This window comes from Ammodytes marinus, assembly GCF_949987685.1.
Source record: "Ammodytes marinus genome assembly, chromosome: 5".
NCBI lineage: Eukaryota > Metazoa > Chordata > Actinopteri > Uranoscopiformes > Ammodytidae > Ammodytes > Ammodytes marinus.
Genome location: NC_137234.1, coordinates 20,089,917 through 20,162,005, shown reverse-complemented (window position 1 = coordinate 20,162,005; position 72,089 = coordinate 20,089,917). Strand labels below are relative to the sequence as shown.

General features: G+C 42.4%; 2 protein-coding genes across 4 annotated transcripts in view; both read left to right on the top strand.

Moving 5' to 3' along the window:
* The window catches only part of fjx1 (four-jointed box kinase 1), a 2,497-nt gene extending 72 nt beyond the window's left edge, over positions 1–2,425 (top strand). Inside the window, exon 1 of the mRNA XM_080027476.1 lies at positions 1–2,425. This exon is cut by the window's left edge and continues 72 nt beyond it. Coding sequence (XP_079883602.1) covers positions 328–1,632 — 1,305 coding nt within the window. The 5' untranslated portion in view covers positions 1–327 and the 3' untranslated portion in view covers positions 1,633–2,425.
* Positions 2,426–25,327: 22,902 nt separating this feature from the next.
* trim44 (tripartite motif containing 44) lies at positions 25,328–66,194 on the top strand. 3 transcript variants are annotated; one of them, XM_080027366.1, is made up of 6 exons: positions 25,328–25,614; positions 26,512–27,163; positions 29,401–29,478; positions 37,576–37,860; positions 43,415–43,437; positions 64,730–66,194. In XM_080027366.1, the coding sequence occupies exons 2-6, from the start codon at positions 26,519–26,521 to the stop codon at positions 64,812–64,814; spliced, it is 1,116 nt and encodes a 371-aa protein (XP_079883492.1). In that variant the 5' UTR covers positions 25,328–25,614; positions 26,512–26,518; the 3' UTR covers positions 64,815–66,194. The 3 variants fall into 3 exon arrangements, with proteins under 3 accessions (XP_079883492.1, XP_079883491.1, XP_079883490.1); XM_080027365.1 differs by having other exon boundaries at positions 26,481–27,163; XM_080027364.1 differs by lacking the exon at positions 25,328–25,614 and adding an exon at positions 25,672–25,738 and having other exon boundaries at positions 26,481–27,163.
* The last annotated feature ends 5,895 nt before the right edge of the window (positions 66,195–72,089 follow it).

Genomic DNA, 72,089 nt, shown 5'->3' with positions numbered 1-72,089 from the left:
CTAAATGCGACGCCAGTGTGGGCCAGAATGGAGAATAGAGGATAAGCCATAATGTTCGGTCTGTTTCCCACAGAGGAGGGATACGGCGAGGCATCTGATCAGGACGGGAGATGAGAGTCACACTGTTTCGGAGACCCTCTTCTTCCTCCTGTGATCTCAAACATTCCGCCTGCGAGCCGCGGGGCTTGGGAGGTGTACTATACGGGACACGGGGCGCACTGCTCGCGATTGCTCGAGCTCAACTGTGGATTGAAGAACATTGATTATTTGGGTAATTGTTTTAATCGGATCTCTCTGGGTCCTCGAAAGGACGGGTGATCTTTCACCATGAGGGCTGTGTCAGCAAACTTATTCGCTCTTCTTTTCCTGTGCGCCCTCGCAAGTGTTTTCTACGTCTGGAGCGCACTGGAGAGCCGTCTGGAGCGACACAAGCGCAGATTCTTCTCGGTGCCGGGCACAGGCGGGTCTCTCCTTCACCAAGGTCTCCCAGACCCTGTGGACCTCTCAGAAGCCAAAACTTTCCGGGTATTGCTCGCTGTCCCGGCGGCACAAAGACCTCACTTGGGGGGCAGACTCGAGGCGCACAATCTCACTGATCACACCGCCTCGGCAGGAAGTCGCGATTACCATGTGAATGGGGATAACAAGAGGTCAGCGCGGCGGGAGGGCCCGGTCAAGTTAGGCTCCCCGGTGGTGGAGGATGGGGTGTTTTGGAGCGATTGGCTGGAAGATCTCATCCCCGCGGGCTTCACGGAGGAATACGCTCGCACCTGGCGAGAGAGAGCCAGGGCATCTCGGATAGTGAAGCTGGAGCCTGGATGCGGCAGAATATCGAATCAGCTCGCCACTTTCGCGGACGGAACGAAAGCGTGCGTGCGTTATGGGATAAACGCAGATCAGGTGCAAGGGGAAACTTTGACGTATTACCTTGCCAGCTTGCTGGGCATCACAAACGTGCCTCCTCTGATACTGTCCCAGCTGAGCGGTGACGGTGAACAGTGGGCGGCTGTGAGGACGCGCATAGGTGGTTTACTGTGGAGCGATCGGGCCGTGGTTTCTCTCACCGAGTGGGTCTCTAATTTGACCGGGGTGGTCACACCTGCGCCGCTCAGACAGGAGAGCAACGGGCTGCACCCCGTGTTGGACGAGCTCCATAACAAGACGACCGGGGAGCTGCTGGAGCTAATGCAATGGACCGACCTAATAGTATTCGACTACCTGACGGCAAACTTCGACAGGCTCGTCAGCAATCTGTTCAGCCTGCAGTGGGACTCGCGCGTAATGGAGAGGGACACTAACAACCTCCTCAAAACGCCGCGCGGGGACCTCGTGTTCATAGACAACGAAGCCGGACTGGTGCACGGGTTCCGGGTGTTGAACATGTGGGAGAAGTATCACAATACGGTGCTGGGCTCCGTGTGCGTGTTCCGAAAGAGCACCGCAAGGCGCGTGGCGGAGCTGCACAGGCGCAGAGACTCCAGGCAGAGGCTGCTGGAGCTCTACAGAGACAGCGAGCCTTTGTCTGTGGAATTAGGATTTCTCTCAGACGAGCACGCCGGCGTACTCCAGGACAGGATAGACACATTACACAAACATATTTCGCATTGCAAAGGGAAGTACGGCCAGCTGTGAACATTCAGAACGCACAGGCGATGGTGTGACACACCTGTGCTAATAGACTGATGCGCACTATACACACACTGGCTTGAATATCCAGCTGAACTACCTCTTGTGAATAGATTTGTGTTGCCTACTTTATTAATAAGTACATTTGACACGTTTTTTTTAAGCTGCGTATGCCTCACAGAGAGACACGATTGAGGCCAGATTATCCAGTCTTAACTTCACCACTGATGCTCACCAGAGAGCAGGACTAATTGAGTAGGTTATATTTGTGACCATGGGGGTTCATAATGTCCCTTCATATGCGTGACACTTGCCTTGTGTTGAATAATCCTAATGATAAACTCCTAAGCCTTAAACATAACTCTATATTTCTGTTGACATCTGGCTCGCTTTTTTTTATAGAAAGTCGTTTGCACAGCTACATTGTCACAGCAGCATCTGCACTCTTGTTATTGTGTTTGAATTGTATATTCAGCCTTAAACTCACAGGTCTATCATATCCATTGTACATGTTGTAGGCCTAATTGTGTTGTAAATATTGTCTTGACATCCCGTGTTGGGAAAATGTGTTGCTCCTCTAATTTAACGTGCATTGTAACATTCCGAAATCTCTCTCTCTCCTTTTTGATAAATACACTGTCATTTAATTTAACTGTGGTCAGACTGATGTGTTTCAGTATGCAGTTTGTGCTTAGCTGCCTTGGTAGAGAGCATCAAATATTTACCAATTATGTGTGTGGCACGCTGGGAACTTTCAAGCATATGTACTTGGGACCAATAACAGTGCTCTCCCTGTGCTGTAAAAATATCTTGTATAGTGGCACACTGTTCCACAGGAGTGGTTCTGTCAGCCATAGGCATCATGCTACAACGGGAATCTATAATCCCCCCTCATAATCTCATCCACAATGATGGACTGAAGGGGACAACTGGCATTATTTGACGTCCTTTGAAAAGGATTTTCCTGTTCTCTGACTATAAGTATAAAAAAACTCCTCTCCAGAAACAGAGGACGGATTAGAATATGTGTCACTCTAATATAAACGGTCAAATTGCGGCCAATGCTGAGTGAGTGGCTTATTGGCTCAATATGTTCAGATGAAAAGTAAGAGAACTCCTTTAGTGTGTGCATGTGCTAGTCAGAGACCAATCCTATAGTAGAAGGTTGGTTTTCCAAAGGTTTGATTTGTAAACTGTGAAAGGAATTCAAGCAAAGTAGAACAAGTACAGATATACTTATATGTAATGCCTGGAAGCCAGCTGTATGCTTTCACTTATGCCTGTACCCACAAGAGTCTTTAGTTTGACCCTTTTGGAAGCATCCTCTCCTTATTAGTTCCACCACGGGCCCAGCTCTGTGTTTGATTTCTGGTTTCTAGACTTACGAGCACATCAGAGGGAAAGTCAATGATCAACCTTTTGAAGGCCTAATTCTTTCCAGCCTCTCACTATTCTGCACCTCATCTGGTTTCTTTTACAACTTTTTTCTATATATATATATACAGTATATACACATGGCCAACTCCAGGGCACGCCACCACTGAGAGTGGGATGAGTGCATCTTGTTCAAATGGTGACTCGATTTGTACTCACATTGCATTTCATGGCTTACAGCACATGTGTCAGGATCTGATTAATGCATCTCCCTTCTAGGTCACTGCATAGTGGCAAGAGAAGCAGCAGAGGTTTAAGCAGGTGTTACTGAAGGCTTTTTTTTTTCTTTCGGTCTTTTTTTATCACTGCCTGCTGCAGCTCTAATAGGGACTTGGGGATCAATATTGTGCACTGACTGTTACATAGGAGAAAGCAGGTCATGTTAATGTGCTGGCTTTTAGGGAAGGGCTGTATGTGGTGCACATGTGTGTTAGGGATGGGGTGGGGGTGAGCGAGGGGGGGGGGGGGCTTGCAGCTGGGCATCATGCTCTGAGCATGTCTGCTAATGCCGAGCGCTGCCAAGAGATTTACAAGCGCCTGCGGACATCAGGGATTAAACACAAACGCTAAACCGAGGTCTGCAGGTCTAAACCAGACTCACAAGCCTTTCCTGACTCACACTATTTCCCCTAGCTTCACCCCCACGGCATCTCGCCCTCACTGCCCTGCCTCCGTCATCACCGTTAACATCACTGTCAACTTCATTTGTAAGCTAAATGGAAAATGAAACTTTCATTTTCCTAATTAGGTTTTTGCGCATTCCCCCCCGCACAAGAAAGCCACTTTTAACCAAGGACCATGCCAACTCTAATCACACTAATGGCGGATATCAAAGAGGTGGTTGAATCACCCTTTTAACTGTTCACATGTGTGTTCCTCCCTCTGCTCTTACCGCCTGGCTTATTTCAGATCACTGCACAAACTCCCTTCCACAACTCCCCCATACCACCTCCCTTTTCCCCCCTTCATCCTGAAGTAACACAAACCTTATGCATATAACTTTGTGCTATGGTCTAATGAGTGCAACTAGTTCTAGCTTGTGGCACAGAAGGCAGTACGTTGTTTATGTCGTAAATGGTAAGTTATAGCTTACTGCCCCTATACGTGCCAGTGTTGCGTGATTCCTTCCGGACTTCCAGATGAGCTTGTTGTCTGTGTCAGTAGGCTGAATCACAGGCTGAGACAGTCATGCAGCCATGGGGCCCCGCAACAGCAAGCCCAGGCATAGACCTGCAGGTACTCGAGCAGATCTTCTTTTTACTTTGTGCACATTGCAAACATTCCAGAGGAGCTGAGGGAGGATCATCTCCATGGACACACAAACGCACACAGACACTTCCCAGGCGAGAGAGAGAAAGCAGTCCCAGCTGTGTACATAAACCGTCGTCAAAGTTGAGTTGGCCGATATCCAATTTCATGATTTTTTTTTAAAACAAAGATAATGTCACGTTTATCAGTTGGTTGTGCTAAAATAAAGTTATTTATATTGATGCAGCATTTTAAAGGAACAGCAGGGGTTTGTTTGGGAAATGCTCACGACTGTAACGTTCTTGCTGAGAATTAAATTAGAAGATCAATACCACTCTCACGCTGGTCCAATCGATACAAGGCTACGGCCAGCAGCCCAGTTAGCTTACAGATTGGAAACAGCTAGCCTGGCTCTGTCCAAAGGTAACACATTTGACTTCCCAGCACCCCAAATCTCATCAATTACCACATTTTATCTTGTTTGTTTTATCCAAACAAAACAATGTAATGCAAAAAGAGCAAATAGCAATTTTATGATGTTTTGAGTCAGACCATTATATTGTGGCCTGTACTTAATTATGTATTTGTTTGTAGCCTGGAAATCTCACAGTGACAACAACAACATCTCAGGAAGTCACTGCTCCTGGCCAAGAAAGAGTCTGGCATCCAACCCCCTGCAAAACTGCTAGTTGTTTTTGCCCTTGTATTTTTTTGAGTTACAACATTGTAATTAGTGAGGTACCTCCTACTAACAAGGTGTTGGTAGGTGGATATTTGTTTTCTCTAGGCTAAGCTAAGTTTGCAGGTTGCAGACTCTAGGCCTTGTGCTGATCATACAAACACAAGAGTGATTGATATCATTATTTTCATCTAGTTCTTAGATAAATAATATGTCAAAATGTCAAATAATTCATGATACATTGAAATCACTAACCAGAAAATCAATCTGTCATCAGCATTGAGTGGCAAAGCCTATAACATTTAAGGTAAAAACACAAAACTGTTGCAAAGTTACAAGACCATTCTGCGAGATTTAAAGAAGGCCTCTAAAAGATGATCGCCAAAAAATCTTTTTGTCCAACATCAGGTGACAGACTGCCATTTTCCATGTCGGCCTGCCATGTGTGAGCAGTCGGACATAACTGGCATTCTTTAATGGCTCCACGGTGCAGGGAACTTCCTGTGCATGACTGAATGATTTCATTATGAAACACAGCACATACTAGGGGGAGAGTCACTTAGTCGCAGCTGAGTAGATATGGGCCATGCAGGGTGAACTGGGGGGCCTGGGCATATACTGCATGGGCTTTGGACTGGACAAGCAAGCTGTGGTGTGCCTGAAGATATGGGACAAAGCCCCGCTTTGTCCAAAACCAGGGGTGAAGGCATAAGGTCAGGACCTTTGGGCATTCTTTGTCAAGACAAAGTAGAAGGTAATGAGTAATGAAGACAGGCGAGAAAAGGGCTGCATACTTCAGCAAATAAGAGCAGAGCAAATGTGCTAAGTGTAACAGTGACCTCCTGTTATCATCTGAAAGTGTTTATGTCCAAATTAATTTAAGTCAAAACTAAATCTTTGTCTTTAATTGTTATGTTGATGTAAAAATGGTCTAGTTCTTTCCAGTTGGTGACTACCCACGAGTGCGAGATTTTGGATCTGCGGAATTTAATCAAATTTCATCACATGCTGTTTAGTTTAACAAGTGTGTGCACCTGGAAACATCACAGGGGACACCCAGGCTTCATTAATCTCTGCCATATGGATTTGGTTTTAAAGTCAGCTGTGAAAGCCGGAGGTGCTTGATGAATTAGAGTGAATCAAAATATAAAATGTGAGGGTAGAGTGACGAGTTATGCATCAGGCCGTCAAGTCTGTGTGTGAGTATGTAAAACTAAGATATTTCTCCTTTATTCTGATTTCCCAAAAGTTGAACGGTTAATTTCTTCATCCAATAAATTTACATCTTTGGGTGGGGGATTTAGCAGGGCTCTGTCCAGTAAGTAATATGCAAGGGGCAAGTACATCTGTCCAGCTGTTGTCCCCTCTGTTAGGGCTGTCATGCTTGAAGATTATGAAAGGATTACAGCCTACTTGTACTTTTCCATCACAAAAGCCTGTTTCTTGCATCACACTAGTTTATTTTCTCCCTTGAATAGTCAGTTCTTTGATCCAGCATATGTCGACAGAAATACATTGAACAACGCAGATATATGACATCGTTATTTACCTCGTCATCTTGTTATGTTAATATTATATTTAGAGCAATAGTAATAGCCTACACTATACCCTATACAAATAAACAGAGATCTGCATATAATCCATTTAACTGTTTTTGTTTCATGCCAGTCATATAGTATACATGAAAATAAATCCTGGTGATTAATGTCACCACTTAATTCCATCCAATTTGTTATGCCTCGTCCCTCAAGCTCTATATCCAAAATGTCAGAGTACGTTCTGCAGAATATCATAAGCCTCCTTTGATTAGCTGTAAAACATTTGCATTTCGTATCAAAAGGAGAATACTGTAGATCTGATGTCATATTGCAGAATAGAGAAGACATTTTAATTTTTAAAAAGGTTTATGCTGTAATGCTATGACTAAAGCAAGTGTGTAATGATTGCCCTCCACATACCAGCAGTGCATTTAGATGAAATAGGGGCGACTGCGGCTCAGGTGGTTAAGCGGGTAGGCCAAGGATCCAAGGGTTGGCAGTTCGATCCCCGCCCAGCCACCTGTGTCATGGTTGTTGTGTCCTTGGGCAAGACACTTCACCCACCTTGCCTTGTGTGAATGTGTATGTTTGAGGTGGTGGTCGGAGGGGCCGTTGGCGCTGAATGGCAGCCACGCTTCCGTCAGTCTGCCCCAGGGCAGCTGTGGCTACTCTCGTAGTTTACCACCACCGGTATGACTGTGTGTGAACGAATTGAACCTGGAACCCTGTAAAGCGCTTTGAGTCACAGAGAAATAAAGCGCTATATAAATCCAATCAATTAAATACTTTGCCATTGGTGTCATTTAAAGTGGCAATTGATAAAAGTTTGTACAAAGACATGTCTTCAAATTCTGATTATCCAGGCATGACATTAGCTAGCTTGTAAAGGCCTTGCTGTGTTTAAATGTTTCGCCTTGCTTTCCCCCTCCTCACTCTAACTGAAATGCTGCACAGCATTTGATTGACATGCTTGATGGATTTTGATATCCCTGCGGGTGATGCCTGGGGAACAAGTGCATGCTGTTTTTTCTCATTTGCATTCGGATTCATCTCTATGTAAATGTGAATTAGTAGATTTATGGAAATGGCTGTTTTTCCTGTATTTTGTTGGGGGAAAATAACTGATTGCATTCATGGGGCGATAATCTACCTTTTTTCGTTGAAGGCCTCTTCCTTAATGCCCACCTGCACCTAGCTGAGATTAAGGCCATAATTAAGATATGCCTGTTCAAATGCTGTGAGGTTAGGTCACTACTCAGCTTCAATGCCAGATAAAGCGTTGATTGGTCCAAATTAACTGACTGGACATATGGCTGTGTCTGCTGGACAATAATGATAGAATGCCCTTCACAAACTCGTATTATCTGACCCGTTATTATCCAGACTCTCTAAAATTAGCATTTATAAAACCTTAATTCTACTCCAAAGAATGCAAATATATGTTTAGTCTCAGCATACATGTACATGTTTTTTTAGTGTGGTTTTTGTATGTGCTGTGCAGTGAATGTGTCATAAGGCCGTTGTACCCTTCGTGCCTGAAGTGCAAAAAGAATCAATACACAGAAGGGCAAGAGGACGTGTGATACTTGATGACAGAATCCCTACAATCTGCTGAAACAGCACATTCCTTCCTGGTAGCTGACTACTTGTTCTCTGAATGTACGCGTTGGCTGGAGGCTGTGCCCTGTCTGAGACCTGCGTGTGGTCACTCTGAAATTGTTTTGAATTATTGCACCCAATGGCAGTAATCTGGTCATTTCTATGTAAATTGCGCTTTCTTCCACCATAGTGGGCGGTTATGACTTGTTCTATAATGGTACACTAAATGAATAAGAAAAATGAATGTGAGAAAATGTCATGACAGTCAATCAGTTAAGTAGATGGGTCGACAGGAGTACAGATCGAAATAGATAGAGGAGCATGGCACTCAGGCATGGCGTGTTGAAGTCAGGCCTGAGAGGCAGGCAGTTGATTTGAGTCGTGTCCAGGTGCTGGCATCCCTCTTTAGATGGGGAAAAAGGGAAGAGCTCACTGGAGACATACATTAGGGCCGGGCTTTACGGCTGACTCTGCAGTATCATTGCCATTTGGACAAGATTGGACATGCCTTAGTGAAGGTGATATGGGACCACCAAGTATAGGAGACAGCCACAGGTCAATGTATCAATATTGTGACACCATTATTTAAATAAAGGTTAATCTTATAACATTCAGGGTTGTTATTCTTCAGGTTTTATCAACTTAGACTTGGGTACAAACAATGGGCAGCCTTGCAAGCCAAGCTCAGCTCTCAAAACATTTCTATTCCTTGAGTCCATTACAACAAATTAGTTTAAAAGCTGAGTTTTGCTCCTGTGTGAAAGTTGAAGAAATCAGACAATTCTTTGTGGTTTAAACTAATGCTCATACGATAGTTCGTTACTGGATGTCTTGGCCACTTTTCGGCAACTGAAATTATTCGGCTGAAAATAGCAAAAAGAAAAAAACACTTTCAGTGGTCCGGCTGAATAATTTTAACAGAGAGAATTAAGTTTTTTGATGAAACCATCAAATAGCAACCAGCGTGCAACATGTCGGCAGTATGGAAGAATATCAAAGTATCTGAGAATGCCGCAAAAAAGTCTGTTTGCAGTCAGACACTGTTCTGGAATATCTAGCGGGGGTACATCTGCTAAAATTGCAAAGTTGAATTCATCAGTTGAAACCAAGACAAATTTAACAGCATGCCAAGTATGAGAAATACTTGGCTGTCTATACACATTTTAGTCAGGTAGACTCCCGAATTTCTGTACTGCATCACGACTCTACTTGATTTAAGATCATTAAAAAGGCAGCGCACACAAGAAATGATCCAGGCTGAGTTGGTTGGGAAAGCCAATTGGTGATGGATTTGACGTCAGGACATATCCTAATAAGCCTGCCTCAAAACCTGATTGGACCAGCAATGATTTCCAACAGGCACATTGTGTTGGAGTTGTGAGTAAGTTAATTCAAGATTGTGACACTAGACCAATGTTTGTACGAGTCCCCATTTCTTCCCCATTTAGCATTCCCTGGCGCAGTTCAACACTACTCCACTGATTGCTGGTGGTGTTGCGCTTTAAAGGAATAATAATAAAATATCAGACATGCTGATATCCTTGCCTTTCACAATATAATTTAATTACATGTTATTATTTACTCTTCAAAGATATTGCCCCCTCCCAAAGACATTCCTCACCTTTGGAACCTGTAACCTGACTCATCTCAAATAACAAGCCTGCATGTCCAGGCCTCCCACGCCAGCGGCCACATCACAATCATACACTGACACGACTGCAGGGTGAGTGTCTAGCACTTCATGACACCCTTACATTACCCTAACCACAGGGGAAACAATACAGGGTGTAGTGGTTCACTTCCATCCGCGTGAAGTGGCAATTCAAGCAGCCAACCTTTGTGTCTCAACCTTATAGGCTGCATAACAGCATCCTTTGGGAACAGAATTGAAATGCCGCATGTGGGAGGATTTCAATATCCTCTCAATGAAAAAAACAGCACATGGCCGAAAAGACACTGTTAGAGGAAATAGAGAGCCATAACATTTTGCAAATCAGCAAGGCTGAAAATCAAAAGGTTTTGATATAGTGATGTGGCCACTGTCCTTGAGAAGGTCTACTCTTTATTTTCACTTAATTCCCCGCCACTCTTTCTTGATCCATTTCTTCACATCTATTTGGCTTGTGCAAATATTGCCATTGTAAGAACCTGTGAGCATTGATTGATAGCGGATGGGGGCTAATAATCCGTCCGGGCTTGTTACAAAGACATCTTCCACAAAATCAATGCCATTGAAAGAGAAACTAAATCTTCTGAGGGTTCTAAAATCCTTTGTAATATAGCACAGTCTACCACATGGGAAATTTCTAGGGTTTTTCTCTCGTGTCTGCTTTTATTTTTTCCTACTAGATTTTTTGAACCACCTCATATATTCCATATCATTCATCCTTTAAAAGAAAAAAAGAGAGGGGTTTATTGGACACTTGGGCTTTGGAATATATCACTGAGAGCAGCCACTGTATATGACTCAATTTTAATGGCAAAATTGATGGCATCCTATCAGGAAATGGAAAGGTATAGAGATTGGCTGTAAGATGCACTAAGACAGAAAACAGACATCTCTCCAGCAAGGGCAAGGAGAGTGCAACATAGTGATTTATTCATTTGTATTTTGACATTTATGTTCCTTCCACTTTGCCTTTCAGCGAGAAAAGTCATGTCATCTTCATGTCTTCATTCTGGCCCCTAAACACATGCAGAAGTACAGACACTAAAATGATTCATTGACCAATTGACTTGTTTATGAGTAAAAAATGAATTGACAACCGTTATAGATGATGAGAGTGGACTGATAGTGTAAATATGTATGATATTATTGATTCACTTTGGGAAATCGGGTTGTTCAGATAAAACGACACATTTTGAAGATGTCATCTTTGAAAGACATTGGTCGATCAATAAACCCCTCCCCCCAACAGTGTTCATCCAATCATAGCTCCACGATTTAACCAAGCACTGCACGCCTGTCACGCTTTCTTCACATTTTAAAGTGTTGTTCATGACGTTGTAGTGTGTTTATCTGCCGCAAGATTAGGTGTGTTAGCTTGTATTGCTTATTAGCTTAGCTTACAATCTACAGTAGTACCTGAGTATTACCTCAAAGGCCAAGAGTCAAGGAATTTGTGAGCTCTTCTTTGCACCTCTTTGCAATCAAAATTATTCAACCCTCAACTCAAATTAGGTGACAGCAACATTTACAAACTCTCCACTGTTTGCAATTAACAGATAAAAAAGGACAATTTAAATAAAAACATAACTAGCCTAATAATATCATCTATTTAGTGGTTTCTCCAAATCCAACACAAAAAAACACTTTTATGAACTACTGCAGTCTCAAAATTATTAAACCCCCTTAATATAATCCTGTACAAGAGCACATTGTCCAGTTAGGTGTGCTTGAGGCAAAACACATCACTTTAGACAGTGAGATTTGACTGTTTGAAATATGGCTAAGTAAGTCAAAAGAATTGTCCAACAAGGTAAGAGAAGAGATCATTGCACAAGCAAGGAAAAGGATACAACAAGTCAGCAAAGGCACTGAATGTCCCTAGAGATAAAGTTGGAAGCATAGTTTGCAAGTTCAAATGTAGAAAAGTAGCGACTTGGACGAGGCAGAAAGAGGAAGCTTTCAAAGGCTGCCACCAGATTCCTGAAGAGGCAGGTGGTCAAAAACCTTTGGGTGACTGCAAGAGACATGCAGCAAGACTTGGACATCAGTTTGCAGAGTAAGACGCATACTAAATAGTGAAGGGTGCCATGCCCGAAAACTACTGACCAAAGCACAAGAGAAAGTCGGCTTCAATATGCTCAAAACCACATTAATGAGCCATAGAGGTTTGGGGATTCTGCTCTGTGGACTGGAGCGATGAAACAAAACTCAAACTTAAATTGTATTCGGACCTTTTGCTCTGACACTCCAAATTGTGGTCAAGTGCATCATTCCAACTTTAATTATCATTGAGAGGTGTATAGAATTTGACTGTGGTCCACCTGTAGCAAATTGATTGATTGACAGTAGTTTCATAGAAATGCAAACACCTCTGTATAAGGTCCCACAATTCACGATGTAGGGACAAAAACCACAGCCATACTGTATAAATGCACTCTCAATAGACCTCAATGATAAACTTGTGGCAAGGCATTTATCAGGGAAAGGGTATAACACATTTTCTAAAGCTTTGAGTGTTTCGGGGGGCACAGTGACCTCAATAATTTTGAAATGGAAGAAGTTTGAAAACATGAGCACTTTTCCTATCGTTGGCTCTCTTGCCATATTAAGTAATCAGGCATGAAGAGCAATGGTCACTTGAAAAGTGCTTAGGAAGTCCTCTGCAGAGATGGGAATATCTGCCGGAAGAACAACCATCTCAGTAGCACTCTGTCAATTAACTTAATGGTACAGTGGGTAGGCGGAAGCTTGAGTTAAAGGCATATGACAGCCTGCTTTAAGTTTGCCAAACAGCATTTAAAGGAGCATACGGTAAAATATTCTCTGGTCTGATGAGACACTGATGAAAGGGATCTTACTTTACTTCAGAAGCTACAGTCTGTCCACAAGTACGGGAGACTTAAAAGAGAGATAAGGGCACACACACACAAACACACACACACACACACACACACACACACACACACACACACACACACCTGGTACAAAGATTCAAACAAACCTCTGCTTTCACTGACAGACCAACACACGGAGGGCAAAGTAGTGACAGCTAGGACAGAGACAGGCTGATGGGTGACTTTGAGCGTGCAGGCCTAAAGAATGTGAGCTCGCTCTGCTGGAACAACAGAGTCAGGAAAAGGCCGCGACCCCGGCCATGTTCTGTTGTTGTAACCCTTAGCCTTTTAGAAAACAACCATCTCTCTGCCATCCCCGCATTCTCTGCCATCCCCTGCTCCATCTGAACATGTGGTGGGACTACATTACAAGCTCGTTCTTTCATCTGGTAAAAACCAAAGGTGTGTGTGTGTGTGGGGAGGCGGGGGGTTATGCATGCCGCCAGCAGGCTTGTATTGCATGCATATTACCCCACACCAAAGCACCAAAGATAGTTGAGCACTGGAACTAATCCATCAGCCTTGTTGGCCGTCAACGTGTTGCCCTTCATAGGTACCCTCCCTTCATGTCCCCCCCGTCAGCCCCTCCCAGGTGTTCCTATAACTCACCGGGCCTCAAAACCCACTTGGACATTCCTGGACTTCAGAGGCACATCGGCAGATGAGAACCCGGGATTTATAGCTTGACGATGGACAGTGGAGGCGGGGGGGAGTGGGGGCTGGAAAGACGATAGGGTCCACTTCAAAGAGGAGGAAGAGTCTGTTGTTGTTCTCTCCATGCTCACTGGAGCACACGTACGCACGGCTCCCCCTCTGTGCCTCTAACAGCTGGTGTATACACACAGTCACACGCAGTTATCTTAGCTTTGATTTCATTTATCATCATAACATATGACCAAAATATATGTGGAGGTTTGCATCGTTGAAGTTTGCCTTTCCTTCTCTCACACATGGACAGACCCACCCGAACTTTAACAGACATGATTTAGCCCTTTCATTTCTCATAATATCAAAGGTGACCCCTTAAAGATTGCCTTCAAGCTTTCTTTTATTGCACCTGCATGAAATATTCCTTGTTCTTAAATGCCACATCCGTCTGAGCTATTAGAATTTGTTTGTGTGACTTTGCATACAACATCATAGGTCGCACAATGTGTGTGAGTGTGAGGATGGGCACGGATCCATCTATATTTGAATACAGTATGTGTGAGTGTGTTTGCATTTGTGTGTATGAGGCTGGGGTTATATTGCAGGGGCCCGCATTGTGTGAAGTTGATGGATGCGTGGAGTGCTGTCGTTTCTCTGAGCCGGATGGGTAATGAACCTTGCTTTGCTTCTGTAACATTTGGGCTGATTGATTATAAACAATGGCCATTTAAAATACAGGGATGCTGCCTCTTAACAATGCATCATAGCTTCACAGATGAGATTACGCATATAGCGTGAGAAAAGACACGCTGCTTTTGTCCACAGCTTGGTGCTTGTTAAATTAAACCTGTGCTGCTAGCAAGCCTTTCCTTCCACCCACATGAGTGTAACCACCCAAGACGAGAATATAGCTGCGCGATGATTCATATACAATTTTCTCATCTTTATTTTGTAGTTGTAGAAATCCACACCACACACTTTTCTAGAAAAGTGCATATAGAGCTGTATGTTTGCTGCAACTTTAAATGTCAAAATCATCACTCATGTATTTTCTCTTCTTCTTGTTCCTGCCCTTTCTTTTCTCTTTGAATACTCACTTGTTTTCCTCTTTGAGTTGCCCAACTCTCCTCATTGTTAAGGTGGAAAGCTGATGTAACTTCGGCTGTTCCCAGTAACCAGGGCGACCCAAAAGGCCCTGGTCCACCCCCTGCTTAATCAGACCACTGTGTATTCACTCTCCCTTTTCTCATGGTCTTTTCTGCCAACTAAAACCAGCCAGGCATTAATGGAAAGCAAAAGCTGCATCTATCTTCTCTTACTTGCTAACTTTGAAATTTTACTTTCAACACTTCTATACTGTAGACACACAATGTCCATTCATTCTTCTGAACATACAGTATACACTTCATATACTGTATATATATATATATATATATATATATATAGGTTCAACAAGACTGACAATTTTCTGGACTGGAAAGGACAACCAATATAAATGTGTATTTCTGGGTACATTTGATAACAGTATTCTTCACTGCATTACAACACTGGTGAGCCATCGATTAAATAGAAGTTTGAATCATTGAATTCTTCTTCTTCGGGGGCCAAAACTAGCCTGGCTCCGTCCGCCTACCTACTTCCGCTCAAATTTATTTTTCCCTTCAGTAGTCAGTCTGGGGCTGCGGTGTATGCATGGGTTCCTGCTCGAACAGATTTGTACTGGTCCAATCAGCGAACAGAGGGAGTGGCTGAGAAAGATGACGTCAAGGTCGTGCGCCAGTTTCAGTTGTAGTCACAGGAAGACAATGGAGAAGAATACGAGAGAAGCTATTTAGTCTGTTGTGGCAACGCTGCCGAATACTGTCGATAATTTAAAGCCGGAGCAAGAACAAGCTTTGCTGCAAGACATACCGTACGTCACGACCAAACGCTATGCGATTGGTTATGGCAGATCCAGAGTAGCACTCGGCAGATCCAATCATTTTAAGCCTCAACAGACACCCGCCTCCACGTGAGTGAACGTTTGTCAGTTGAGCAGTTCCAGACCTTCTGTACAAATGAAATGAAGTATGATGGTCTGGTAGAACCAGGCTAGGCCAAAACTAATTAAAAATGTAATTGCAAAAAATAAAAGGCTGAATTTTACGGATTAAAGAAAAAAATCATCAATAAAACATCTGATTCAAAACTTTTTGAACAGGGGGTAATAGACCCTCACACTATTTTCCATTTCTCCCCCTTGCAGGGAGCCTCTCTAACATGCCTCATTTCAGTCATTGCAGGAGAGCTGCAAAACCCTGATTCTAGGTGAGTGTTTGTGTGTGTGTGTGTGTGTGTGTGTGTGTGTGTGTTTGTGTGTGTGTGTGTGTGTGTGTGTGTGTGTGTGTGTTTGTGTTATGTGATATGGGTTATATGTTTGTGTGTGTGTGTGTGTGTGTGTGTGTGTGTGTGTGTGTGTGTGTGTGTGTGTGCACGTGCGTGTGTTTTGAGTGTTGTGCTGGCCCTGAAGTGACACAGTGCGGGTATAAATAGAGCAGGCCCACAGATCACTGTGCCAGACAGAATGTGGCATCTGCTGTGCTGGGAGTGCAAAGTGTTTGAGAGCCTCTAAATTCCCCTCTCAGTCTCTCATCTTTCTTCAACCTCTATAGTCCTTTCTGACGTGTGTGTCTCTCTCTCTCTCTCTCTCTCTCTCTCTCTCATTTTACCCCTCCCACTATTCCTCTCCCCCTCTCTGACTCTGTCCCATAGTCGGTCTCTCCCTCTTTCTGGCCCCGCCCCGCCCTCCTCCCCCCCCCAACATACTGCCACACATCTGCTCCTGCGTGTTGAGTTTTGTGCAGCAGTCCCATTTTCAATTTACGCTCTAAGATCCTGTTTCTAAACACACAGGGGGAAGTGAAGGGTAGGGAGAAACAAAGGATGTAGGAAAAGGAAAAAAAAGTAGAAAAGGGTGGTTTGCCCTGCAGTTGTTCACTGTTTTTTTTCATATTTACCATGGTTTACAAATTATTTTACTGTGATGCTATAGCTTCCAGGTAAAAAAAAAACTATTTAATCTCAAGGGATTATTACATGTCGTTTTTGCAAGGCCATCGTGGGTGGGACAGGCAACTCTGTGAGCACAGGAGGGATAAAAGCAGAGTCATTGTGATTCTCTGCAGGTTATTTCCCACTCTGAGCCGATTTTAATCCTACTGATGTAGTGATTATTTCCCCTGTGCTCCCCGAAGTCATTAGCCTACATGTCGTAACCCCTCTGCCCCTCTCGCACATACGAAATATGGTATGTCACACAGGTATGTGTATCTAAAACAACACAACTCATTGATTCTTTACATGCACACTTCATACAAAAAGTTCTGTCAATAATAATTTTCTTCCAGCGTCATTCTACTTAGTGCACTCATCATTTATCTACAATTTTTTTTGTATTTATTTCCCAGAAGCAATTAATCTCATAATCTGCTTTAGTTGTGACTAATGTTGTATTCCCGCAGAGACAAGGGACAAACAGGAAGCACACACACACACACACGCACAGCCTCTGTGCTAGCAACATTACTAAACAGTTTAACTCTCATTAGATTTCCATTTTTAAAATGATTTATCCATTCTTGCTGCTTCCCTCCCCTTTTTTCTTTTCATCCTATATCCTTCCCCTCGGCTGCCTCCATGCTGTGTGACAGGTAGTCTTCCAGGTTTGTTTGCTGACTCGGCGCAATGTCGGCCCTCTGGCAGTCTATTAATTGTTTTAAGAGTTGGTGTTGGGCAGCGTCAGCGGGAGACTTGCAGCAAGGGAGGGAGTTAGAGAGAGGGGGCTGCCATCAAGAAGATGGGGAACTGTCCAACTGTCAGTCAGAGAAAAGCTGCGGGTCATCTTTTCATCCCTTTGTTTGCTCACAGGCAATGTTCTCGCCTGGGAAGACCAAATTCAATCTTCATGCTTTCACTCAATGTTTTTTTTTATCTCCACCTCCACATTAGCCCACCGTCACGACAAAGCCATTCGCTGCTTCTATCTTTCCTCTACCCTTCTCTTACCCCTTTTTTATCACTTTCTTCTTTGTCTCTCTGTCTTCTTCTTCCTCACCACTCCGTCAGTCACATCAGTGCACACACACACACACACACACACACACACACACACACACACACACACACAAAAGATCCTCCACCGTTTTGTTGGCCTGGGGCGTAGTTGCTTGAGGGAACATTGTGTGAATCTCTTTCACCCTTAAAGTCTGTAATTACTTCAATGATTATGCCAAATGGAGTCACACTTCCTCATCTCTCCTCCCCAACCCCCCCATTATGTTGCCACCTTTTGACTGACAGGTGTGGCGCGAGCTTGAGATCAATGCTACAAACAAATAAAATTACTTAGAAGGTCAGCTGCAACGTGTAAAGATAATGAGAGGTTTATGTTGTAAGGGCTTTGCATTACAGACCGGCTGCAGGAAAACGGGGTTCCTATTTATTTTCCAAGCGAGTGTGTGGACACCCTTAAATCATCATCTGCACGGCAAGCTCAGAACTGTGAATTGCCTGGTTGGGCTTGGCAGCCAAATACAGTATTGCTTTCCTAGTTGGAACAGGCAAATTTCTTCACTATTGTTGTTTTTTTCTCTCTCATGCTCTGACTCTCTCCACTAAACACACTCACCTCTCTCGTCAGAGTTTTTGTAAGCCGAGTCCCAGAGGATGCCATCCTGGGATTTGGAAGGTTCCAAAAAGCCTCTGGCATCGGTATTCATCCTGAGAAGGTTCCAGGGCCACCTCAGTGCCAGGATGCCATACGTCAGGGGGCACAGAGGAGCATTGTGACATGGCGCCCACATTTAGAGGCCTGCTGAGAGGGACCACAGAGGAAAACACTGAATGTCATTGTTTCATGGCTGTTCCAACGGAGTCCTCTGCTGTGATGTCATGGCAGACAGTCCAGCTGTGACCAAGGCAAGCACACATGACTGTCCAAACAGGTCCATAATCTCAGCACTATATGTGAACGCTTATTTGAGTATTTCTTTCGCAATGCAGCAAATATTTTGTACTTTCACAACCTGTCCCCTCAGTTTCAAAGGTACATCCAAAAATGGAAGTGGTGTGCCGTCTACACTTGACGTAGTGACTCAAGTGGCGTGTAGACACTTGTTTTTGCTGCATTTGATGAAGCACATATGCAGCAGGGGTAATGAGCGTGGTATGGGCAAAACGCCGAGACATAACAAACCCAGACGAGCCTCGGATCGTGTTTGACTCACGATATTCTCCCTCTGAGAGAAGAGAGCATCCATCTCCTTCCAGCAGATCTTAACCATATTAGGGAAGGGCTACTGAAACATTTGCTGCTAACTCAAGCCTCAAAAGTCCAGACATATTAGATTCTCTCTTTGAGAACATTCCCTGGTGACAAGCTTAGTTGCTCAGAGAACATTTAGTTACTAACAAAATGATTAAACTTGACAGCTCAAAGGGTTTTCTTTTCATACAGGGGACACCGAGCTGACCGAGCTATGTGCAGTTTAGTAGTTTATGAAGGTGAAGACGTTTTTTTTCCCACAACTCTTCCATGTGAAATTTGGTTTGCTATTTCTGTGATTCGCCATGCACAGTATAGTTAACGCAGTGTCATTGGTGATCCATAAGTACACCACATCGTTGGTGTCTAGACTGACAATGTTTTGCATTTTCTGCATGTTGCTTGCACTATAAACAAATGTGCTCCGTTCTATATTTGTGGTAACAGTTGGTTGAGGACATATAGTTCATTATCATTATGACCACACAGACCTGACCAACCATGAAACCGTCAGAATTAAAGTTCAACAACATTACATTACCTTAGATATAGACATCACCATGATTGTGGCAGCTTAAAGGTGGAGTCAGTGATTCTGGAGAATGCTTGTTGACAGAAAATCTGTGAATATCCGATAAATGATCTGTTACCTGTCCGTACTGTGTGTGTGCTGAAAAAAATAATCCAGTGTTAGTGCCAAGCCCCAACCACAGCTACCCGCCCGTTGGCCCTCACTTCGCCTTGGAGGTATACGTCAGCTAGATGAGCGTATCTCTGTCCCCCCCGACGTCACATCAATGCCCTTTTTCGGTAAGAGAAAATAAGGCTGAGTAAAAATCTGACAAGATGGTGACGCGCATAAGCCAGGACGATTGGATGCAGATGGAATAACTGAGGTCAGCCCGGATGCTACATCCATTTTATATATTGCAAGTGTTGATACATAGAATTGATATCATGAAAATGAGAAATTAGTCTGAAGGAAACATGTAGTTTTGAGTTTGAGTTTTGATTTCTGACCTGTTAATATTGTTTAAAGAAGTGGGGTGGGATTGAACACGTTTTTACTTCTTCCCACCCCTTTTCAAATATGTTGTGGCATTTTTATAGAGTGCTTGGCGGCCTTATCAGTGCAGGAGTCACTGGGGCTGACTCCTGTTGATGCATTTTTATTATTGTATTGTTGTTGCATATTTGAAATAAATCATTCATTCATTCACTATGGTTAGTACACAGACTAGGCTCTTTAAACTGGCATGTTGCTAGCAATGGTGGATCCCCTTTGTTTATATACCCTTTGTTTGCATTAGGCTACCAGTTTACTGAGCCTAGGCATTGTGTAGACCCCAGATTTATTTCGGCGCACACACAGTAGCTACGGACAGGTAACAGATTGCGAGGAGATATTCACTGATTTTGAAACAAGTGATTTTGACTCCGACTTTAAGTGTGCTAGAATATATTCAGATTTGTTGAACACTGATTGCAGCAATGTTCCATCAGTCCATTACCAAAATATCTCTTATGGGCGTAGTTCTAACAGAAAGTTCAAGGACAGCCACTTCCTCAGATAAAAGCTACAGTCTATACACAAGATCACATTTTCCAAGCTTAGATGACTTCAATCTCCCATCTTGAGCCAACAGACCTCTTCCATTATAAGGACTGGAACACAGAGAGGCCCATCCTGATGTGATGAACATTCTCAAAGACACATTGTCCCACAATACACATTGTAGTACAATGAATACTCCAGTTGTGCCACCACATCTGGAAACAAAATGTTATGTTATTATTGCTGGCTAAAACAGGGGTTTCTTTGTGTGAGCTAAGAGGAATTTAATTTGGTCCATTTCTGCTTACTTTGTTTATTTTGAACATGATCTGAGCGAGGAATTCCTTCATAGGACGGTGGCAAATAATTATTATAAAATGTTGAATAATGAAAAGGTAATTTTTGTATCTCACTCTAAATCCATACTATTGATGTTTGGTGTAAAACACATAGTTAACTATTTTTTTTCTGGAAATGTGTGAAAAACTATTTTGGAGACGATAATAAACTGAAGCTGTGTCTCGTCACCTGACTCTTTCCACCTCCGAACTGTTGCTCGAACTAAACTATATGTTCAAAACAAATTTAAAAAAGCAATTTTGTCTATAATGCCTGAAATTTCCTCCCATGTGTAACCAATAAATGAAAGGACTACTGATGTATGATACATTTCAATTTGCCTCAGGACTACGAGCCTAAGCCTAATTGCCTCCACACACCGAGCTGTGCGGTGAGAATTCAAAGTCATCATATTAGCTGTGATGGATGTTTGATTCTGAACAACGTTATTACCGTCATCCCCCAAGACCTCATTTTTGCAGCTCTGAGCAAAAGTGGGCCCTTCAGGAACATGCTGGTCGCACATCACTGCCCTAAGACTAGTGGTGTAAGACAGTTACCGTGGTTAAAGAGTGTGTGTATAGAGGCTGATAAGAACATTGTTTGGATCAGACAGGGGTGTGGGACTCAGATGGAGTCACTGGTTCAACTGTTAAGTGTGTTCGGTCCTGCTTCATGTCTGTTTGTTCATCTGATATCACGCTTTGCCGTATCAGGAAAGCCTTTAGCAAAGGAGACATGAAAAATACTCAAGAGCTAAACTGAATAAAAGTGAAGTTGATACAAGAAGAGTGAAGTGTAGCCAACTTATATTTCTGCAAAATAATTTTCTCTGAGATTTTAATAGAACTAAATGAAGAAAAATACATATTGTTTTATATTGGTCTATTGATATCATCTAAGTGAAAATCAAAATCACTACTGATGCATTTTTGGTCACAAGTAATACACATTCTTTTAATTTATAAATATTTATAATACATTTTTCATGTTTGGTAAAGCTAATTCCACTGAATTTCCCGCAGTACTCATTCTGCACAATGCTACTAGTAATCTAGGCCAAATCAGAACCTATAGAAACAGACATGAGGCAGGACTCTAGGGATTATTGATTAAATGACTTATTGATGGAAGGCTGCAGCCTCAAAGCTAGATATTGATTCTCAGTTTCTAGGGAATAGAGAAAAGGGGTCATGAAGAGATTTAATACCTTATAGAGGTTGAGAGAAGTTTGTGAATAATGTGGTACCTGTGACCGGTTTTACAGCTCATGAGGTCATCATTTTGGTAATACATGCACTAGCACATGGACTCACTTATTACACACAATATCTATTCAGATTCACCGAACTAGGATGTGATGTGGGATTGGGGATGTGGCAGGCTGGGTTCTCTTCAGCCTTCCCCTTACTCACTAATCATTTCTGTTTTCATGAGGGAGCACTACTCAAAATATGTTTTTCTTCTTCTCTGAGATAGAAAGAGAGAAAGAGACAGAGAGAGAGACAGAGAGAGAGAGAGAGAGAAAGAACAAGAGAGAGAGAGATTAGTCTAGATATGCCTTTGGCGTTGTATAGTAATGGCTTGGTGCTTTATGTGATACATATGATAATGCCTTCTGGACAGGGACCATTTCAAGAAATGTAAAATAGAGGTTGCAGAATAGAAATTTAAAAAATAGGCGTCCTTATTTCTGAGACGGGCATAACAGGTTAAGGTTATGCGGGAGGAGGTAACTCTGCAAAGGTGCCTAGAAAATAATGCAGTACGTTTGTATCTGCAGATACATACTGTAGATAGGGAATTAGCAAAAGATAGAAAAGCAGATCCTTTCTTCAATTTGTATACATTTAAACATACATGTATGCAAATTAAAATAGATTAAAATTGTTTCCTGGACACAGGGTATGCCTATATCTTATTTGAAGGGGTTTCACTTAAATCATTTAATTATAGAGCTTTCAAATTGTTAATCAAAGTGAATCGAAATACCATATTTATATAAATTAAACTACCAGCAATATGTCCACCAAATTTAAACTGCAGCATCCAAAATAACGCAAACTGCATGTACAACTGGTGGTACATTTTTATGTTGCTGACAGAGGGCACGTGAGGGGAAGTGAGATGGGGGCACGGGGGAAAATTCAAACTTACTAAGAAATACTTTTTAAGAGACCAGTGATGTTTCACTGAAGGACATTCTGTCTTGAGAACCAACATCTGACCTCATGCCAATAAACCAATGTTAAAACCAAGGCATTAAGTAAGTGTTTTCTGTCTGCTCTAGTCGCCTGCCAAAACTTCCCCTTCACTTTTGGCTGGCATTTCTGAGAGCTTGATGTTCCTCTGTGTTGCCAACTTCCATGGATGGGCTGAAGAACACCATTTGGATAAACAACTTTTGCTCCAATTCTATGTTAGACTTAGTGTCACTGCCATCCCTCGGTACAGAACAAATCAAAGTTACCATCAGTAGCCACACATTGCATATCTATTGAGTGTTTATTCTAATGAACTGAAAGTCAATGAGCCTTTTCATTGTTTGCAGACAGTGTACAAGAGGAGGTGTCTCTAATTCTTCAACAGATTCAAATGCAGTCAAAGATTTTAAAATTAGTCAGGTGGCCACTATTTCTCTTCCCAATCAAAACAGTTTGTGCAAAATAAAACTTGAATCGAAAACTTCTGTTACAACTAAATGGCCCAGGAAACACAGTTGCAGTTGTAATCGTTGCATCAGTATGGCTTATGCACTTTTCATGCCAAGGCTAATTTGATTTTGCCAGTGAAATATGTTTTTTATTGAGTTATCCTTCCTGTTTTGGAGTCTTACAATAACTCTTCTCTGGTGGCAGTCTTTATATAAGAGCAATCCTCTTTAAGACAGCCCTCAAAAAGTTGGCAAAAACAACATCATCATCCATATCAAGTGGATGCTGGAGGCTTACTTGGAACGTTGTTTATGATTATGTATGGTGTGTTGTTCAAATCAGAGTTACAGTCAACAATTATTTGTCAAATAGTGCTTGTGTGAAGGCCAGTTCCATAGCCTTTTTAGATCCCACAGAGAACAGGTTGTTTTTCCATATCTCGCCGTCCAGACCTGTATGCTGCTACATTGTCTCTGAATGCCGGTTTTGTGGAAGGTGAGGACATGAACAGAAGGGGAAAGCACTGCAGACACCAAATTAGAAACCCCCCATTAACACCAGTGTCAAAATGAATTTGGTTTGTTTACTCTTCCAGCTGAACCTTTTTCTGTGTTCAAATAATGAATGGATCTTTGTTTTGGCCTTGTACTAGTCACTCACTTTGCTGTAATGACTTATAAATGTATGCATGGCAACCAATAACATGCACTTTTAACACCATTTGGAGGGTCACTGGGGAAATGGGATTGCATTTTGTGAAATAAGCATTACTCACTCTGCCAAATCTCACAAGGAAACCGCAATTGCATCTCATCTCATCTCATCTCCAGATATTGCCATTACTGTTATGACAACGTTTGTATTGGTGATTACTTTTGAATCACATAACTAATTGTGTTTTTGAACATAGGCAAATTTCAAAGTTGGTCTTAAATCTCAAGTCAAATTCATAATCAAATTAGCAAAATATTAGTTCTCACCACACAAGTATTACAGCGCTCTGAGTTCAGGAATTGTGCCTATAATCTTCTTCTGGATCATTCAAACGTTTCATTGGTTGGGACAAAGTTTTTTTATTGGTTACAATAGATATAGTGATGTTCGTAAAATAAAACTGGCTAGGCAACAACAACAAGAAACATTGTACACTGTCACTGTGTATATTAGCACACAATAACAAGACAAACATGCAATCACATGCATCCCTACGGACTGGGACTTTGGCACAAGTGCAAAAAAGATTGAAAATAAATGGTAATGTTTGAAAAAAATATATAGGCCTACTACTTTACCATTTTGTTGGTTTGCACTTTTATGTTATCATTGTATTTTGGTCTGATACATTAAAGGGGAAATAAATTACAAATGTGGCTTCTTCAGTCGCCATATTTGTTTGTGGTGCGTTAAGACAAATAGCCTACATTTATAAAACAACTAAAAATACAGACTGAAATAACAAAGAAATACCTTAAAAAACACAGTGAACAGAATATATTTGATAAGGTAAGCTTTTACAGACATTGAACAATGTCAAATGAGCTTTCAAACAACCTCAAATGGTAGATACATTTACAGTAAGTCCCCCCCATGTAGGCTAGTTTCTACTCAGTTTTTCAAATAGACCTACCGATAAAAATAAAAAAACTGTAGCCTATATGGCATTATGAGGCAACACAAAGTAGCCTACTGCACCTCAACAGCCTTTTATTAGCTGCCAAATGTTTTACAATAGACCATCATGCTAACGTTGTTTCATGGAGCTAGCTAACCTTGTATTCCTCAGTGACCCGACCTGACCATGGACCTGACACTGAATGGCTGGAGTAGGCTAATTAGCTAATAATTGGCGCAGCTGGGGGTACAGTAAAATGAGTGTGGCATTACAATTAGGCTATTATTATGTAGCATAATTGGAACATTTTAACTCGATAATAAGTAACACCAGCGCGTGGCTTTACTAGCATAGCCTACTTATTTATATATTGCGAGTGACAGTATTGTCTCTTGCTACCTGCCTCGTTTTTGGAGTTTCTCATCATGTCTTTTTAATGTCCTTGTCAGGCTGGTTTTCCCTCTCCAACCTCTGCGTGTCTCTGCAGCTCCCTCCTCCCACACACACCGGGGACTCGGGGAGACTACAAGCAGGAAGTAGAAGTGAAAAAAAGCAGACAGCCGATGAAAATAAGGAAGTAAATGCCATCGGAACCGGTCGGAACGGAGCTGGAGTCACCCTTCAGCTGTGAGAGTGAAAGAAGACAGCAGCTCAGTAATATAACCTCAAGGCACAACAACAACGCCTGTGCTACGGAAGTTAGCCGTCAAGCTAACTCCTCCACTGACTGCACATTATTTCCAAAACAAGCACAAGACAGAGAGAGAGAGCGATAGAGACAGAAAAAAATAAAGGGGGAGGCGGAAGACACAGACAAGTAAGTACACTGTTGTGAGTTGCAAACTGGTAAAGCCCCACAGGATGATGGGATGAAATGTGTGTGTGTTTGTATGTTCGTGTGTGGATTGGAAACACAGTGTGAATGTGTGAGTCCGACACAGGTGAGAAAAAAAAAACAGAGGTTAAGGGTGAGTTTTTGCATTACAGCACTTTTTTTCTTTCCGCTTTTTTTGTGTCAGCAATAGAAAAGAGTAAACAAACCGACCCCAGGCCAGGACAGGAAAGTGCTCTGGCAGAATGAGAAAGATATTGTTTGCATACGCTGTGCACAAACCATGCACTGTGACCTATCTCCATTCGTTCAGGTTGACTCCTGCACACTCACGGTGGACTGGAATGAAAGTAAGAGGGCAAAAAGACAAAACACGATACAAAACGTGAAAAGGTCAGGGCCGGTGACACACAGAAGGAGGTGAAGAGAAGTGGGGGGAACATGCCTGGATGGTTGTTCATGTTGACAGTACCGTGGTTCACACTCAGCACTTTCTGTTTGTGAGTCAGTAAACACAGTGTGCGTGTATAGGCTATGCACTCGAAAGGCAGTTCAGTGACTGCAGATGGGGCCTTCGTGCTTATTGCCCTTGCAAAATGATGTGCTTTCTTTTTTTTTGTTTATGTGTGCCTGTAGCTTGCGTGATAGTGTTGATAGTGAAGTGGATTTTACTTCCTGTGGACTTTCCCTCCATCCATAGCCTACATCCTCTGTCATGGGGGAATAATATATTTTAAAAGGGATTAGTCTTGAGGATGTTGGACTTTCCCCTCATGAAAATTTGATAGCTGTTCACAGAAGGTCAAAGCTATTAATAAACTGTCCTCTACTCTGTGTGTGTCTCCTTAAAGTCCTCACATCCTCCATAATTATCACCACCAGCCCTGCCATGGACGACAAAGAGGATCCCCGGGAAGGAGCTGTGTGTTTGAAACAAGAGGAGCTGCCGCAGATGGACGGCTCGTGTGATGCTTGCGAGCCTGATGAGGCCCAACCGGCCACGCAAGTGTGCCACGCCTGCAGCTTTGCCTTCTGCACTTACCATGCCGACAGACATGGTGCCAGCACTCGTCACCAAATCATGCCTTATAACCACGAGGAAACACAAGCCAATGGACGTGGTGAGACCAGCAGAGGCAATAATGGAGTTGGAGGTGAAGCTGAAGAAGATGCTGGCAGTGGGGGCAGGCTGGCAAATGGAATGGGCGGAGGAGATCAAGGGATGGAACTACTTGGCGCAGCGATGGCTAATGCAGACATGAGTGGTGATGCCGCGGCAAACAAATCAGTCAGGAATGGTCTGGATGGAGCAGAGGGTGCGGAAGCAGGGCAGGAAGAGGAGGCCATGGCTGCTGAGTATGCTGGGAGGAGGGACACTGTCTCGGTGGAGAGACTGCGCTGCAAGGAGCACGGCCAGGAAGGCTCCCTCTACTGCAAAGCAGACGAGAAGATCATCTGTGTGGTGTGTGCCGTGCAGGGTGAGCACCGCGGGCACGAGATCATCACCCTGCACGAGGGCTACGCCTGGCAGAAGGTGAGTCACATACAAATACTGGAACATTACATACCCTTTGTTTACGTTCCCGTTTACAGAGACACTAGGCTGTGGAATAGCACTAGATTTGTTTGTGAGCACACATAGTAGGGACATGAAGGGGTCATGAGGAGATATGTTTTCCAAAATCACTGAATGCACCTTTAACTATATTTAATTTCATTTTCATTTCACTTTTATTTATCCTCGAGAGACCAATTGAGGGGTGACCCTCGTTTACAATGACGTCGAGTTCAAAACCAATTCAAAGGAAAAACAACAATACATACAAAATATTCAATGCAAATACATCAAATACACAACAACAGGCGAAGAGATATAATATAAACCTGGGCTAAATGTAGTTGCAGACGCTTATGGACCAGAGTTTGTTTGAAAACTGGACATTATTGACTGTATGAAGTCAGTATATTGGCAGTTCTTACCTTTGCAATGCTTTATCTGTATGCTCTGACATTGTGACCCATAACTTATGAGAAATACGGACAGGGATTCTGTTACGCCAGCCGTCGGCACAGTGACACTCACCAAGGCATGCCTGCTGCTTTCGATTGTAATTGGAAAATCGGGATCCTCAGACACAGCAGCACACACAGTGTGCAGGATTCAGCAGTTTTAAAATGTGTGTCCTATGACCCTGTCTTAAACCATAGACTGAATATAAAAGAAAACAACTAAATAAAAATAAAAATAACAGATGTACTGGAATGCATTGCACACAGGTCAGAACACTGTACTACTGACTGTTTAACTACCATGGCCCGAGTGCAATGGGACACACTGCTGCGGTTTTGGGCCGATAGCCAGAAACTTGACATTTTTGGACATGACCACATTAGATGTCCATAAGTGCCACAGCTATTTTTACATTTCACACATAATGATGAGCACATAGGTTCATATTTACATCGAATAGCAGGGTAACATGCAGTGTAGTATTTTAAACATAACAAAGTCACGTGGTTGCCCGCATGACATCATGCATAAATGAATGCAATCGTACAGCTACATAAATGTTTTCTATGAAAATGGTGAAATGGAATTTATACATTATGATTATGTACGTTTGGCGCGGCGCCAATTATTGCCTCACCCATCCTCCATTTCCCAGATGGCTTTATGCTTGTGGTGGATTTTATAAGTCCAGGGAGTCATCAGTGGTTCACTGCTGCATTGCAGTTTGTCCAGTAAGCCCGGCTAACGCTGTCCTGGATTTTTGCACAGACACTACTGACTCAGTTCTTGATCGATGAATATAATACCATTTAGAGTCAGATGTTATCGGCACACTGAACACATTGGGACTGTGTAATTGCACAGAGGGCCAGTTAACAAGATATGATAGTATCAGAAAAAACAGGAATTAGGTTTGGATTAAAAGTTTGTGCAGTCACAGGGTTTTGCCTGTGCAGCCAGAAATAAATTGGATCCCAAAAAATCTCCGCAAGACCCTCATTTGAAAATTGCCACACAAAGCAGGCGCATTTAGTTACATGACCCTCATGGTGTGCTGACTGTAATTTACAGCAAGTTTTGTCCTCTGCCCTCTGGCTATACATCTGAACAAAAGTAGAGCAACACACTTTGCTGGTTTACTCTTGCATCCTGTCAACATATGGATTGATGGGAGACAAAGGGGGTCACACACACACACACACACACACACACACAGAGCCTAGGGCCGCATTCATTTCTCTAAAGTTACTCCAGCTTTTATGCATCCCGTGTTTGTGTATCCATGTGAAAGATCCCTTTATCCTCGGGAGTAGTGATATAATATGCCATTGCTGTAAACTGCAGCATGTAGCATTTCAAACTTTGTATGTAAAATTGTAACCCGTGTGATGGACTGGTAAGCTGTCAAGGATGTACCATGCCTTTTTATTGTGTGTAAGCATCGTCTAAAAGCATCATCACATTATCAATGCTGAGATATTTGTTCAAAAATATTGTACTTCTCAATGTGCCCAGTCTTTATTTTTATTCAGTTAAGCATAGGTGATGCTCTATTAAGCGAGTGAGAGAAGAGCGCTATATAAATAAAATTTATTATTATTATTATTATTATTAAATATTCACTTGCATAATAATTCCCTACTAACCAGTTCACCGGGATGTTTCTATTATTGTTTGAGTCACGGAGAAAGTATTCATGTGTGCATGCTAGGTTTTTATGTAGTGTTTGTTTACTGTGTGTTTGTCTGCTTCAACTGTAGAGCAGGCAGGGTTATGACTTGCTGGGCTGTACACAGCAGATGGCAGAGAAGATCAAGACCAAGTGGACCAACCCTGAGGTGAGCACAAACTCCTGCATACAGAACACTGAGTCCAATCCTAACATGAGTCACACGGTACGGGGCCATTTTTAGAACACTTCTCCCAAAAGACTTGCACTTAGCTGCTCTCATTTCGTAATGAGCTCCAACTGACTCTTATCAAATTAAATGAAAAATGTCTCCGCAGCAACAAAAGGTGGGTTTGACCTCCTCGCAAGGAATGACAGGGTGCCGTGTGCATATTGCATTGCTTATCATCATGTGATTTTGACATGTTGTTTGATTACATTTGCTCATGATTTCTCCTACAAAGATATCCCCCAGTGCTGTGTACAAAAGTCAACATTTCCCTTTTAAGCATTTCCGACAAAGCTGAACAAGTATAGCAAACATATGGTTTAATAGTAATTGATACACATAGCACAAAACGCGCATAAAGAAGGTTGCTTTCAATGCTGTTGCAATTTCTTTTTACAGTTATTTATGTGCAAACAGGTGATGTAAAATAATCTGTAGAAGCTTAATATATTATTTCATGTGTAGCTCCACCTGTAAGGACCATCTTGATTTAACGTTCCGTTGTTATACAATATATGTTATTTGATTCAAGGTATGCTGGTATAGATTGAGGAAAGCTAAGTCTCATTTCAGTGTGCCAGGAAAATTAGGCCATGCAGTCTCAGGCAGCCTGACCAAATTAAAACTGCAGACCCTGCATGTCCATGTTCTCTATATTTTAAATGCATTTATGTTATATTTTATCTATCACTTTCTTAACTCCTCTTAAGATTTCTCCCAATCTGGGTTGAAGACCATTTATTATAGATAAGTTATAATGTAATTAATATTATTAGCAAAATTAGTATTTTTATCAAATAGGTAATAGTTAGTTTGTTCTGCTCCACATAAGGGACCAATTAACCAAGTTAATTCCGTTTTCACACAACAATATTTTCAAGGGGACCAAAATGATTGATGTGTGAGAGAAAAATAATATAGCGGCCAATTCACAAATTACACGCAAAGGTGGAAATGCCAAGCCGACAGCATTCATGGGTGCCCCTGTGCCACTTGATGTACGGTATGCAAATGAGGGAATATTGTAAATTCAGCTCAAAATTGCTCCATTCCTATGCAAATAAGCCTTGTTGCAAATACCACCTAATTCATAAAGACCAGCGCTAATTGCTACAGGCCATTATAGTGGGGCTTTTTAATACCTCTGGCCACCGTGTATAATCCTCCCGCATGTTCTCTCTTTCTGTCTATATCTCTGTTTTCAAAGCTTGTGAGCTTTTGATGATAATGAATTCATATTGAGCATTCACCACCATCGAGTCCTGGCTGATCGCATTGGCGGCACAGGGCTAAAAGTGCACAGTCCTCCTGTCCCACAGGGAATACATCTGTTTACTCACTTAAACGCAAAAGAGTGAAAACAGCGCTCGGCTGCCTAACTTTGTGAGCGTGTTATCGCCGGCTTATAATTAGTGCAGATTATTCTGAGGATATGGTGCTAAAACACGGCAGGTTGCGGCTGTATTTATCTACAAATCATGGAGCTATTACCGTACGCAATCCATTCTTAGTGGATCTGGCCAAAAGAGTAAAATAATAGAAGACTCTTTCCAATTTCACAATGGAGGGACAACTATGTGGGTTGATCTTGACCCCTGCTCGTTCGTATTTATCACTTGAGCCACGATAATTTGGAATAATTTCCTCCATTTTGTAGAAGCTAAAGAAATTAAAATCCCTACACTGCTTCTGATAATGCACAGCCCAGCTGGCCACAGTAGCTGACTTAATCATAAAATGGAGCAATGCTTCCTGCAGTCGGGCCAGATGGAGGTAGGATCATGTTCTCACCACAAGCAAACCATACCAGAGTGTGTTTGTAACTGGACCGAGACCAACTCTTCAACAAGGTCTCACTGTGGTTGTTTTGGTCCACTCCAGAGTGTGATTTCTGTTTTCACATCTGCCCAAACAAAACTGCACCAAGGGGGTGAACACCCCAGGGTTCAATTCAACAAAACCAAACAAGGCAGGTGTGAAGGCACCCTATGACTATAGTACTTTATTATTCCTGCAGGTTTTCGGTAAACTTTGGTTGAACCTAGTTTCAAGCCATGGGGGGACATAACAGAGCAAAATAATAACAGCAATTTCTCATTTCTAATTCAGAGGATACAGCAGTAAGCACTGCAGTAGTATATGCACTGCAGCAGAGAAGACACAGCAGTCTACTCTACAATGAGATAAAGAGGGATTAGAAAGATTATGTCATAAAGGCTTCTGGTAGTAAACATGAGAGCCAATTATTTCAATCTATACATTTATCATGTTGCCCCATTCACAGATCATAGTTTTGTCTCTGCAGATACAATTCTCCTTGAACGGTATTATGGCATCATAATGTCATTTTTTGACTTATCGCCCTTCTGCTTCAGAGCTTGTGTGACTTAGGTATCTCTATTTACAATAGAGAGACATACTGAGTAAATAATACCCTCTAGTGGTTTTTAAACCCTTTTTGAACAGTTCAAAAGGGTTCACAAAATAAGGACTCAGAGGGCGAATCTGATATTATACAGTGCGTTATTGTTACCCCTCTAATTAAATAAATGAGGCAGACAAGGTATTAAACATCCCTTTCAATATACAGTACTGATGCCAAATAAAACACTTACAATGCTCATTACCCCCTCATAACTGACCATAGTGATGAATCAACACTAACATTCAAAAACTTGTATTTGAAAGCATCACAGTCTCCAGATATTTACCTTTTTCTGATTTTGTTTAATCCTTTAGCACAAAAAATACTTTCACACACCCCTCTACACTCTGTGGACAGGTTGACCTCGGTTTTATAATGATGGCTGCTGTTCAGCCTTGACCAAAAGCACATTCCACGGTAGTTATTGAGGGATGGGGAAAGTGATAAGATTTAATTATTTTTTTTGGCCACCAAGATTGTCTCGGTCAGTCATGTAAAACGAAGCCATGAAATAAGGGCAACAAGCTGAAATAATGATTGTGAACTTATTCCAGCCCTCTTGTCTAACCTTCTCCAGGCTGCGGTCTGAAAGGCAGGGTGCCTGGGGCATTTTGCACACCGTCGCCTCTCTTTTGATATAAACCAAAACAAAAGCTGGGAACTGAATTTTCACGACAAGCCAACCTTGGCTGTATTTCCTTTACAGATGACATACTGGGGGCTGCAAATAAAGCCCCACCACAGACAGTAACGTGTCGAGAGATGTAAAAGGATCAGGAATATACAGCTAGATCTCAGCTATGGGCTCAGCTGCCTTCGACAGAGGCTGCACCTACACACCCCCCCTCAACCAACCCTGCAACGCCTGTTCTGCTTTATGCACTGCTTATAATACTGTGTCTGAACCCACCGGAGAGCAGTGGCACACAGGGGAATTGCTCAGCACCTGCAGAGATGTGACCCAAGCAATAGTGGCATAATGTAGAACCCGGTTCATTCCAGAGGTATAGCACCTCCACCGACAGCCGCCACACCACCTGAGTTCATGACTATTATCATACTGAAATATCAATGCTGCCCTAAGGACCTTTTAGTCTTGTGCTCTTCCACCGTAGAGGCGCAGTGCGCTCGGCGAGAAAACACTTACCTGCCTACTCACAGGGCGTTGTGTTAGAGACCGTAATGTGGATTTGTCTACGCGCGTCCTCTCTGCACTGCCAAATGTCACCATCTCTTATTATTCATGACAGGCAACCATCAGAGGGACTGAGGAAAGTTGAGTGTTTGAGTGAGAGAGAGAGAGAGAGGAGAGAGAAATAGAGAGAGGGAGAGAGACAAAAACAGAAGAGAGAGGCAGAAGTTGGAGGAGGTGTAATTTGGGGACGTAAATTAGTATTTACGTCCCCATAGGACTTCACAGTGGAGGAGGTGTGAGCAGCAGTCTGTTAGGAGGTGAAGGGTGTGAAGGATAAGATTTAACCCATAGCTGGTGTTTGCTTATTAAATCTATCTTGCGTAATTATATACTTCGCCGCAGGTGTGGGGAGTATCTCATATCTCCGGCGTTATCCACTGGGGGAAGAGAATATAATGCAAAAAAACAGTGGTGAGGAGGATACATACATAGTAATGAAGGACCACAGGCGTAACGTAGTGTAACATGAGGGGGCCTAGATGGCCGGTCTGTCATTCAGCCAGTCGCATCATGTTACCGTGACCGATGTCGTGGTGAAAGAGCTGCAGTGGATAACAAAGGCATGTTGTGGCTTCAGACCAGGACAGCAGGTAGTCAGCATATTCACCACGTGGTTACTCTCATGTTTTATTTACTGGCTTTCTGCCGTTGCAGGGTGTAGTTTTCTGGCACCTGCTGCCCGTGGAGCCGCTCTCTCCACAGCTACACAGGAGAGAGGAGTCCAATATCTGGAAGCAGCATAACAGCAGCCCCGGTCACAAATGTGTATGTGTGTGCGTGGGTGCAGCGGCTACATCCATTTTCCCTGCCTCATAAAATCCACAAGAGCAGCAGACACAAGCTGTCTTAGGGAGTCGAGGCTGAGGAACAGACAAGGAGAGGCATGAAAAGACTTTGCTGCTGCGTTTAGGTTTACTCATCTTGCTTTTTCTTGTCCTTCTCTGCCTCATCCTTTTTCTTCCTTCTCTCTTCCCTCTTTCCCATTGCTCTTTAAGCCTGCCTTTCTCTTTCTATATCCACTTGCAGCATTTTAATGAAATTACGCCCGTATAATTCCCCAGAAAGTTGCTCGGCTGACATTGCTTCTCTCAAAACCAATAAAACGGGGCTGGATATTGAAACTCTATTTTAAAATCAAAGGCATTCTTTCAAATGTTTCCTCACCTCCTTCCCCCCTCCCTCTGCCCACCCTCTTGTTTTAACCTCTCTTACTTTCCCACCTTATATTGCTTCATGTGACTTTTGAAGAGTTATTGTTTTTCAAAATACTTCCTGCATATCCCCGTGTCGTTTTAGAGGCTAAATTGGAGAATATAATTTCTGGAAGAGATAAAAGAGAGAGGGCGAGAGAGAGTCGTGTTGGAATGGGGCCACTATTGCCAAGGGCAAGGACAGTTCAAATCCATTTACTCCTAATGTTATATTAATGCTGTTTAAAAAGGCATCACACAAAACAGACCTCTAAATAAGCAGCAGTGGTAGTGACTTCAGTGTCTCAAAATTCTCTTTAAGAAGCATCAAAATCAAAATTAGATCATCTCGCTATGCTATTTTCAAAATAAAATATCCATTTTCTACATCGCATCACTAAAGCTTCAGAATTATTCAATTTGAGTACAAGATTGATTTTCTTCTGCACCATCAGATCAACACATTTGGTGTCTGTTGAGGCTTTGGAAGCTAACTAGAAATTAAATTGGACTCCCTAAAGTGTCTGTGCGTTTGAAGTGGTAAAGTAATGTGTCACACGGTTTTGTGCCGTCATCTTATATATTTTTATTCCCAAGGGCTTTGGTTCTTTTTCTGTCATCTTTAATTAGCACTAATGAGTAGAACAACCTTTTTTTGCCAGTCACAAAGCACACCAGTGTGTCAAGGTAATTCTTTTGTATTACTTTCTTTATTGTAATCATGTGAAACAACAGTCAAAAGTAGTTATGTTGTTCCCTCATTGCAATTTTCCGCCCACCTTTCACTTCTGCCATATATTTTTCATAAAGAAATAAAATCAAGGTTCAAGTTGACACTTTTTGGTTACAATGATCAGCACTGACTTTTAGTCCTTCATTTGCATTAACATGATTCCATACCACCAAGAATGATCATACAGTAATAAAAACATGTTAGAAACATGACAAAAAATAATTTTTGCTTCACTATATTGCTTGTTAAAGATCCTAGCTTTTGCTTGAAAAGGGAAGAGAATAAGCTTTCCCTATCTGCAGACCAGATGTCCTACCTCTGTCTGTACCCTCACTCCCATCCCCTGTCCTTACTCTATCTCTGCCCTTCTAAGCAGCGAGCCGCTGTCTCTCCCGAGGCCTCATTCCGTGGCCTCAGCTTGCAGCAATGCAAATGTAGATTAGCACGCATGAGTGCTCCTCCCTTGCTCGCCGGACAAATTTGCAGAGAAACGCTGTCACTGAGTGAAAGGTCCAAGGGCAGAGGGCTCTTGCTCCTCTAACACAAAGAGCACTGCACTAGGACCACGACTCCCATCTGCCACAGAGGCAAGAGGGGAAGGGTCTCTGGAGGGTGGACTCATGTGGTGATGGAATGTGTCGGATTAATGTTACAATTGTGTCAGCCCCATTCATGTGTTGCCTTTTTCTTTTGTTTAGCAATAGCATTGTTCTTTGATTTCATGCAAACAGCTTGCTCTCCATTCTCTGAAACATGTTCTGACCACAAAAGAATAAAATATGCCGGAACAGATTTTCTTGAATGCTAAAGCTAAGTTTGACATGGACTTGACTAGTAAAGTAATTACTTATGTTAAGTTGTGTAAAAGTCTGACTGACAGATATGTTCCATTCGGTTATTACTAACAAATATAAATGCAGATGTCAACTCTTTCAAATTAATATTTGATAGAATGATTTAGATTTACAGGGGAATTGGACTTGAATATTAAATTCAAGTCCAAATCCATCATGGCGTCCATGAGCCTTTAATCATTCGGAACCAACTTAGAGCTAGATGTCTGCAACATCAAAACACCAGCACCAGTTTAAGAATGAAATTCTTGTTGCAGTATGATATACAGTAGTAAATGACTTGTCAGCTCATGATGTGTTTTTCAAGTGCTCACATTTAAAATGGTTACACTTCTAGAAGATGTAGTTAGCCTATATTGCAATTTAGTCTGGTTTGTTATATTAGAGCACTTACTATTGCACTGAATGTATAATATATGCACTTCCAGAGCCATAGAATGATATGTTTAGCAAATTATGCTTTATTCTCTTCACCCTTTCATTTGACAGATATATTTCTCTTTGTTTTTGGACAAGGAATGGTACTGCCAGTCCAAGGCATTTATAATATTTTGTCTCCAATTCATTAGACATGCATCCAGGGCATTGATTTTGGCAAAGAAAAAAGTGAAAACAAATGTTTGCTTTACAATTTGATCTTAACTTAGTCTATCTGTTCTGTTTCAGACTGAATGTGCATTTTCACTCTGCTCATTCAAAAAAAAGTCAATTAGAAATGTTACTTTTTGCGCTTGGTTTAATGGCCAATTTGGAGAATCTGATTGCTTGTGCAGAAATGGCAACTACACGATAAAACTTTGGGCCCCTGGGGGCCCTGGCTCTGCCAACCTCAGTAAAGACAGATGATTCCTTGCTTCACTGGAGAGAGGGGGGCTGAGGGGAAAGTAGATCAAATAGATGAAAAGAAAGATCTGCTCAAGGGAAGACGAGAGACCGAGCAGCTGATGTTCATAGATTGAAGCGAATATAACCTATTCCTCATGACAGCAGGCTAGATTGTTGAGGTGTTTTAAGGTAATGAGTTGTAGCTAAAGAGAACGTCATTGAGAAACAGGGAAATGGATTAAAAAGGTATCTCAGTGAGCTGCTCAGTTGCCTTGAAAGCCAAACAGATGGCTTGCTGTGGTAGAAGGAGCCTCTGAGGTCTCTATCTACAGATGGGACGCATGAGGTTTGCCTCCAGGGGATCTGCTTCATGCTATCAATTAGGTCCTGCCACTGAGCATATTGCAATAACAGTCATATGTCAAAGTAGAAGTCTCTCTTTTACAGTGGTCATTCCTTGTGCATCTCTGTTTCGCCTCTGGATCTTTTAATTCAATTGTATATCGTCATCTAATCTTGTTTTGGAGTTTGGTGTTTATCTCTGCATCCCTGTGTTATGTGTCCATCCAATCTCGAAGATTCATATCCACACTGAAGTAGTTCATTAAGGCAAGTTTATTTATACAGCACATTTCATACACTGAGGCAGTCAGAGTGCTTTGCATGAATCATTTAAAAGAGAACGGGGGGGGGGGAAAAAGATCAAAGTTCATTTGAAATGGCAGCCCCAGTATCTCACTCACAACACAACCTCCTCCACATGAATTCCTTGACTCAAACTCTCCTGTCCCTCACTGGTCTACTTATGTCCCCAGATGTCCACGGAGGAGCTGGAGGCCTATGTGAACGGCCAGTTTGATGAGCTGCGCAGGTTGGTGCGCCTGGAAGAGAAGAGGACGCTTCACTTGGTGGACCTGAAGGAGGCTTTCCTGACCGCGTCCGCCGCAGAGAAGATCGCCGAAATCAGTTCGGAAACGGAGCGCTTGCAGGAGGAAATGGCCAGCATCACACACCAGCTGTGCCTGCTAGAGGAGGCTGAGGCGCAGGGTATGGGCCCTGGCTTGGCAGTACAGGCCCTCCTTGCAGCGCCCAGAGTACAGGTAATAATAAAACAAGTCCTTCCTTCTTCTTTTTTATGCTCGCTCTGCTTCTTAAACTTCTTTTAGTACAATAAGCATTGTGTATAATCTCACTCACAGCTGAAGTGCCGGGTAAGAAAGGTTTGCAAGTTTGATTGTGTCGGAGATGTGTGTGATGTTTCAAGCTTGGTGTACTTTATGTACTCAGAAGCACACTATGTTATCCTTCCTATCGTTAAACTCAAACGCAGTCTCATAGAGTAGACACGTCTTATGCACAGTAGTTAGGGATGTGGACCTTGCTTGAATATGGCCCTCAGAAACAAAGGTGATTACTTTGTGGAAGCAGATTTTGTTAATTCAAATACATCTTAACAATCTTTGGTCAAGTTAGGCTTTTTGAATGTATCTGACCATTTAACCGTATCCACTTGACCCTGGGTTGGAAGTTGGTTTTAGGCCGACAATACCTTACTTAACATACCAGTCTTGGATTGATGAAAACACATTTTTTTGTAAAGACTTGGTTACCAAAATGATTGAAAAACCAATGCATTAGATCCGGAACCCTGTGTGTGACCTATGCTGACATCCTCAATCACAACATCACATGACATCACACAGTCTGCTGAGAGCACGGTGAAACAAGTGGAGCAAACAGGGTGAAGGATTAATTGGTCTAAACTTTAAACTCAAAGGTATGGTGCCAAAGTTGTTACCAAAGGCTGCCTTGTTAAACTGGGCACTGTTGCTCTTGTCAATAAACAATTAAACACAATTTGCCAGCTGGTACATAGCTCTTCCATTGCTGATCATGTGTAGCCACATTTACACTACATAGTGTACATTGTTATTGTTGATCATTTATAACTAATATGCTAGCAGTGGCACCTCCACCTGTCTTCATTTGGATTTGATATGGCCCACGATGCACATCTTTGTTTCAGATGAAATGAGAGACGTTATGCCACACTTTATGTCCATGTAGAAAAATGTGTTCATGGTTTCATACAGTCAGCTGTGTTAGTATGATACAGGTAAATGCAAATGAGTCCTGAGCTGTTGGCTGACCAAGCAAAAGTTGTTTGTCCTCTGGCTACAGCATTTGTTCCATACGAAACACAGCAGCTGTTCCTTCTCCTCTTACATATACCAGCCCCTTAGGCAAAGTATGGTTCTCATGCCTGTTAACACCTGAGCACATGTGTGCAGTAGAGTTACAGTATATCATTCCATCATTTGCACGTATATACGTTCACATAACCACAAGTGCAAGCCATGTCAACACACTCTCGTGTCTTTCTGAATCTGCGACACCTCACTCCCTCATCTCTCACTGAAGCCTTGAAGAGGAGGCTGCTACCGCTTATAGGTTCCCACATTAAAATATCCCATCGGTCCATTTGTCACTCTCTTAAGTTAAGTCACCGCCGTCTGAAACAGGGGCTTGAGTGTTCCCTCGCGACGCTGCGCTCGACCAGGGGGAGGTTGCAGTAATGGCGGTCGCTGATGTGCTGATTGCTTTTCTAGCCAACATATTTATCCATAGCGGCCACAAGTCCATTAAGGCCCTAATTGAATGCTGATGGTCGCCCCGTTTGTTCTCATGTGTTAGTCATTGCTGGCGTAAGTAATGCGTACAGTTATTTGGAAATATGGTCAGAGGAGGTGTGCATGTAGTTGTAGAGTTGGCGCTTATGCATCAGTTTTTACTTCTCCCAGCAATGATCTACAATATCTTATTGCGTGTATATGAATACTCAGTATATATTGAATTGAGTTGGACTGAGTTGTTGTTTGCATAATGGGAGATTTAAGGTAAATGAATCCGGGGGTAACAGTACAGTCGTCGAAAGGAAGGAGTTGAATCGAGTCCACCTTGACTTAAAAAGACCTGCAGCAGTGTTTGTCCTTGGCACAACATGTAAAGGCCAGGACACACCGGCCCGATAATCGGGCGTCCAACATGGTCGTAGAGTCTGGAGGAGGCGGGACACAAATCTGTTTGGTGTGTTCGGTGACGTCAGCCGTCGTAGATTTTGTCGGGCTTCTTTTCAGCCGATTCAACATGTTCAATCGGCGTCGGCCAGTCTTTCAGCCGGAGCAGTCTGATTGGTGGAGAGTTAGCCCGTCTCTGCCCTGCCACGGCAGCGGAGCAGATAGGCCTATTACTTTCACTTTTGTCAAACATGATTTAGGATTTTTAAGCTATCAACAAATTCGGAGAATGTTCGGATTGTAATGTAGGCTAAACACAATCAGCACACAAAATTAGATTGTTCATATTCACACGTTTTCAGAAATAGTTAAGGTAGTTTGGGCGAGGAGCGGACACACAGGTGTGTGTGTGTGTGCAGCATGCATTCTCTCCGTTATAATGACGGCCTATGTTATGATAACAGCCTACTTAATTTCATCCGGCGCAAGCGCAGAATGTACGGCAAGTCAGTAGTCGGCTCGGTGTGTTCTTAGCACTTTTTTGACCGCGTCGGAGAGAATGGAGCTGCCTGAATCGGCAGACTCCATTTTCTGGCGACTATCGGTAATCGGACCCGTGTGTCCTGTCCATTAGATGTGTAAGGCCTTGTGGATCTGAGAAATAACTGACTAAAGCCTTAATTCCGCAACTTGTTCACTCACTCTTTCCCTGCTAGTCTGTCTGGCTCATAGTGGCAGTGTCTACAGATGGCACATTGAACTCCAATCATTCATATGTATCTTTACTGCAGGTCTGCTTAACAGTGTAGGGCAATCACACATGCACACTTTTCTTTAATACCAGGGCAGAAACGATACCTTTTCCGATTAATCCTACCAAGTTTGAATTCACCAGGTGCAGTAATTGTATGTTTGGTATTCTAATTTAATTCAGATTATTATAAGATGGACAGCGGAAGAAAAACAATTCTACTGCACAGACACAAAGCCATTACCTATTGGTCAGTTCCAATGAAAATACATATTTTAATATGTTGACCCAGTTTGCTATTTTGGCTTTTGTTTATTTCTCCTCACGTAAGGCACTATCTAGTCCTGTTTGCCAAAGTATAGTATGGTGCTAGCATCCAGCACTCAATGAAAGCAGTGAATTGATTTCAACTTTCTACAAGAGGCAGGAAGACTAGCAGCTTCAGAGCCAAGTCAGAGAAGCGATTTCTGCTTTGTAAGAACCTCACATACTGCATGCCTGTTACGGCAAGCCTGTGGAATGGAGCAACTACGATGTAAAATATTTATTTCATGCACAAAGCCCATCCTTGAAACTGTTCCCCGAATAATATACCACATTATCGAGGTAAAGCCTTTTGCTTAAGGTCAAATGAACAAATTACCATAGGTTCTGTTATAATAATCTCTCTCCCACAAAGGTATAGAGACACGAAAAAGCGCACAAAAAAGTGGGTCTGCAGCAGTGAAAAAAAGCATTCTGAAAAATTGACCAATCAGTGAGAGCTAGAGGGAGAATATATTAAGAAACATTGTCTCCCTCTGACTCTGGCAATTATCCAAATTCTCAGTTTCCACACTTTCATTAAAAGGTGCCAGTAGGGACTCGCTTGTACAACCACATGGTGCATTTGCTCAAACATTCCCTGATGACTATACAGTAATTAAATAAAGCTTTGATATGAAACTGAGCAGGTAGTCCTCTTCGTGCCATGAAACGTCTATTAAAATCTTATTATTTTAGAGGTAGGTTTTACTTTTAGGTTGTTGCAGTTTACCATAAACAGATACCAGTGTTCATTACGGATACTAATTTAACCTTGTTTAAGTGTAAACAGTAGTCTTCCAATGAGCTCTTGAGGCAGTGCCCCCACAGATTCATCGTAGGGAGAATCAACAGCAGACTTTAAGAATAAAGCCTGGCCCTCATTCAAACACAGGTCTGGGGTTGTTGTTGGTTTTGTGAGACCAGTTTTTTATGTGTGAACATATTGATTGAACTGCCCTTGGCCATGTGAATGGTATAAGAAATATTGAACTTGGTTTTATGACAACCCTAAATCTTGTATCTTTATAAGGGTATTCTGCTTTTAACATTTTGCGTTGCATATCATTTGACAACATCTTATCTACAGGATTCATTTTAATGATAATGTAAGGGCAGATATCAAGGTATTGCCTGGCATCACATAAAAAAAAACGTGTTGGTAGGATAACTTCATTAATGAATATAGTCCCTTCAGGGGACCATTGATATTGATTTAGATAAACGCAAGAGTTGCACTTTGATAATGAAATATTTTCTTAAAGAGTTTTAAGACCAGTTTGATTAATGATATCCCTGTGTACAGTTCAACTGTTGTTTCACTGGCTAAGGTTGGTACGTGGTAGACTAAAATATATTCTCCAAAAATATGTTTCTCCACGAACATAATTAGTTTTAATAGAAATATTTCTCCTTTTGTCTTTGAGTTTTTAATGAATAAAATCAGGTATATTAAAAAACTGTGGATTTGCTGTTTTAATTTGAAAAGGACTTGGACTAAGGATTTGTTTTTATGCCTTCTTCCCTTCGGGTGTGTCTAGCAATAGAGAAGCCTTACAGCAACCAGAGCTTCTGTGGTGAAAGTCAGTTTTGCATTCTAATTTTACAAATTGACTTTTGAGTCCGTTTGAAGTGCTTGACTAGGTAAACCATGACAAATCTCACTGAGTTCCCCACATTTGAAACTACATATTTGTCCAGATCTGAAGCTAATTAAATCTGGGGCCTAAATCTTAGTCTGTGAGGCTGACCGCTTTGTCAGCTCTCCTCCTATCCGCTGTGCTGCCTAAGAGCCAGCAAGACGCCGTTAGTTACACCGTGTCAAAATCCCTTTCTGCTGCAGTCATCTTAGCGCTCGCAGCCAAGGTCCAGTGCTACAGCACAATCAGTGCTGGATAGAATATTAAAGGTAAAATAGGTCGACTTGTGCTTGAGGTCCTCTTGACTGAAAATACACCCATTGAGATAAGAAAGGGTATTACAAGCACTTTGGCTGTAGCAAGTGTGGAGCATGCATACTAGACCTGTGTGTTTGGCATGCTAAAATACCAGTGTAGATTCATAGCAATAATGTACATGTTAAGGGGTAAGCCTTGTGAGCAAAAAAAAATGCATTTCCATCTACTAGAAAATGACAGAATAAAAATCTATGATTAGTTTTGGCTCATGAATAAACCCGTTGCCTGCAATGTTTGTGTAATCGTCCGATACTGGCAATCAACAAATCACTGCCATCACTTTGACATTGAAAAGTATTTTAAGGCCCAATCAAAGTCAAATTGAAAAGCCAGCCCATGAATAATGTGTGCAGGCTCGCACGGTGCTTTGTTCCAGACTGCTCCTTTAAAACTCATTAATATACATGAGAACAACTGGCGGATGAAAGTGAAAATTAATTGGTCAGATTTAGAGCCCCACCAGCCGCGGACCAAGCTGATGTAAATGATCTTGTTTACCCTTTTTTTTTTTATTCACAGCACCTGTGCAAAAGATACAAAAATAATTAAATGAAATGTTTTTCTCTCTCTCCTCTCTCGCTCTCCCCCTTGCTCTCTCTCTCTCTCTCTTTCTCCTTGTTTTCAGCACAACGTCGAGGCCATACCAAGGTAAGACCACACCGCCAGTGTGATTCACGATCACCTTTCATAACAGGATACTTTAGCGGGCACTAAGGACTCTTGAAAACCTCCTCCCTCAGGCCCTATTGTCAACAACCACCATGAGACTGACGCGTATTAAAATGTATCATTCAAAACACGCACCAAAACACACCCCTCCAAGTCATTTGCCCCGTTTTAAAACATCTACATTTCAGCGACTCACTCAAACAACTTACCGGAGACACACACAGTCACCTAAGCACACAAACCCTCCCATGTCTCCCAAAGCTATCCCATCATATGCGGGTCACGTCCATGCCACAGCCATGCAATTAGTAGCTCTCATCTGTGTGTGCCCGCTGGAATCAGAAGAGGTGACAATCTGCCTGCTCCAATAAGAGGGCCATGGACAGTGGCAGACATGGAGCTGTGCGTGCTGTGTGTGTGCTTGTGTTAAAACAAGCAGTTGCGTCATTAATGGGGTCTCGCCCTTTTGATTCGGCATAGTATTTACATTTCTTACTATCCCAAAAGCGTATAACGTTTGCCTTGTAGGAGCCCAAATTGCCCTTGTACATTGACGCAATCGGCCCTTTAATCTATACATCATTGACTCACTCTATAGTGTCATACATATATTACTCTATAAGGAGAAATATACTACATTCTGCTTGGTCCATAATGTAATAAGTGACCCAAAATGTAATACATTGTTACATTATGGGCAAAAAGGGCAAAATTACATTTCAGGCTCAACATTTTGTTACATTATATTACATTTTGGGTTGTATTAAATTTTTCTTATTATATTTTGGGTCGTTACATGTTGTGCTCTTACATGTTTTACAGGCATGTGAAAGGGCAGGTCTGGAAACTGGTGTAGCCATATTGTTTCCAGCTGCTTTTAGAGTGTATTTGTGTCTTTATTTTCTTTTTCTTTTACTACATCCTTCACCTCTTTTCTTTGTCCGACCATCTGAAATGGATTGTCCTCTCCAAGTCTCAAACTTATTGATCCGACAAGAAAAAAATCCTCACTCCTTCAGCTGGAGCAGCAGCGCTCCTAGCACCACCTGCTGTCTCTGCTTTTCCTCATGGCTGTCTCTCTGAGCTTTCATCTCACGCTGCCCCTTTCCTCTACACGCACACGCACACACACGCTCACACACACACACACACGCACACACACGCACACACACACACACACACACACACACACACACACACACAGACTCAGACACCAGCATCACATGCCAGCACATCTGTCTTAGAGAAACGATTGCATTATTCTTTGACTTTTTTTTGTAAGAGCCCAACATGTAAGAACCACCTAAAATGCAATTTAAAAAAATATATAAATATATATTGGGTACGACCAAAAATGTAATACCTGGTCGATAATGTTACAAAATGCTGAGCCTATACCGTAAGAGCTATTTGCCTATAATGTCACAACTTATCACATTTTTGGTCAGTAATTAAATTATGAAGAGAGAAAAATATATATATTTTTTGGGGGGCGGGTACATTGAAACAATTACCGCTTTAATCCATAAATGATTTACTCACTCTATAATTTAATATAGGAATATATTTTGCTCGCTCCATAATGTTATTACTGACCCAAAATGTAATAAGTTCTTACTTCATGGGTAAAAGGTTATACGTTATGGGCTCAGCATGTTGTTACATTATCGACCAGTTGCGACATTTTGGGTTTTATTACATTGTTGACAAGTCTGAATACTGAAAACTGCCCCAGGTGCCACACAATACAGTTTTGATCGATAACATGCTTATTTTATGCGAAAAAGAAATTAGATTTATAATATCACTTATTGCAGAAGTGCCTGCGTGTATGTAAGGTACTATATTTCCTCCCTTGAATGTAATGTGCCTGCTTTTTAATAAGCAAAGAAAGTCATGACCATGGCAGGCGCACTGTGCCAACATGTTATATGTTATTGATTGGCCAGCCAGTAGTCTGACCCCTAAGCTCCATGGAGAAGATGGCAGCTAGCTTGGACCCAAAGGTGAGCTGCAGCTAATAGTTTGCCCTTGGTCAAGGTTAACCTCTTCCTCTCTACCACACACACACACACACACACACACACACACACACACACACAATCCCCGATATAATAACTCCCAAACTCCCCCGTATTGCCCCTAAATGCAGCAGGTGCAGAATCTACTGAGGCTAGAGGTAAAATGACACACATTTTGGAAAGTAATACTAGGAGGAGGGAAGGTTTTGGGCGGAGGCAGCAAAAAAAACTGTGAATTTGCTGGGCTTCATGTGTGAGCTTATAGCGGTTTATAGATAGAGATTGGGAGTCTTAAGGTTTGAAGGTGAAGTAAACAAAAGCGCAAACAACAGAAAATGACATGATGTGAAAATTGTGGAGGGGGGAACTGAAGGAGAGAGATTTTGCAGGATCAAGCGAGGAGTAGATATGTTTAGGGTTATGTGCAATGGGATCCAGACAGCAAATTGATTATGGAGCAGAAACACTAATCCGCTGTCTGAGCCCCATATCGCATGCTGTAGACAGAGCATCCCCACAGGACCACAATCCTGCAACAGCATGCATCTTTTCCTGGACTTCTACACCAATACAATCCCCCGCCTCTCTCCGGGCCCCTTAACATAGGTACTCCATGCCTGCCAAGATTTGTCCTCCACTGAATATAAATCTTGCTTTCCACCCCTCATCCCAACCCTTCTCTCTGCTGTCTCTATATGTGATGCATTGCACATATCGCTTGCATCGCTCTGCTTTATCTTCTCACATCCCCTTTCAACCCCTGGCCCATGACTTGCGTCTTTTTATACATGTAAACATGTGTTGTCCTATCTGCAATGTGTACAGTTTATCTATGTACTTGTAATAGTGCCTGTTATTGAAAACTCAGAACTATATTACAACATATGTTATGAAGAATGATGAAATCAAGTGATTTTTTTTTCCGATTATGATATGAAGAGAAATAATTAAATGTAGCAATTCAATTTATATCGACATGTTGTTCCCCTCAGAGAGCCTGCTTATGCCTGTGTACTTTCAGGCGGCCCTGACACACCATTCATTTCACATTTTGCAGCCCTCACATAGGGCCGTGTTTCAGCAGGAGTCACCATTTCAATGATCAATAGTGGAGAGTAGAGTGTCTCTTGCCTGTCTTCACACACACACACACACACACACACACACACACACAGAGGAATAATGGGGAGGAAGGGCTTATTGCTGCAGTAATGCTTTAATTCCAGAAACCCACTTTTAGTTCTTCTCCTGAGATTTGTGCTTTTGAGAGAAATAGATACAGAGACAGCAAGACAATGAAAGAAAATGAGATGTACACAAAGGAATTCTACTCATTACATTTAATGCTGCTGTTTTGTTGGAACTTTGGAAGATGTATGTTTTGTAGAACTATTTCTCTGTGTTTTGGCTTCAACTCTAGTCTAAGTTTTTATTTCTGACCTATTGGACATTAGCCACCAAGAAGGACTCATTTGGGGCACTCCTCACAGAAGTATTCCAAAGTCTTTCACCCTTTATCCTTATCCTTTGATGATATCACTATGTCAGGTAGGGTATTTGTCTTCGATTTACTCTGTGACCTAGATAACTAACTAAATAAATTATAAATAAATTTGGTTTACATCACAATTCCCCAATAAGTAGTAGTGATTGAAGAAATGTCATTGGCACTCTGTCTTGTTCATACACTTTAGAAGTTATATTACAAGGTGCAGATTTTTTTTAGTTTTTTTTCATGGCTGCTAGGAAGCTCTCTGCATATGGCAATATATGTGTCATTTTGTTTTAAATTGTTCAAAAACAAAGAACTTGTAATGTAGCCCAAAAGGTAATTGTTTTTACAATCGAATTTGCATCATTTGCAGATAGAAGGTATTAACTTAACTTAACTTAAAAGAGAGTATGAAAGAAATAAGAACTTTAATTAATTGAAACCCCAGGGATTACTGTTGAAAATATGTCACCCTAAAGGAAGAAAGAGAAAAATTATACCAGAGATCAAGAGAACTTTTTTTTAAATGCAAAATCCATATATAACAAACGAAGGAAATGAAATAGGCAACAATAACTGATGAGAGGTACGTCGGCGCTGAGAAGCTCTATAACTCCAGGTGATAACATGGCATTTCTGAGCAGCTCAGCTTGAGTCAAATCCGCTACATGATCAGTAAACGGTAAGAAGAGAAATAGTCTGACTAACAAATAATTGATTCTTTGAAACATGTGGCAAGCCTGCTTAGCAAAGAGTGATGGAGGCTTTCTGAGCTTATAAATCACACAGTGCAGTCACACTAAAACGCTAAAGCCCGCCGAGGAGCAAAGCACTTCTAATTACAATGCCAGGTCCCACCATTAATTGCTCTAATCACTCATGTCTCTGCTGTATCTCAGGAGCTCCTGTCCCCTGCTTCGCTCACTTTATCGTGTATGCAGAACACACACACTCACACAGCTGGAAAGTGGGCACATTTTATCATGCACACACACATATACTGCCCATGGCCTATACGTGAATGTTCTTCTTTACATAAATAGTGTATTCTTCAATTTGTTCACTCAGTATTTTGGTTTTAAATACTCTCTCTGACTAGTTTTATAATTCTATCTTCTTTTTAAGGCATTCAACTTTAGGATGTCAACTCTTTGCCACAGTTAAACTGTAAATGAACATGAGTAATGCATAAGAGTTAAAAACCTCAAATAGGAAGTTATAAACTAATTAATGTATGCTAATATTAATGTTTGCATTAACGTTAAGTGATAATATATTATAGTAGTTAATACAATTAATCTAGGCAGAACTATAAATGTTGTGGATTTCAACTATCAATCAGTTATATGTTCCTGAATGTATCTATGTTATTCTCACACTGGCTTGGTAATACAGTACATGGCTGAATTTAGCATAGTGACACTTGTTAGCTACATCACCACTTGTTTCTTGAATAGAGACCTGTAGTGTCCATCATCCAAAGAATCCTCCCCTATAACGTCAACAGTGGAAATAGCAACCAAAAGTCATAAATAGCACATATTGCTTAAATGTCTTTTTCGGCCCAGGAGGCTCAAGAATTGTTGACATCTGGTTCCCAACTAATCTTCAACCTTGCAACAGATCTGTTTTTTAATTAGTTTGAAGGTACATTTCCTGTCCTACTGTATATCCTCTGGGTTTTTTCCCTTTCAAATCCCAGCATTCTCGCTAGTAGAGCAATGGGGCAAATCGCTCACTATGTCTCGCTGAGTGAAGGCTATAGACCCCCCTCAATCATGGTGTACAAAAAGGGGCTGACAGGAGAGCGAAGCATGGAACTCTGGGACACGGCTTATCCCTCCGTCTGAGCTTCTTGCCCTTCAGTGGATGAAATAAGACAGGCTGGGTGATGCTGGGGGGACTCAAGACAGAGCCTAGAGTTGAGGGCATGAAAGGGAGGGGAGCTGCATTTCCTCTAATGAAAAATTCACATTGCAGAGCGTGTGTGTGTGTGTGTGTGCTTGTCAACATGCCCTCATTTAATAATTTAAGATGTTTCATCGAGATGCATCTGTGTCTGTTTTCCTGTGTATTTATGTATGTGTGTGTGTAAGGCCCAGCTGCTTGTTATGACTGTACTAAAACCTCTTCATTAATATACACTTAACCAACCCCACCCCCCTCTCTCTCTCTCTCTCTGAATCTGTCTAATTCTCTTTCCTCTCTCTCCCTCTCTCTCTCTGGGCTATCACCATTCCACAGGGGCCAATCTTGAGGTATCCCAAATGAATGCAAAGCACATACAAGCCAAACTGACAAATACAGAGACATGCATTTAGATGACAAGAGACTATAAAGCCTGCATAATTCATGCCACATGCACAATGTTCTCCCTTTTTTATTATCATTCATTTGTATTTATTTTTTATTTTTTGCGAACGTGCAATTTGTGTGTGCGGGCACATGTGCACGTGTGCTGCATGGATACCGCAGGCACTTGAATTACTCACATCAGACAGTTTTTGGAAACGTAGAGAGAGGGTGTGTGCAGAGGTGTTTGAAGGGAGAAAATAAGTAGATAAGTGTATGCGCATGTGTGTGTGCTTCTGTTGGCTTCGTCGTTTGTGATGACTAATGGCAGTTATTTGTTCTCTGAAACGTCCCCCGAATACAAATGAGGCGATTTACCTAAACAAAACAATGCCACTGATTTGGAGACGGATCAAGTGAAATAACAAGTAAAAAGACCCATCCATTTAACTTTTGTGCAAGAGCATCCATAGTCCAACCAAACTTGCAAAGTACCGTTTTAAAAATTGGAAATTGAAGCTGTCTAATTCAACATGATTGCTTTTGCATTTTGACATGCCTATTAAAAAATGGAAAAAGCAACCAGGCGGCTAGGAATGTATTTTTGTGAAACATACGTGGCAGGTGTGAACGTGTTTTTAAAAAGAAACTGCTACTTTTGATATTTGGTTTGACTGCATTGGGGATTGCCGCCTTCTAAGTTTGAAGTACAGGATTACCAATTTTAACAGAGTTGTGGTGGCACTGCTCCTGAATTTATTAGTTGTTCTTTTCCTACAGTATAGGCCTGGAATGACCATAGGGACACAGTGTATAGAGCTTTGACCAAAACTTTGAGAGCGCTTCCAGTATTGATCTTCTGTGTAGATACATATGAGAGCTTGTGTGTGTGTGTGTGTGTGTGTGTGTGTGTGTGTGTGTGTGTGTGTGTGTGTGTGTGTGTGTGTGTGTGTGTGTGTGTGTGTGTGTGTGTGTGTGTGTGTGTGTGTGTGTGTGTGTGTGTGTGTGTGTGTGTGTGTGTGTGTGTGTGTGTGTGTGTGTGTGTGTGTGTGTGTGTGTGTGTGTGTGTGTGTGTGTGTGTGTGTGTGTGTGTGTGTGTGTGTGTGTGAAATCCCAAAGAGGAAAGAGTCATCGGTAAGTGTATGTGATGCATCCATGGCTAGTGTGGCAGATTGGGGTTACTGCCATGTGTGTGTTGATGTACTGTGCCCATAGTGCTTATGAATAATGTAATGTTAATCCATGTGTGTAAAATACAGGACATTTCTCTCTCACATACCTTTCCCTGGCTTTTCTTTTCATTGCATGTGTCCAAAAGTATGCGTTTTCTTGCACCTTTCTTGAATTCTTTGTGTGTATATGTGTTTTTGTGTGAGCCTGAGGGTATCTCTTCAGAGATGTATGCCTTTCTACCTTGAGAAAAGGAATGATTGTCAGTTTTATTCGGCTGACATTGAACAGCTGGCAAGAGAGAGCTATTTAACAATTGAACAAAGTGTACCACAGGCCTCTTTAAATATTCATATTTGTTGAACTTTGCCTTTGAATATAGAAAAAAAGGCTAGATTTAGCACAAAGAATTGGGTTGAGAACCTTTGCCGTTTACATTTTACATATACCGCTGGTGGTTTTACACAGAGGGATTTTTGTGCAAGTTAGAATAGAAGATTGTTGTATGGCAACGTCATTTTAAGCTGCCAGGTAATCAAGACATGCAAGGAACACAATGATGCAATGAACTGCCGTGAATCGAATAACAATAGCCTTTTATAGAGGTGAATTTTTGGAAGTGACATTGAGCACAGGTATGGTGTAGCAGCCTTTAGAGACTGCTTAATAGGAAGGGAGAAAAAGATGTGGAGGGTGAAAATGGCAAAACTACAGAAAGCTTTTTGAGCAGGTTGGTATAATAGAATGAAAAGTCATGAAAAATGAAAGGGAGCGTGGCAAATAATATACAAGAAGGCTCCAGTGCACAAGACAGCAACAATAGGTTAGTCTCTGACGGTAAACATCACCCAGGGTTCCTGGTATGAGCATGTTATCTCTCCCGGTGGTCCATAGTTTGTTATATCTGCTTGAACAAATACCCTTCCTGATAACCTTCTTGCTATATAATGCTTGGTCCATGTTGAACGACATTGTGTTTTCACTTGGCCTGAGTAACCCCACTCATTTCATTTCCCAGGTTCTTGCGTTCTTTTACTGTCTCGGTGACTGTAAATCGAGGCGGGACCTGTCGTGTTTATGTCACATCGTAAAATGTGTTGATGTGTTATTATCTACCTCCTCATTTCTGCATACAGAACAGCGTTTCTGGGCGCTGCACTTCTTTTCAGCCTGCCTGTCTCATTCATTCCTTTTCTCTATAGACCTGCTCATTAGATTACTCACTCAGACTTCTGTAGCTGTCCAGTCCCATAATCACGTTTCCATAGAAGCCTCTAGTATCAGAAATATAAAATAATTGCAAATGTGTTAAATACAGCTCACTCTTCCCACTCTGAAAACAAACACTTCTAGTGTGACTGACTGCGTGCGTTCTTTTTCTGTAAGGGTGTCGGTGTGTATTTATGCACATGCAATTATTTTAAAAAGATGAACGTGACAACTCATAAAAAGTGAGAAGAAAGGGATTGGGAGAAATGCAGTGAGCAAGAGAGTTGGCAAATGGCAGGAGCCTGATTCGCTACATTAAAGCTGCAGATGTTGTGATTTTCAGTTTTTCATTTCCATCACATAAATGTCAAAGCACATCTGGCCAGGAGCAGCTCTGCTGCGGCACTGATGAAACAACCTTCTAGTTCTGATTCAGATTAATGAGCAATATTTTATAGAAAGTGAAATGCCATGTGTTGAGGATTTTTTTTTTGTGTCAGGCAGCTTGTAAAGCTTAATGGCAGCCACACACACCTGTATTAAGGCATATGTTATATGCTTAAATTTGAGATGTTGTATCGACAAAAACACTGAATGTCTACACACATGACCAGAGGCGTCATTCCAATATAAACTGGGGGGGGGGGGGGGGGGGGCATGTGCCAAAGGTTGCGGACAAACGGGGCAACATTGCCATCTCTAGAGCCAGCCCGTAGCATGGCTAAAAATTGGTACACTAGCACAAATGGTGATTTTTGTTTTTCAGACACCCATATTCCCATTCCAATTCTAAACAGTCAATGGCAACATTCTATTGAGCGCTTTTGAATAGCTTACCCGATCTGAACATTTGACAGCTGGGCTGTAATGATAAGCAAATGTCAATGCTGTCAACTCAAATCACCACCTTGGGGGACTGCCAATCAGCCACTTGCTAATTGGTCCAATGGGCATGTTGCATGCTGTAGCCAATCCACTAGTGCTTGTGAGTGTTGTTTGCATTTGAGGATAACATTATTAGGTTGGATAAGGCTGATATGACATACTGTACAAGAAGTGGACGAGGCAATTAGTCCCCCCTCTTCTCCTGTCTTGAATTTTGTCAGGCAATTATACCCATTTACAAACAGGAAAATGGGTTCTCTGGAACTCTGCACATTCTCACGCCATCCAATCTTTCTCTCTCTCTCTCTCTCTCTCTCTCTCTCTCTCTCCATCCCTCTCTCTCTTTCACTCACTTTCTCTCTCTCTCTCACACACACACACACACACACACACACTTCCACAAGGCAGATTGTCATACCGAATCTGCAGAGATTTCTGACTTCCACCCTATCATGCATGCAATGCTCTTTCTCACACACACAACACACATGCACGCTCAAGTAAAAGGACTGCAAAAATGTCACACTGTGTATAAACATTCATTATTCATTCTAAAACCACACATAGCATGATGACAAATACACACACACACACACACACACACACACACTTGCATGGTTAGGGTAATTAGTTGAAAGATGGAAAGAACAAGGCTCTCAGCACAGACAGGAAGATGATTTCACACACAGATGCCATCATTTCACCGACACACCTACTGTTTACCCTTTAACCACAAATACACACACACACAAACACACACACACACACACACACACACACACACACACACAAGCCCGCTCGTCTCACTGAGCGAGCCTTCAGGTGGAATTACAAGTCTGATTTCAGCTTGGTGGAGATGCAGGAGGACGATAGTCGCCGGCTGAACCAAGAGGCAATGAATCAGTGCCTTATCAGACCTATGGCCCTAGGTTTGAACTGTCAGCAGAGAAACAGCATTCACACACACATACACACACACATACATACACCTTTGGCAAACAATCTCCCTTCCACAGTTGGCCCCGCCAACAGCGTGGCATCACGTTACTGACGGCTCAGTGGGGCAGTTGTCAGAGGGGCACTCAGTCTGCAGTCTGCCCCTCTGCTCAGTTATTCTGCCAGCGAGAGTAAAGGAGGAGTGAGCGAAGGTTGGCCTGTTTAATTCAGCAGCTTCACGACAAGCCCCGTCACCATGTAGATTTATAGTATTATCCAGAGGAATGAGGAGATGGTTGGGATTTAACTACCTTGGGATTCTAATGGGGGATTTGGCTGGCACTTTACAAAATCACCTTAATCCAGCGTTGTTCTGTGAAGGGAGGGATGTGAGCAGTAAAAAATTAATGGCTTTTTCTGACGTAGGTCCCATATCCCTTTTGAACCCGACAAATGCTCACTAACTCACTTTTTTTTATGAATGATGTAATTGCTTTAGATTTTAGTGAATTGTATCCTAACAAGGAGAGGCATTAGCATGTTTAAGATATAAATGATATCTTGTATTCAAATGTGATTACATAATGAACCGGTTTGCAAGGATCGGCATGCCTCTCAGTAACAGATTCCTAATCATGAAATATCCGATAGGCCGGGGCACGACACCTTCAGGAAAAGGCCAGCCTTCATGATAATTAACAGGATGCATTAGTGCACATGAAAGTTTATTAATCAGGCAGCTGTGGGGAGCTGTCAAACCCAATGACATTTCACTGTGTTGCAAGGCTATATCTAACTATGCTGCTTCTCCAGGAACAAAATGATGCATTTTTCAGGCTAATAATGCCCAAACTAGACTCAGTTGTTGCCGTGTTGTATGTAAAGTCTATAGTGCAAAATTCACATTGAAAGCTTTTCTTTAAAGCTATTGTGCTTTTGCCCCCATGAAGAATTATGAGGAATAACAACACTGTTGGCGCATCTACATGAGGTTAGTCTTCGGTGATCTCGAATGGATTTGAATCCTTCTGCTCTATGTCCAGGTTCTTCTTAACAGTAGAATCAACAAAACTGAAACATTTCTTGGAAGCTTCATGTGATTTTTCTAAGCCAGTGTCAGGGGGTGACCATAGTTTGTAAACGCTGCCATACTGAGAAATACAGAGAGAGAATTATGAGAAACTTCATTTCCGCTCTTTTGGCAACGGCATCAACCAACAGTCATTTGTATGAAAGGTTTCGCACTATAGCTTTAAAGTTGGTTTTGTGTAAGAGATCAGAAGTGTTGATCTGTTTGTGGCAAGAGGGAGATCTGCATGCTGCGGGAAGTCCGCTTCACATTTTGCAGAGGAAGGATGGATGAGGCATATGAGACTGAGATGAAAGCTGTGACAGTCTGTAGCCCAGGTTTTTTCCGGGCTGTGTCGGTGTCCTTCACACTGAGGGCTCAAATGACAGGGCTTGGATGCAGGGTAAGGGGGGAGATTTCATGTGACAGAAGGCTTTGCCTAATGGCCAGTCTGTTCTGCAACTCTGCCTGTTTATCTCTGTCTTCATAGAGCCACACTTTTTGTTCTCTCTTTCCCTCTCTCTCCCGCTCCTCTTCCCAGGCCATATGTGCCTCTTGGATCCCATCATCTCTGATAGGAGGAGAGCGCAGACAGAGAGGAGGAGTCACTATCATTGCTCCGAGTGTGGTGTAAACAGGCTTTTAATTTATGAATCTCTCCAGAGCAATACAGATTCCAGGACAGTTTGTTTCCCGGGCACCTGAGCAGCCCACACTGATTTAAAGGTGGCGCCTGCGTTCTGCGGCCTGTTTGAAAGCGCCAACAGTGGGAGGTGGCATGCTCTGCCAGCCTGCCAACTGTGTGGGCTCTGCTGTGACCAGTCACTCTTCATAATGGCTGTCTGGCCCCTGGAACACAGCCAGCTCAGTGGTCACATGACTGACACTGGGGAGATCAGGCTACCCCTCAGTAACCCTGGATCAATGTTGCCTATGGAGATGACACAAGGGCAGAGAAGCCAAGGCCTCATGGGCGTGGTCGAAATGAAGGGAGAGAGAGAGTGAGAGAGATAAAAGAATGAAAAGACAGGGTTGAAAAGTAGGACACAATAAAGAACAAGAGGCTGAGGCCAAGAAATCAAATTAAAGCCACGCTCAAAAGAAGGATGGGGAACAGAAGAATGTAAGCAGTCTTAGTAGAAAGGAGAGTGGGGACAGTATAAGGGCTCACTATTTATCACCTATATGCTGATACAGTGTGCTTTTTCTGAAGGACAGATAATACGTTTCATCTCCAATGTGTTTTTATCTCCCGTTCTCACTCTTGCGGGCCTTAGATTTAAACTTCAAAGGAGTATTATAGACGCACTGTAGCCTGCATTTAAAGTGTGCATGTTCCAGGAACAACAAGCAGGAAAGGCCAGTTTTGCTCAGCTTGGCAAGTATCGGTTATGCTTTGATACTTCATGACATGGTGGCCATACAGAGGTGATTCAGTGTTCAATTCTGCTATTCTGATTTATGTAGTACGCTTTTTTAAAACTTAAGTACATAGTTATACTAGAAACTTATGTTAGCTGCCCAAGCAATCACATTTTGTCCATATGGATCCCTTTTTTTTCTTTCTTTGTTTGGGTTCATTTCAGTTGTTAACCTATCAGTTAAGTTTTTTTATCGGGCACCGTGCAGTCCATTTGGCAACACACACAGCATCCTGCTACATCTGTAGAAATCTTTAAACTGTCCAGAGCTTGTCACCTGTCAACATGTCCCTCTCGCTGTGAAACACCAAAGAGAATAATTTGCTTTGTATCACCAGAGTATACGCAATGGTAGGAGACCGCAGTGAACCTTTTTATCCCATTTCATAAACTCCCATTGGGTTTTATGATGGGTCTGAGTTTCGTTTGTTTTTTAATAGCTATTTTTTTGTTGGGCGTCAAATGAATGATGGCAGTATTTCAAAGTATAACCTCCTTAAAGATCAAAAAGCTTGTTCGCAAACTACCTTTCCCACATGTCATTCCTCTCTTCCCTCTCTCTTTGTTGCACAGCGGGGAACCATTAAGGTGATTCCATTATCTCTTCCATTCTCTCTTCTAAGGGGATCTTCCTGACATCATCCATTGCCATTTAATTTGTGACCAAGGGTATTTCGGCTCTGAAAAATTGGAAGGAACAGTCCTCTGCCTACACGGCGGATGTGCTATTCAGGATAATTGTTGATTGTCAGAGTGCATCTCGGTAAAGAGGAGCTTTAAAGAAGGTTCTATGGTGTATCGCCCCTCACACATAATTGTCCAAACATATAACCCAAGGCAGTAGACAACAGGGATGCATTGCCGTCATGTTCAGGTCAGTTTTCATTTCACTCTCACCCTAATTAATTAGCAGTTCTATATCTTTTTTTAATGGGCTGTATATACACGAATGGAATTGTTGCAGCTCCCTTCCATTAAACCCTCAATTGCCCCTGTGGCCGCAGAGATGGTAAAATCACTAAACGAGCCAATGTATAAGATTGAGTCTTTTGCAGTAGTTTAACGCTCTTATCTGAACTGTTCTGCATTAATTCCTCTGTATGATTAACGGGCAGGTACTGGCGTCAAAGTGAGCGAGAAATTAGTTCACGGAGGGATATATCGGTATTCATCCAACCTCCTCGCACCCGCCGCCGCACTCACGAAACCTGTGCGATTATTCTGATTGGCTGAACATTTTGTTCTGCCTCAGGGACCTTTCCGCCTGCACTGTTCGCAAGCAGGAGACGGCAATCATCAGCAATAACACATGCATCAACGTTGTGAGTTGACTGACTGTGTGCAATCCTGGGGTTGCAGTGGTACACGGCACACTCTATGATTCACATTTATAAAGAAAAAATAATAATGGCATGCATGAAAACAAGCTTAGCGTAGAGGGATCTACTTGAGGCAATACATCTGGTGGCTGATGAGATGTATTTATCCTCGCCTCTGCCATCCAAGCGCTGATGAATAAGCTCCGGTGAACACAAAGGGTCATACTAAACAGCCCCCTAGCCTCTCTGTCCGCTGTACCATGATGCATTGCCTGTTGTCGTTGCCCTGTCTCTGTACTTCCTCCGAGAGCTGATTAAGTCTTTGGAACAGTACGGAAACACCACAGGGTGTTGCATTGTTTTTCAGGCGGTTGAGGGGGGGGGGGGGGGGGAGACAATCCCAGTGAACAGTATGAATAGAGCAGTGACTCTGAAAGAGGCAGACTGTCGCTGTTTGTAGCAATTATTCAGGGAGCTCACAATGTTTGTCATGCGATGATAGTAGGCACTCTCTCTCTCTTTTGGTCAGGCAGTGTGTTTAAACCTCTTCCACCCAATTTTAGACGTAAATATTTAGTTAATAACCCCTTTCATTTCAGTTTGGGCATTTGTGCATATTTGATAAGTTTCCTTGCAAAGTGTAATTACAAAATGGTTCATGTGCTTACTTCAATATTGATAAGACAAAATAAAGCACTTTTCACAGGCTGTCATATAGTATCATAACAGTTTGCTGTGGTCAGTCTACAGATGAGTGTAGACAGTTATGTTTCCTGGGTAAAAAACCCCAAAAAAAAACAATAATAAAAGGTACAATAAATCACAATGTAAACAAAGACGATACCGCTGCAAAAAAAGGGGGTTGGCTGCCTAGATGCAGGGCTGTGAAGAAATTTTCGCTATTTATCATTACATTGCCCAGGGAGTTTTGACACCCTGTAGATTATTCTCCCAATAAATGGAGAAAGAACTGTGTTGTGGTTTGTTTTGTTTGTCTCGAGGCAGAACCACTAACACCACGAATCCCTACGTGCCAGATTTGCAGAGTTATATGTGTGCGTGGATTACTTCATCAGAAAACATTACATTTTTAGCTTGAGGAGGAAAGTAACTTAACAGCCCTCTTGTTGATGGTTTCTGGTCCTGAGCCTGTATCTAAGACATATAAAGTGTAAACATAAATCTGAGCAAACCAAACCAAAAATATTTAGTTTTTTCTCTATGGGAAACACAAACTCGAGACTATCGCTTTAGAGCACTTTTCTTTTCTTTTCTTTTCTTTTCTTTTCTTTTCTTTTCTTTTCTTTTCTTTTCTTTTCTTTTCTTTTCTTTTCTTTTCTTTTCTTTTCTTTTCTTTTCTTTTCTTTTCTTTTCTTTTGCGGCGTCCTCCATCCAGCCTCCGCAGCATGCCACCTTGTTTGTCATTATGTGACACTCACTGTCTCGCATAATCCAACTAAACGGCAAGTTTATGCTTTTCCATATATTGCTGTGTGCATCATCAGCATATCAAACAGGCTTCAAAGGCAAATCCTGTTTGCCAATGTTTTACAAGCAAAACAGTGAAGCAGTCATTAAATCAAAGCTGTGAGCCACCCTTTCTGCCATCCATCCACCTCCAATGCCTGCAGAGCTGCTAGCACCTTAGCCCCATATAGCTCACCATATAATCTTAATCCTCCTGTTTTTGCCAAGACAAGACAAACATTCCTGTTACTAGTGCAATGTGTATTATGCAGATACAAGGGGACGGAAATAAACAAAGGTCTGATAAAGAATAGTTGAGCATTCAGCTGTAAAAACGTCAAAAACAAACTATTTGTATTGCTCTAAAACACAATAGAAAACATATTCAGGGCACTTTTGTATACAGCGTATGTGCACATGTATGAAGAATGCATTACCAGTGAAAACTGGCATTATTTGTTAACAGGCCACTGAAAAGAGGAATCAAAATGGACCTAACAAACCTCTAGGGTACCTCGAGGCATTTTGTGCATCGATTCATAGCCAGAGGTGTCCAATTGTTAAGTCCTGTTTTGAAGGTGAAATGAAAAGCTTTTCAAGAGATACAAACCCATTATTTATAGCAGCCAGGAAGAAAAGCATAGCAAGACGGTTTAAAAAGTGGAACATTCTCATCATCACTTGCTAAATTAGTTAAGTATTATTATCATGATTATTTCAGACAGTTTCAGCTAGAGACATAGTGATTAACCCTGACTCCCATCAAATCACTGTCGCTTCCTGCCAACACTAACCGGCTGTCCTGCCTTCTTTCTCTGATCTTTACCTTCCCATTTCTTCTCCTTCCTTAAGTCTATGTGGCTCCTTTGCTCTCATCAGGGTTTATTTCCTGTTCATATGTTCTCCTCATTAGGACACAACTTTAATCTCAAATTCTAGCTGGCAGGAGGGTACACAGGGGGCAATCTTAATAAGAGGCATGTGCAAGGGGTTCTATTTCCCAATTAAACACACCCTAGACAGAGCTGTCTAGATGAAAGGAAATAATGGAAATCCATGGGCAGAAAGAAAATCCATGGGTAGAGGAGGGGGAAATGGCATGATAAGATGAGCCAAGGATGTAAAAAAAAAACTTTCAAACCAAATGGCCAAATAAATCCAGCAGAGCATTAGCGCACAGAAGGTAAATTATCCATAATAGCCTAAAGTAAGTATTTTCTTTTTTCCTTTTTTTCTTAGATTGCCATCTACATATTATATAGATGTGTGTGGGGGGGCAGAATTCACTCTGCAGTCCTTTCTTTGATGTTTTTTCTTTCTTTTTCCATATCAAGTCATCCCTTGTCCCGAAGCTGTTTGTCGTGTTAAATCGTCCCGCAGAAGCGACAGGATTTACTTCATTAAGTAGTGGCAAAGTGCACCGCCTCGCTGGAGAGTGAGGCTAAGAGTGTGTCCTCTCTGGGCTCTATCAATAACCATTAAGGGTCCTCTCTCATTAGACCAAACCCCGCAGGCCTCCAGGGCTTGAGAAATATAGCCCCTGCCATCTCATGTGATGGAGTGTAGCTTAGATGGTATCACCGCCTTTTTCGGAAAATGCAAATTGTAATAGTTATTTTACCCTGAGGATGATTGCCACCAGCGCTTTTGTACACAGCCTTATTCTCATTCAACCTCTTTGCTTAATCATGCAGAACCCCACTCCCCTATCGGCAACCTCCACTTTGCTACTCACCTCCCTTTTACCCTCCATCCATTTTTGACACACACACACACACACACACACACACACACACACACACACACACACACCCCTCAAACTCATTCAGCATATCCAAACTACTGCAGTATGATTATTCATACGGCAACAAGGCTGGAATCAAGCTGGCAAGGCTGCCACGGAGACGGCGTGATGGTAGAGTTTCCGGATGATGACTTGGGAGTCTTGCAGCTTCTCTTGCCAAGAGCCGGGAATTCAAACTTAATCAGGGCAAGGACCCCTCCCTCCCTGCTCTATCTCCCAGAGAGCTGCAAAACACAGGGGTTGAGGCCAAAATGGCAGGGATAGAATGAGAGAGACAAAAAGTCAAAGTCTAGGCAACATAATGCACACCACCGACCCTCCCTTCTGAGCCAGAGGTTTTTTCTCTCATGAGTGATGGGGTTCATTTTAGGGCCATTGGAGAAACCTTGCTGTTTCACTCGAGAGAGAAGACATTAGTAAGATTAGCTTTGCTCTCGTCTATCGGTCCCCATCGAAACTCTTATCTCGCTCTCACACACACTTACACACCGCGGACAATGTTCAAAAGGTCCACACACCCAGTCTGTTGTCCATCCGTCAACCCCAGCCAGGAGCACACAGCCAGCATGTTTCAGTGGAAGTCCAGTCCAGTGAGCTCTGAATAGCGGGGCCTCCAAGCCCTCAGCAATCGCCCCTGTCCTAAGGCCATGGTCACACCAAGGGGAGGAGGCAGTGATCACTCCTGATCAATAATACATCGACTGCATTAAAGCTCATGAATAAGTTATAGGCGGAAAGAATCCCGTCTTGAGGACACACACAAACACACACACAGAACAATTGTATCTTACTCAGGGCAGTGGAAGATGAACAGACAGAAAAAGGGGAACAAAGCAAGGGCTTTAACTTGTAGGGAATTTATCACCCACCCACTGACATTTTGTTGCATGCAGAAGCCCCACTCTGTCTTTTCTCTCAACTGCCCATCCCCATTCACAGCCATTCTCTCTCTCTCTCTCTCTTTCTCAAGTTATGGCCTTTTTCCTGTGGGTGGAATAAATAAGTTATTACATCATGTGTCCTGAGGCTTAGCAAGGGCCGTTTGAATATAAATAGTTAATTTGCCTCCGTAGTGGAGGTTTTTCGCTTTATGCCATATAAAAACATTTGTAATTACTTTTCTTCTTCTTTTTTCTTTTTTTCAAGGTAGAGCAGGGTGACTGTTTTGGTTGACTGGAGATGCAAGATGAAATTGCCTTACACAAATAAGTCTTCCGAGCGTTTTTTTCAGTCCAAACTGCGTCTCAGACAGGATGGGAGCGGTGTGTGAGAGCGATGGGCTTGGCTCAGTGCAGGAGCCTGTGAGCTGTAATGACAATAAAGAGTGAACAGCCTGTGTGATGCTGTAGACAATTTGAATACCGAGTGAAATTGTTGTTGAATTTTGCCAAGAATTTGAATGGGAGCACCTCTTTTGAATAATTATTGTCTCGGATGTATTCTTGAGAAAGATGCTAACACTATACAGCAACTAACTCTCTGTGGGTTGTTTTATATACTCTGCACAGCATCATCATTTCTTTTGGCAGTCGGTAAGTTGCCACTGGATGCCAAGGTGTGTGTGTGTGTGTGTATATATATGTATACTGTTGCTGCTTTGAGAAAAAAACCTAAAAGTGTTGTTCTTGACATGACCTCTTTATCGCCTTAGAGTTAATTCCATTCAGTTTTCTGCATCCATGTGTGCACATGACGTCTGTGGCTGCTTTTTGAAGAGATGCCCTTGTTGTTGTAAGTGTGTGTGTAGTTGTGATGATGGTGTTCCTGGACTTGGTGCAGGGAGGGACAGGAAAGCAACTCTTCCTTTTTGCCAACAAAACTATGGCATACAGGAATACACTCATAAAAGTTATCGCTGCCTATTAACCCACGCTTAGATTGTGCTGCACACAGAATGGAGCGGTGGAAACGGAGGCGGTGGGTGAAACAGTGCAGAGCAGAGAAGTGTGAGACACAAAGCTAGTATGTTTGCACAAAGCTAGTATGTTTGCATAGATAATTATTTATCCTCAACAATAGTACGGTTCAGAAAATAGCAGTTGGGATAGAGAATCGAATCCAAATACCTCAACCGCTCCACTAGTGTTCTCTCTGGTCCCTCCCTGACACGCTCTACCTGCTGTAGCTCCTCCCTCCGAACGACCCACGTTCATGTCTTTTCAACTAGTGTCTTTACCGGTCTTTCCTCGTATCCTTGCTGTCTTAGCGGAGTAAGTAGTTGTTGTTAAACGGGAAATAGGACATTTAGGGGCCGTTGATTGTAGACATGGCTGCTGTTTGTTGGCTGCCGTAGGTCCAAACTGTCAGACTGCTAGGGTCGTGAACGCTCACGCAACTGACGCAACAACGTCGGTGCCAAAGTGAATGGACAGTCCCAACAGCCAATAAGAACGGAGAATCGGAGCCTCGCTCTGATTGGTCAAAGTGTACATGAGCAGTGGCAATTTTTGGGGGCGGCACACAGAGGCAGGGGAGAGCAAAGTGATTAGATATTCTCAGACCACTTCACCTACATATAGCTGAATGGCTAATATGACATTTTTGCCAAATATTACAGTGAAAAAGTTACCCACCCCAGCTTTAACTTGTGTTCTAAAAAACAGCTTTCTAGCCACACACATGGTTAAAATGAAGTCAAAGGCTTAGTAAGGTTAAAAATAAAACACAAAACTCTTTATTCCATAAATAAAAGAATGCATAGCATGTTCTCTTATCTCAGTGCTGCCCCTGACTTGTGACTGACCCCATTCAACCATTTGATACTGAAATTACTGAATTGTTTAGGGAACTATATGGAATATCAATATGCATTATATCGTAATGTATCGTGAAGTCCTCGCCAATACCCTGCCCTACTCTTTTAACATGGATTTGTAGAAATAACACAAACCAACATCAGTTGTGGACTCTGCACTTAAACTGAGAAATGCTCAATGAAATACTTGGTGTCGCATCTACATCCCATTGAATATACCGCAACATTTGACACCTTACGGCTACTGCTTCAGTAAATTCTCCTTGTTTGTGTGTGTTTAGTTAATGCTCACCGTGCTTGTCTGGTTGGATGATTCATTCATTTAGTTTGCTGGGTTGTGTAACAATTTGTCGTGAGAGATAATGTTGCCTGCTACACAAATGACTTGTTGCGTAATTGGTAGTCATAAACCTCTCTCCCTCCGAAAGTAATCAGCAGACAACAAAGCATCTCGTTGCGGTCGCTGCTGGTCTTATGTTCTTTTGCGGCCAAACACAGCTGCATGATGAAGCGTTGATGTGGTTTATGACCTTCATCTTGAAATGCCACTTTAATCAGTTATGAACCACAAAAAGTGCACAGTCCTTCAAGCTGTCACCTCAGTTTAACTTCACTTCTGCTCTAGTTTGTTCCCTATAAAACTCTACTTCGGTATGACATCAAAGATTTGAGCGGGGCAATCTCTCTCTCTCTCTTTTTTTTTTTGCTGTTGTTGATTCTCGCTCTGATAGATGACAGCGAAATTCTCAAATATAAATGCAAACGACGTGCCCCGGGGTCACAGGAAGAGATTGGTTTAAAGGAAACATTTGAGTGGTGAAATTTAGATAACGCATCTCTAAAGTGCATTGAATCTCATTGAATTAAGCAGCATCCCCTATCCAGTTAAGTGTGTGTTTAGGGGAAAAAAAACATGCTGACATATAGTCTTTTCAAAATGGACTCAGAACCGGAGGTATGGGGGAGAGGGGACATTCATAACAAGAAGGATGGATGGTGGAATGTGACAAGTTTTAGAAGAAGACTTTGCTTCCCAGGGGAGGAACACAGTGCTCCGTCACCCTTACGACATTGTCCAATTAGAGCATATGATTAGTGTAGACTCTCTCTCGGTGAAATTGAATCTATCAGCCAGGCTCGGATTGCCACAGCTCCCTGCAATTTGGCTATCACTTTGTCTCTGTCAGCGCCGAGCTGCTAATTTAAAAACCGACAGAATGGATGATTTCTACTTAAGGCGTAGCTTGATTGAAGCTGATTATATTTCACAAAGGTTTATTATATATTTTTTTGCAATATGGGCACATGGTGGAGGGTGGGTGGGTGAATGTTTTTTTTTGTTTGTGGATGCATACAGGTGTTTATGAAAAGAAAGAAGAGTTGAAGAACTTAGCCATCTAACATCTCTGTTCTTCTTGTTTTTGCTATCAGACTACCAGAGCCGAGGGCAGACCCCATGGACCACCGGGACCTTGAAGACAATGATTCTGGACCGTCCATGGATCACGCTCCCTGACCAGACCCCCTCACTACCGCCCACCTGTCCCTCAATGTCTGCTTCAGGCAGCCATCATTCCTGTTGAGCTGTCAGGCTGGCCCGCTCTCCCTTGTCAGCCGTCTCCCTTTCGCCCTCCCCTCCCCTCTTGATGCCTGCTGGCAATGAACCGACCTTGAAGAAGGCTGCTGTGTGACACATATGGATGGCCACGTCTTTTTCTTGTTCCCAAACTTTTTTTCTTTTTCTTTTTTTTTTAATTCCTCCCCGGCTGCTAACTTTCTTTAATTGAAGCAAGCAAGTTATGTGCAATCAATTACCATCAGGCTCAATTTCCACAGCCAGTCAGATCCTTGGCTTACTGGAGAAACACGGCTGACTCAGAGAGAGAGAGAGAGAGAGAGAGAGAGAGAGAACCGTGCTGAGCTTTCTGTTAAGCCCAACAGATGTCAGGAATGGGGAAATTATGTGACACGGTGCGCTTCACACTTCATTTATTCACAATATCATTTTTGCTTCTTCTGCCATTGTGACAAACATTCCGGACCCTCCCAGACACAGAAAGGGAACATTTGTCAGATGCCACGATGCCTTATGTCACAGAGAGATAGATATATTACAAAAGATGTTTCTGTGAGTTATATTTTGATTGTAAAAAAAAAAAAAAAAAAAAAGTGTCTTCTTTTTCTATGATGTTGTCTCTTCCACTTTCCATCATCATGTTGCCTTCACTCTTGTTTTCCCTCCATCCCCTGCCCTCCCTGCTGATTTCTTTATGCTTGTTGATTTGTGTGCACTTCCTCGTGTGCTTGTCTATTATCAGAAGCGGGGGACATTTTGACACTTATTGATCGGCGAGCGCCGCTTCTTGCAGTCTTTGTTAGGTGAAAATCGAACTTTAATTTGACTGTGCAGAATAGCGCCCCCGCGGTATCAGTTTTTCTATGTACTGTAATGTAAAGGCTCATTACTCCTGGCCAATCTGCAGCGTATGACAGATTACGGGCCGGACAAGTGTGCGCACTTTTTACCTTGACCCGCTCAGCCATGGCTTTCACTCATGAGATTCCACCGCGAGTCTTGCCTGTGTCAGCGGTTTGGTTTTAATGTGATTGATTCTGTTGCCTTAAATTCTAAATTGAAAAGCGGTGTCACCTGTAATCTGTGGGACATGTTTGACAACATCATGACTTCAGTGCCGTAGCGCTGCTCTAAGATGCACCGAGTCGTTCCCCCTCACCCTAGGGAAATGTTGCTATGTCATAAGCCTGTTGAAATAACTACAGCTACAGATCTTTTTTTTCTTCCTAGAGCAACAACAGACAGGAGTCATGTTTTATCCTGTTTTTGTTTGTATATTTGTATCATGAATCTTTAAATAAACAGCCTGTTTCTATTGGATATTGAAGATGACTATGATATTTTCACTTTAGGAGCCCTTCCTGCACAGTTGTCCTCTTGCTAAACACACCACACATATCTGAAAACCATTAGTCATGGAAGACTCTCGTCGGTAAAACCTCACAGGCATGTGATGCTGGACGGAGACGGGAGGGAAGTGCTGTGTAGAGGGAAATCAGGATGGAGAGAATTTCTAGTTACCCTTCATCAAAATTCAAAGCAGCCAGCCATCCACATAGGACTGGGAATCGGAGGTTTGGGAACAAAAGGGAGGCGGGGTGACGGAACAGGAGCGCTGTTTAGGGATCTCTTCATCTCCCCAGATACATTTAAAATGCAAACTGGTTTTATGCCCACACACCTAGACAAGCCAGAACCCACTTTTCTTCCAATCACGGTCTCAATCAGAAAGCCCTTGTCTCTCTCCGCCGCTCAATTTTTCTTTTTCACTCTCTACCTCTCCTGCCTTCTAAAAAAAAAAATCCCCCCATGCAGCTCAAATTGGCTCCACACCTGCGTTCTACCAGAGCTGCTTCATCAAGCCCGAGAATGCTTTCTCAGCATGTTCGATTGTCTCTGCATCGAGATATTGACTCTAGTCTTAAGGAACTCATTTAGCTGCCTGTGGCCGTTGCTGTCTGGGTGGTGGTAACACATCTGGGGGTTTGAATTCTCCTGTGAGTTTCCCTTTACAGATATAATGGGGCTTAATGATTTACCGCATAAGGGCATTGATCCCTCTGCATTCACTAAGTCACTGCTGACCGACCGAGCACCAAATCACTCAATCCCTTTTTAGAGATTTGTTTTCTCTCTCTCTCTCCCTCTTGTGTGTTTTATGGTGTGGCTGTGGCTAAGTGGATTTACGTCAGCTGGCAGGGAGGCATAGCCAAATCCCACGTTATCAAAGGGAGGCTGCTTTCCAGTAAAATCATCGTTACCTCGTCCTCTCTGTCGTAAAGAACAACCTGCTCAAAGAAGGAATAACAAACCTGAAAAGGGACAATGTGCTATGTGGTCGGGTAAGGAAATGAAGGGGAAAGAATTGTCTGATCTAATTTAGTCAGAGAGAGCACAAGGTTCCCTTTGTTTATTTTTTTACACACCCAATTACACCTGCTCTTCCAGGTTCACTTCACTGGGCATGTTCACACACACACACACACACACACACACACACACACACAGCCGTAAGACCTCCTGTCTACCTGACGGGTGAAAAGACACAATTTGTGTGTATTTGCGTTGATGTGAATTAATTGCTTCATGGGTTGTGAGATCGAATTAGCTACGTGACATGTTTGCTAGTGAGGATGACGCTTTGATTGCCGTGTTTTAATAGAGGCGATTTCTCTCTGCCGTCATTTAAAAGGCAGTTTGAGTCTACATGGAGCGGCTCCACCTCCCACCAACCCACTAGGACTTAATGATTCGGTTTATTTGCATGCACGGACTGCAAGAGAAATAGGAAATGTATCTGATACTCGGCCCACATTGCCTTGCCTATGTACTGTACGTGTATGTGTGTGTTTGTAAGTATTTGTGAGGATGTGCGTTGGCCTGTGAACAATGACAGTTTATTTGCAGAGACCCACACCTCCTGTACCATTCCAGAGAAAGTATTGCTTGTCTCACAGTTAATGCAATATGGTATTCGTCTTTTTTCCCTCAGGCTCTGTACTGTACACAAACACAGAAACAAAGAATATCTCGGAAAAAAGGCTTCAGTCGAGGGATGCTAACCCCGCACTTTTCACTGAAACCAGACATGCCTGTAACAAATGCTCAAAGATTGTGTCGTCTTTTGAGTTGTACATTTGAATCCCTTGTGATGAGTTCTCCAGGTTTTCCAATCATTCACATTGGGGAGGTTGAGAAAATTAGCATAATAGTGGCTATAGAAAATTAGTCCCTAATGCACATAAATGCACCAACAACAAAAAAGGGACCTCCTGGCATTTCTCGATGCCAGGAAGTGCACTCTATGTTTTTGTCTAGATGTTTGTAGTCACAACTCACTTGTGTCTGTTTCCTTTAAATGTCTCAACAATGGCAGCTAAAGCACCTCCGAGAAACGCCAAACAGGGGAATGAATCAATCTCTTCCCAGTCGTTCGATTCTTGGCTCGTACCAGGTCCAGCCGACGGGGGGGAAAGGTGACGCGGATTGTGCGCCATCACAGACTGAGTGACGGCAGCAGGCATCTGTCAGACGTGCCAGGTAAAGACAGCTGTCTGGCAGCCCCGAGCTCATGAACAATGAATGGGTGGAGACAAGATGGCTGGTGTATCCATCTCTCCCACTGGACAGGTTCCATCACTCTTACCTCCCCCAGTCAGCAAAGACACCTCAGGGCTTCTGCCTCTAACCTCAGAGCAATCTTTTTTCCGTCTGAGCACCCGGCATGGACAAGTAAAGTAATTGTAGGGAGGGAAGGGAAAGGAAGGGGAAAGGAGATTGCGGGGATATTGTGATCAAAAGCAGCAGATGAGCGGGCGCGTACCAGGGTTTCACGATGAGGGTTACAGTCAAGAATTAAAGGTGGAGTCAGCAGTTCTGTAGAATGCTTCTTATCAAAATCAAAAAAAATTGTCAAAATCAGTGAATATCTCCTCACAATCTGCTGCTACCTGTCCTCACTGTGTGTGCGCTGGAAAAAAAATCCAGTTTTAATACACAGCCTAGGCTTTCTAAACAGGCATGTTGCTAGCTAAGTTGGGCCCCTTTTTCGTTACATACCCTTTGCTTAGGGAACCAGTTTACAAAGCATATATAGTTAGACTGGAATTTTTTTTAGCGCGCACACAGTACAAAAGACAAGCGTATCATATTCATTGATTTTGACAAAAAGTTATTTTGACAAACATTTTCCAAAATACCTGACTCCACCTTTAAGCCTGCAATGTGGTGAGACATAAAACTGTTTGCCTGCGAGGTGATACAGATTGGGATCAATGATGGCAGTGGGTGCAGTGGAGAGGAGCCAGACTGCTTGGTTTCCTCTTGCTGATAATGGAACGTGGCTCTGAATAAAACGAACACCCCGCCTAGATAACACCTAGCGCTGTTCTTTCCGGGAGCTCTAGCACATTATGCTCGCTCTGTCACGGCTGTGATGAATCATCCTCACCGCAAGGATGAATGTAGAAGTTGGAGGCAAAATAAAGCATTCGTAGGCTGGCTCTCCAGAAACTCCGCCCAAAGGTACGTAGAAGTGAAAACAATACGTGTCTATAGTGTAATATCAAAAACTGAATATTAAAGGAGACCTATTGTGCCAATTCCTGGGGATTCAAATGTGTATTTCTGATGTCTGTAGAAAAGGTTTTCATGGTTTATTGTTCAAAGAAAATGTTTGTTTTGTCACACGGCCCATGCCTGATCACCTATTTTCAGACGATATTATTTACCCTCTCTATCAAATACTCAGTTTTGGCACCTGCCCCCCTTTCCGGAAAGCACAGTCTGCTTTGATTGGCCAGATCTACATGGGTGTTTACAGTATGCCCCACCCTGCTAATTATCTCTACCTACCTCAGCGGATGTTGGCACTGGCTGGCACTGATTAGTCAATTAACACTAGAACCGCCACGGGGTCAATTTGACCCATAGCTGTTTTTCAACTGCCCATAACTATACTTTTACGAAATATTGAAGCCCCCAACTCTTTGACTTTTCCCAAAATTGTGTTGTGATGCTCTCCCTATGGTTAAATAAAGTCACAAATAAAACTGGATTAAAAAACAGGCATTTATACCTAGAACCGCCACACTGACCCGCACAGGAAAATGGAATATTTTCGAGCAGGTTGCTAGGCAACGGCATTGTTTGGGGTCCGCGATCTGACAACTGTACGTGCAGTCATTCATAAACACTTACAATAAATTAGAGATGAAGATAAATACCTAACAACATTAGAATTACTAAGTGAAATGAGTGATGCCAGTCTGATAGCGAGAGATCAGAACTGAGCGCTGTCTTCCACACACCGCGGCTCGTCCAGCTCAACTGACAGACAGCTGAGTGCTGTCTGTGAGCCGGACAGAGAGCGTCGGAGGGATCCTCCGCCTCAAAACATGTCAACGTGGGGGAAAATGAATGAATAATCAATTAGAGCTTAGCTAAAAATAAGTGTGCCATGTTACTGTTTATTGTATTTAGGATTTTAGCTCATTTGGACGCTGTTTTGACCTTCTGTTTTCATTACTATAGCCTACTTGTGATATTAGGCTATATCTACTTTCAGTTTCATTACTGAGTCGCTACGAAACGTGATTATTGTTCTTAAATATACTTAGATTATAAAACAAGAGGTCCAAAACACAGATGATTATTAAACAAACTAATGTATGACTTTATACCACACTAGAAATGCACGGGTCAATTTGACCCGCCTGGCGGTTCTAGGTATAAATAGAATGCTGGCGGTTCTAGTGTTAAGCTCTGGTGTGCAGCTTGCTTCTACTCTCTGTTGCTTGGCTTACGTGTAGTAACCTATGGAGGGATGTTGTTCCCGTGGGAGTGTAATATGTTAATGAGCTTCAAATGGTCAATTTACACAATTTTTTGTCATAAGCAGCCCATACGAAAGTTGTATTGTGTTTTTTAATCGTTTGTGGGCTGGTATAGGGACACAAAATACCTTCACAATTGTGCACAAACACTGGAAAAGTCATGTTTTCATAATATGTAACCTTTTAAAGTTCTTGCTTGCCGCAGATCCTTCTGAATCTATAAAAGGACATGCTGCATTAAAATCTTGGAGACCAGAGTCCTTGTGTTTCTCTGCACCAGAGTTTGACGAACCGCCTACACACTCACTGTTCACAAAAACCTGGCAAGCGCCTTGGCCCCAAAAACAACACTCATGTTCTCGCCTCCGTCTCCTCGTCGCTCCTCATCCTCCCTTCACGCCTCTCATCATTCATGCAGTGTGCACAGTCTGTCCCTCTCTGGTTGCCCAGGAGCTTGTTAATTGCGTCGGTGACACAGGGTCTGTGTGTGAAGCAGCGGCGGTAATTGCTCTGGACTTGGCCTGAGGGGAGGAAAGGGTGCAGGTCGTTTGGCCTCCAGGTCTGCCCCAAGGCTACAAGATTAGATACATGCTGCCACGTTTGATGAGATGGATGGCATTAGCAGTTATTCTCCGCAGGGACAGAGTCTGCTATCAAACTTGTAACTGCATGGCCTCACTGGACTTGCCAGACTATACTAGTGCAGAGACTGTATCAATTTGGTATGTTTTTTTGCTTTATAGTTTGCCAGTATATCTGATGACATTGACAGCTGCAAGGCCACTGTGTTATCCATTCAGTTTGTTTGTTTCTCTTCACTCTTAATACGGGAAACTCAAATGCCATCGCTTGGCATAATTTGTAGACACACGTGCACTGCACAGGAGTGTCAGATTGAAATGACAGCTGTTGTCCAAATAGCTTTCTCTAAGTTGGTGTAAGTGTCAGTGGCCCCCATCCATCATGGGCTTTCTGTAAAAGACTGGAGATTCAAAGGTAGCATTTCAAGTGGAAGTAAAGTGAAATTGGCTGACCATGTAAATAAAACTAAAACTAAAATGTATTTAGGGGAGTTTTTTTGCTGAAATTTCCTGAATCTGATTTTATTTATTTCTAATTTATTCTTAGGGGTTGCTATTGTGTTGCTGGCACAACTTTCCTGAATGAAGAGGGTAGGCAATCCTAAATAACAAGAGGAAACAACTGTGCTATTGAGAGAATGCATGGCAATTGAGAAGTTAGCAGCACAGTAATTTCACAGCAAGAAGGTCCTGGGTTCAAACCACAGCTGGGGTGCCATTCTGTTTGGAGAGTTCCCTTCCACCTCAAAAACACATGCATGGTGAGTGCTGGCCTTAGATCCTAATTTGATTCCTTAGGG

What these genes read in the sequence shown, in the direction of transcription:
- trim44 (XM_080027364.1), top strand. An exon ending in CCAAGTGGACCAACCCTGAG is followed by an intron (nt 29,479 to 37,575) that starts GTGAGCACAAAC and finishes TTATGTCCCCAG; the next exon opens with ATGTCCACGGAGGAGCTGGA. An exon ending in TTGCAGCGCCCAGAGTACAG is followed by an intron (nt 37,861 to 43,414) that starts GTAATAATAAAA and finishes CCTTGTTTTCAG; the next exon opens with CACAACGTCGAGGCCATACC.